Below are 72,089 nucleotides of genomic sequence, written 5' to 3'. Positions count from 1 at the left end.
GCCAGGGACATCATAGACAAAGGGTGGGCAGCATTCACAACTAAATTCAGTCAGAAAAAGTCACAGATTCAGAGAAGAGATCATAGAGCTTCAGATATGGACAGCCAGACACGCAAACCCAGAGGCAAACTCAGAGCTGTGAAGGTCGGGCTCCTGAGGTATATGGTGACACAGGTCCAGGAATCCTTTGGGCACCTACATATTCCCTCTGCACACTGCCTTCAGCTGGTTTGGTAGATTTATATTTCAACCTTTTTTACTGGCTCTATTCTCCCCTTTAGTAAGGCTGCATTCAATTTTCTTCAAAATTTTTTTATACTTTCCATCAGACTGGGTAATTTCTAGGGCTCTTTATTTAACATCATTTCTTGTTTTGAGCCCTTGAGACCCCCAAAATGAACTTTTCCATTTTCTTTTCTTTTTTCCTGTCTTTCCTGCTCTGCAGAGGATGAGGTACCAGGGTCCCTTGCTGTGAAAACTCCAGATTTATGTGCCACATTGTGCATATAGCTTTACATGGGCATTAATAAAATGTACCTGGGCTGGTAGAATTTGTCAGCAAGCACCTGGAACCACTGAGCAATCTCCTCAGCAGTGATTTCCCTATGTTTCTATTTTTAATCTCTATAACTTCATGTTTCATAGTTTATTACTTGAAGGAGAGAGAGAATGACTGTTTTCCACTGCAAATAAACTCCAACCACATGACATGTGTTTATCTTTTACATGGCTAGTGAGGAACTGAATCCAAGGACAACAGTCTTTACAGGCAAGTGCCTTTAGCTCACTGAGAAATCTCTCCTGACATGTTAGTTCCTTTTCTGAGGATCCATGCTCTTATTATTTATTATGCCAATATTTTCTTTACCTTCATATTTCATTTAGCATACCTTCTTCTGATTCATTATGAGCTAGATATAGCATTAGAAATTGGAAATCGTTTCTTTTTAAAGTAATTATTTATTTGAGAGAGATAGAGAGAGAAAGAGGCACGTTGACAGAGAGTATGGGTATGTCAGGTCCTCTAACCACTGTAAATGAACTCCAGAATGTGCATCAACCATGTGCATTTGGGTTGACGTGGATACTGGGGAATCAAACCTGTGTTGTTAGGCTTTGTAGGCAAGTGCCTTACTGCTGAGCTATCTCTTCAGGCCTGGAAACACTTTCTAGTGCTTTGTCATTTTCTTTTTCTTTTTTTTTTTTTTTTGCAAGTATATGTGTGATGTATATGAGTATGGTACATGCACATTAATGTTCAGATGCTCATACACTGTGTGCTTGTATGCATGGAGGCCAGAGAATGTCAGATGCCCTCATATTGCACATCTCTTTTCTTGAAATGGAGTTTGTCACAAAATCAAGAACTACATTTTGTGTTTGTTCAAGCTGGCTGACTAGTAAGCTCCAGCAGATCTCTGGCTTCTGTTACACAAAGGGCAGGTATACAAGCATGCTGATACATCCATGCCCATGCTCCCCTGTTTATGTGGATGCTGGGCGTCAACCACAATTTAAATCAAGTCCTCTCAGACTTACACAGCAAGCACTCTTACCCACTGAGCCATTTCCCCAACACTGCATACTTCCTTGCTTCTCTTTGGTATAGTCTTACACCTTTTAATTATTGTAACAAAATCTTCCAAATAAGAAATTTCTAATCAATTGAAATTTATAATTTAAAAATTTTTTATTTTTATTTATTTATTTGAGAGAGTACGAAAGAGGGAGAGAGAAAGAGAGAATGAATGATGGGCATGTCAGGGCTTCCAACCATTGCAAACTAACTCCAGATGCATTCAACACCTTGTGTATCTGGCTTATGTGGGTTCTAGGATCTTTTGGCCTTGCAGACAAGCATCTCAACTGCTAAGCTATCTCTCCAGCACTCAACTGAAATTTATTTTGTAGGTTTGAAGAGGCTGGAAAGTTCATGTCCTTAGTGCTCAGATACCCAGTCTTGCATGAAGGTCAGCTGTCTCTTTATATCCTAACATAGAAGACCAAATGACAAAAATGTGAACATTCTCCAGACCTCATCGGGCACTACTTCAATTCAAGATTGTGGTGGTTTTGTGGAATAATGAGCCTCTAAATGCTCAAACCATTAACATTGCAGAATTGTAGCATTTTGAATCCATTAACATTTCGGCATAGATGATACAGGACAGAAGAAATAAGACATCAAAATAGAGGAAGGACAACTTGGAATGAGAAGGGTCCTCACTGGAATGGCAGAAAGGGGCTAAAAGATAGTTATTGGATGGGGATAAAATCAACATATGTTGATGTATTAAAATTCACAACAAAACATACTGGTGTATTGAGAAGTATGTTGAAACAGCACTTGGAGGGTAAACAATCACATAAACTATAAATTTAAATCATTTTTGTCTCATCCTGTACTTGTGTCATTTATATTAAAATTGAATATGGGTTTTTCAACTCCTTCCTGAGCATGTGACTTCTCCACCACAGAGGTGAGAATTAGCAGCTATAACAGCAGGCTAGGAGAAGCCGAGAAAATAGGGTCTGCTGGCATCATTGAGGAGCTCCTTTAAATGTAGCACTAAAACTAGCTACTTAGTGCCTCTTCTATAACTGCAAGTTCTTCTCTTGTCTGATTCCAGAAAGCTCCACCCACAGACTTTACTAGCAGAAGAAAACCACCCAAGAATAGATGCAAATTGTATTTGAAGAAGTCTCAGAAGAAAGGGGATTTTGCAATTTTAATCTACCTGTTATCCCTCATCAATGGGGGCCCAAGAACTATCCACCAGAATATAAACAAGTTGCACCATGAATGGATATGCTTTCTCAGTAAAGCGCAAGTTCTGAACTTCATCCAGGAATGCAAGATACCCAAGATTGGATGCTACTAGAAGGGTATAGAAAAGACCAAATGTCACAGGATCTACATGCCCTCCCCTTACTTAGCACTCCTGTGGGGTTGTGGTGGTTACAGTACTTGGGGATTTTATCCTCAGTGTTCATTATATAAAGGATGAATGAGCTTTAGTATGCTCTTGGGAGAAAATGCTACAAAGTCATTACAGGGTGGATGACACTTACACACAACTTTCCTCTAAGTTAAAACATTAAGTTGTTGCAGGACATGGTGGTGTATGCCTTTAATTTCTGCACTTGGGAGGCAAAGGTAGGAGGATCACAGTGAGCTTGAGTTCAGCCTGGTATTACAGAGTAAATTCCAAGTCAGCTTGGGCTAAAGTAAGACCTTATCTTGAAAAACAGCGACAAAAAATAAGTTGTTATGGTTTTTGTTCATTTATTTATTTGAGAGTAGCAGAAAGATAAAGAGGCAGATAGAGAGATAGAATGGGCGTGCCAGGGCTTCCACCCTCTGCAAACAACTCCAGACACGTGCGCCCCCTTGTGCATCTGGCTAACGTGGGACCTGGGGAGCCGAGCCTCAAACCAGGGTCCTTAGGCTTCACAGGCAAGTGCTTAACCGCTAAGCCATCTCTCCAGCCCATAGCTAATTTTTTTAAATAAAAAATTTGGTTCTCAATGAACCACATGGGTGCTACAAGTCCTAAAACACAACACAGTGTTGACAGTATTTATAACCTTGCATACATCTGGGAGTAAGTAGTTGCCAAGTTGCCAGATTATAGCTATGTTAACAGTATTTATCAGTGTATAGTGTATATGTATATGCATGGGGAAGGTTCTGATGCTTCATTGCTAATTAAACTTATGTTTCAAAACACTGAATAATTCATATATTATATGAAAGTGAAGCAATAGTCCTCATGCCAAGTCCCCTCTCATTCTTTCCCTACCTTTAAAATACATGTTTATTTCTTGAGGATCTCAAAGGAAATGATTTATATAATAAATATAAGTTCCTTATTTACCCATTGAGACAGCCCAAAGATAAAGAAATCTGAATGTCTAACCCAGTGCTCCAACCCCTTATCACTGGATCTAAATTCCTCTTCTTCAAGCGGCTTTTGATAATTATGGTGTCCCATCAAGAAATTTACTCTCTGCCAGATCAGCTTACATGCACCCAAATCATGAATAATTTATTCTATATAACTAGTAATCTAGCAGCTGAAATTATGTTTTTGACTGATCACTGATTTCTGTTGTCTTTACTTACAACTGACAATTTTAGTGTGAATGAACAGAATTTACTTCAATTTATGCACAGTGTTTAAAGCTCTATATAACCTGAAAAGAAAGAAAGAAGTATATATGCTAAGTATTAAAAATGGTATAATAATCGGGTGTGGTGGCACATACCTTTAATCCCAGCACTCAGGAGGCAGAGGAAGGAGGATCACCATGAATTTGAGGCTACCCTGAGACTACATAGTGAATTCCAAGTCAGCCTGGATTAGAGTGAAACCCTACCTGAAAAAACAAAAAACAAAAACAAAATGATAGTAATAGTTGTAGGTCCTGAATGGTGCATCATTGATTATGAAATTTATAACTCAGAAAGTTTTCAAACTTCTGATTTGAAGTCTGTATTATTACAACTTCAGAATTTGAAATCTACATTAGCTTCAGAATTGATACATTTTATGCTGTGTTTCATAATATTTACTAAATTTTAAAAAGCAACACCTTTATCCGTATGTATCATGAACAATTTTCTGGGAAGAAGCCTACAAGCACTTTCTCCCTACAGACAGTGAACCACTGACAGACTAACGTCCTGTTCCAGAAAAGTTCAACCTGGTGAATCAATGAGTTTCCTTATGAACTATGGGCCTGTAATAATGTCTCAAGTCTGGGCATGGAGTGACTTCCTAGATGCTCAGAGCTTCAATTCCTCATTACACTGCCTTTCTCATGCTTAGTATCAAAGGGAAGACAACTTTCTAAGACCATGTGTATACATAAATAAGGTAAAAGAGTGTGGAAACTGCACATCAACCATAGCATTGAAAGGTCTCATGCCTCCAGTATCAGTTCCATTCTTTTTGCTAAGACCAAAAATAAAAAAAAATTAAAAAAAACATGACAAAAATCAATTTAAGGGAAGAAGGTTATATTTCCACTTATAGTTCTAGGTCACAGTCCACCATGGAAGGGAAGATATTTGGCAGATGTTTGAAGTATTTGGTAATATTCAGTACACGGTGAGAAAGCAGAGAGAGAGCTCATTCCTTATATAGGGTTCAGTACCCCACCCAGAGTTAAGGTGGGTCTTTAACCTCAACTAACCCAATCAAGGTAATCCATACAGATGCTACTAAAGTCCTCTGAAATTAATAATCAATATCAACCATCAACTCCCCATAGCTGCATAAATAGAGCTACTTGTCCCTTTATCTGCCACATTCTCTGTACTCTCTCCCTTAGGCCAAAAGAACTGCATGCACCATTGCATACTGCTGGCACAGGGTGGGGCTGAGATCTCAAGTGAAGATGTAACCCTCCATACCTCCTCTTTCTATGTGGCCAATTCCAAGGGTCTGAATTGTCACAGATGCTCCTTGTAAATACTGCAACAGTCATATTTCTTGGAGCATCATGTCACACAACACCATGTTTCGCAGTTGCTCCAGGAAAGAATGCCAGAATTATCTTGCAAGCTTAATGCCCAAATTGAGGTGCAATCAAAGAGCTCAATTCTGTGCATGCAGTGAACTCTACTCAATCTTTTGAACTCCTACTCCTCATTACACTGCTCTTCTCAAGTTGAATAACAATGACAAGACAGAATCTTTTGTATGTATGTATGTTTTGTATGTATGTATAAATAAATATATGTAAAGAACACAAGCAGTGGTATGTATGGACTATAAAGTCAAACAGAGAATGAGGTAGGGACAACGCATTAAATTGGTGACCATAGGCTCTCTAGGAACAGGATAAGGAGATGCCTCAAGAAAGTCACAATTTTGGTCACTTATGGAAGTAGAAATTGAATTGAAACTGTCTATTCTGAGACTTCACATTTATTGCTAACTAAATTTACCTCTGAGAGATTTTGTTCCTGCAGTATATATATGTATTTGCCTCAGGTTGATGTTATTGTCCTTTATGACTGATAGACATATATGAATTTCTCCAAAGCTTCAACTCGTTTGTCTTGTCCTTGTCTTTGAAGATATGGGTCAAAATCATTCTGTTGAAAAATCTCCTTTAAAACTCATTAAAAAGTACTTTGCAGCTCTTCAGGAAAAAAAAAAAAAAAGATAAACAATAAAATGAGCTAGGCATATCATCCTAGCTACTTGGGAAGCTGAGACAGGAGGTTCCAATGTGATAGCCTGACTCCACATTTTAAACCATATGACTTTTAAATTGATACAAATAAGTATGTAATTTAAATTTGAACTGTGCCTGATATTTCCTCTTTTATTTGGGATTTAAAAAATATGACATTGTTTATAGACACATTTTGGTTTCTTTATTAATCCAAATAGTCCAACAGGTCTCTCCTAAAATTTTTGTTGGCATTTGATTTATTTCATGGTTTTTTGGTTTTTGTCTTTAAAAGTCAGAGTTAACTTAAAGCCTATGGCAAGCTAAAATTTTATGAAAGCAAAGCCATATTTTGTTACATGATCTCATAAATATAATTACTGAATTTATGTTCTAGGTCAATTTCAACTTACACAGAGGATTATTAAAAACAAAACTCTCAGAGGTGGTGACTCAAAATTTTCCAGGTATTTAAAAAGATTATGTCCTGTTACCTAAAAGGAGGAGGCAATTGGCCTGAGTTATAGGCCAGCCTGCCTCAAGATAGAAACAAAAATTTGCCTTAGTTACTACTAATAAAAGCATTTCCAAATGTGTTAGAGGTATTAATAAAAATTATCCCCAAAATGGTAATCATGTTTTGCCTTGTATTCATAGAAAATGCATTTCATGGAGTTTAGTAATAGGATCTATCTCAAATCAATGGGTTATATAAAATCCAAAGGTATAAGTACCAGTATTATAAAGCAAGTCTGGTTGTCAGGTCAAGGTTTTTTGACCTTAGGAAGTATTTTACTCTACAAATTTCCAATAATAAGATGGTTAACTCTTTGAAGCCAGACTACTTGCTTCTTTGTCAATGGGTAATAAGATTAATCAATTTGGTGTAGTTTTTTTTAATAGCCTCATAAGAAAGATGGTTAATTATGGGTTGAGATGAGATGATTGAAGGAACTGAGAAGGAATTTTTCAATGTTGGACATGAAATGCTTGCTAAAACTGTTTTTTGAGTGGAACACAGATCAGTATGTTAAAGTGTGTGGATGAAGATATGTGAATGTAGCAAGGATGTAAGATATCTTAAAAAAATGCCTAATTTCCATTTAGAAGGAACAGCAAGCTAATTTTCAAGCTAAACCTAAACACCATGCCTGAAGTTAATGAATTTTTAAGTGTTTACAGACTTTTAAGGATGCTCTTAAAGTTTTATATAGGGGCATAGGGTTAACGTAAATTCAGCTTACATTAGACACAGGTGATAAAGCACAGATATACTTAATATTCTTCAGAGTCTAACCAGGTTAGACACAGATAAGAATCTATCATTTTATGGATAAAGTAAATTTCCTAGGTTAAACAAAACAACTTCAAAGTAAGACAAGGAATGTCAGGATGCTTAGCTGTCTGCTCTGTCATTTCCTTTTGCTCTTGCTTACTGGTATATGCTATTTAAAGTCATGGCAAGCTGAACTCTGGAAAAACAGACGTTGTCCCCTTTATCTCTGATGTCATGAAAGTTTAAGCCATGTCCCCCTGACACTATCCAGAAATAAAATGTCCATGTGTCTCTGACAAGAAAAAGGGAATGACAACCAGTACATAATTTGTTTCTCATTATAGTTCTTCTCTTTTGAGCACCTAAAGTGTTCTGTCAGGTGAAATTTATCAATAGACAAAAGTTTAAATAGGCAAACTGAGTCAAGGTCCTTGATCAAGTTACAAACTCCTTACATAAGGCAAACATCAGACTTTCCTAAAATGTATATCAGGATATAAACAGATTATAAAAAAGTACCAGGTAAATGATGGCTCAATGGTTAAGGTGCTTATCTGGGAATCCTAAAGACCCCGTTTTTATTGCTAAACCTAAATCTGATTTAAAGCAGATTCTCTGATATCCGTTCTTGAAACAGTCTTCTATACCAATTAGCCCACATGGGAGGACTCTTAACAACTCTTGCAGATCCTCTTCATCTCAGAGGAACATGATAAAATCCAAAGGGAAGCCAAGAACCTAGTGTTGGGAGCCAACGGCCACCTCATGGAGAACCCTAATGTTATTGACAGGGTCTTCCCTTCCCTGAGACTGGACTGGGATCCTAACATTGCTGAAGGTAGGGCATCCCTTAACCTCTTTTGCCAAACTTTGATAGTTGGTCTCCTGGCAGCCACTTGCTCAGTGCCCTACAAATTTGTCTAAGGTGAATGAAGTGACCCAAGGACCCACAGAATCCTCCACTGCTTTCTTAGAAAGCCTGTAGGAAGCATATAGAATATACCTTCCCCATAGATCCTGAGGCCCCTAACTACCTTCCAGAAGGCACAAGGCTCCATGAGACAGCCTTTGCCCTGTATAATCCCACCTGAAAAACAAATATATACTGTGTTGGACTTAAAAGATGCTTTCTTTAGTATCCCATTGGCAAAGGGAAGTCAACTCTTTTTTTTTTTTTTTTTTTGCCTTTGAATGGACAGCAGACTCAGAACAAAGCACCAGTGGGCAACTATCCTGGACTAGGCTTCCACAGGGATTTAAAAACTTCCCCACCCTCTTTGGTGAGACACTTCATACAGACTTGCAGGCCTTTTGCAAAGAAATACCAAGGCCACTATCCTACAATACATGGATTACCTTCTCCCAGCTGCAGAAATGGAGGAGGAGTCCCGCCTGCTCAGCATGGCGGAGGCGGTGGCAGCGGCGGTGCTCCTGCCCCTCCGTCGCCTCCCCGCAGCCTCTTCCCCGCGTTGGCGGGGAGGGGCCGGTAGTTGTAGACGCCCGCCCCTGCTCGGAGAAGGTGAAGGAGGATAAGATACTGGACAAAAGTAGATGCCTACCTCATGGTACAGTCTTCCTGTGGGGAAAGTTCATGCTGAAAAACTGAAGCAACTAGTGGGTGAATATGATCAAATTTCTCTACCAAGCTGTCAGTCTGATAAAGAAAAACCCTTTTTGTCACCCTAATGAAGCATTCAAACAAGTCCTGTGACTCTTTTCAAGATGAACTTGAAAATTACATTAAAGCACAGAAAGCCAGAGGCCTAGAGCCACAGACTTCTTTCAGAAGGATGAGAGAGGACTATTTAAGAAATGGTAGGTACAGAGAAGAGGTTGATTCCAGACCCAGGTATAGAATGTTTGACCCAGGATTTCCATCTGGAACCATCCAGACCTATCCAAGATCATGCAGTATTTCACAAATTGTAGAGAACCGGTTCCCAGCTCACAGCAGCAAGCTGTCACTAGACTCTCTGGGTTACTGTCAGTTTAGCAGGGACTATTTCTCAGAAAAAAGCAGTGCCCCTGAACTTTAGTCAGCAAGAATACAATTGTGGCTCATACAGCCTAGAGTTTGGAGTTCACAAACACCTCTGCTCAGGTTACAGCGCCAGTGACTCTCATGCCAGTCATAAACACATGCATTCATAAAGGAAAAGGCACCTAGAGGAAGACAAAGAACTGAGAAAGAGCGGCCCAAGCATGAGAGAGAAAGAAGTTCTGAGGAAGTGGATTTAAACAAACAAAAGAGCATCCATAGAAAGAAACCGAAGGGAGAAACAGAAACTGAACCAGTCAGTACAGAAAAGCTTAAGACTCGAAAAGAGAGAAAGCCGAGATGAAGCCTATAAGAGAGAGGACCGCAAGCGCAGAAAGAAGAAGAAGGAACAGGGCGAAGAAAGGACAGAGGAAGAAATGCTCTGGGACCAGTCTATCCTTGGATTTTGAAACTCTTCAAATGGTTCTCCTGGGATTAAATTGAAAAATATTTGAGGACCTTGGTTTCATGATACTCATGCCACTTATCCTATGTCAAGAGGTACTTTAATTTCTGACAGTGAGCACAAAGTATTTAGTTTGCTTGTTTTCCAATATGAAAATTACATTTTCTAAAAGCGTCATTACATCTTTCTTACATATAATTTCCCTTTATGAGAGTGGTGCTGCTTTTTGTTAAATTGCTGTGATGGAATTATTTTCCCATGGGAGACCCATTTATTTTAAATTGGAGGGTTAACACTTTGCAGAATCTATGTTTTGGTTGGGTTTGTTTTAGTTTTGTGTCAGGTATTTTTATGCTTACTGGTTTTCTATGAAGCAATTTAGACTTCCTTTGTTAGATCTAACTTGCAGTGCTGGAGAGTGAAATACGTTATAATAAGCTTATCTTACATACAGTTCCAAAAGTTTCAGCATCTTCACACAAATTCAGTTTCTAATCTGGGAATGTTTATAATAAAGTTCTAATTTCTGAAAAAAAAAAAAAAAACGAAAAGAAAAGAAATGGAGGAGGAATGCCACTTGCCACTCTGACACAGAGTGTCTCCTGCACAACTTAAAACATCTGGGCTATTGTGTATCAGCCAGAAAGGCTCAGCTGTATGTATGTAAAGCAACCTACTCCAATGAAAGGAGGTAAGAGTGTGCCATTGGCCTCTAGGATTCAGACCATCGCTCAAATCCCCATTAAGAGATAGATCCCAGAATTTCTCAGTGCTATAGGGTATTGCAGATTTTGTATCCTAAGGTTTGTTGCTGAATTAGACAAGCGTCTATATGAGACCATGAGAGGACCAAAAAAAAAAAAAAAAAGAAAAACAAACATTCCAAGAACTAAAGTTAGTTCTGACATCGGCCCTTGTCCTTGCACTTCCAGACTTAACCAAACCCTTCCACTTGTACATGGTTGAAAAGAAGGGGACAGCCAGGGGCATCATACTGGGGCCATGGCATTGCCAAATGGCCTACTTGTCTAAGAAGCTAAACCTAGTAGCCACTGGTTAGCCACCCTGTCTCTGGGCTATTGCAGCTGCTGCTATTCTCACAAAGGACACTGAAAAATTAACCTTGGTCCAGACTTTATCAATTATGGCTCCACATATGATACAGGTTCTTTTGAAAGTCCCCCCACCCCAAACCTATGGCTCTCCAACTCTCACATAACCCACTATCAGGCCTTGCTCTTAGATCAACAAGGACACAGTTTCACTAAACTGAGGCTTTGAAACAAGTTTCCCTGCTTCCCGAAGCTGATGAGGCATCAACCTACATGACTGCTTAGAGATGCCCTCCGCCTTCCATGGACTCCAACTACACCTGACAGATGTGGCTTAACTAGACCCTGATATGGTGATGTATTCTAATGGCAACAGCTTTGTTGTGGACAGAATCAGGTATGCAGGGGCGGTCGTAGTAACTTTGGAGGAAACACTGTGGGCTGAGGCCCCACCTCAGAGTACATTGGCTCAGAAAGCTGAACTGATAGCACTGACCAAGGCTCTGATACTGGAAAAAGACAAAACAGTGAATGTCTACACAGACATCTGTTTTGCCTTTGCCATGGCACATGTACATGGAGTCATCTACTAGGAGTGAGGGGTATTAACAGCAGAAGGTAAAGACATTAAAAATTTAAAAAAATAATAAATTCTAGACTTATTGGCTGTCATTTGGGTGCCTACTAAAGTGGCTGTAATCCATTGTCTGGGTCATCAGAAACGGATACCACAGAAGCAAGAGGGAACAGATTGGCAGACTCAGCAACAAAGAGTGCTGCCTCTCAGCATCCATCAGTTTGTCTGGTCACCTTCCTGGCACCCACTTTTTCTGAGTGACCAACATACACAAAACAGGACCTACAGCTCACCTCTCATCTTATGAAGGAACAGACCCCACAAAGATGGTAACAACTGGAAAATGGACAACTGCTGCTGCTCCAAGCCCAAGGACAGAGACTAGCTAAGCAATTTCTCTACATTTTTTTATACCTAGCTTAGAGAAAAATAGAAGTCACTTCCTTGTAGGAGCTCATAAAAGAATGGAATCAAACACATTTTAAAGCAGATGGGGATGGTAGATAAGTAAGAGGCTCTGCCAATGGTAGGTAAACAGGAGGCTCTGCTGGTCTGAATAGCATTACCATGGGCCTGCATTATTGAGCAAACTCCTTAAGAGCAGATAAGCAGGAGACTCCTGGTTGCAGGCCTACATCACACCCCCAGGTGCTTCCTGTAACTTATTTATGGCTTAACACCCATCCTGTTTTTTTTTTTTTTTCCCCCTTCCTTCTACAAACATCATGTGGTATTTCCAATAAAAGCTGACACTCTGAACAGTTTGGGGCTGCACTCTGAGATTCTGACCTCTGGGGTGTAGACCTAGTATACCAGACTTTACTCTTTTGCTTTTCTTAATTTTTTAACCAATAAAACTTTGCCTCAGCTGGTCATGGTGGCTCACACCTTTAGCAGAGGTAGTAGGATCACCATGAGTTTGAGGCCAGCATGAAACTATATAGTGAGTTCCAAGTCATCCTGGACCAGAGTGAGACCCTACCTTGAAAAAAAAAAAAAAAAACACTTTGCCTCACATTCCATGAGTCAATGGTCTTACTTGTGTGATACCAGAACCCATAACATAACCATGGGCATAATATTCTCATTATACTCATTTCTCATCTGAATACCTACACTCTGCTATTCTTTCTAAAGAAACCACCATTTGTTCTTCTAACTTTCTATCATGGGGAAACTCAGGGTGGATGTTATGGATGTTTCTTCTAAATCTCCCTATGCAAGATCCTAGATTCTACTTTCTCAGCATTTACTCTAATCTCTCTTTGAAAGCCTGAGTTTCTTTTAAATAAATTTTATGAACTTCCCTCCATGTACTTGTGGCTCTACTCCAGACTTTCACTAAAAACCTCAATTTTCTTTAATTTCACAAAGTGTGTGGTATTTTCCTCATGAGTGCATTTCCTCCCTCCCATGTGTTTAGGATTCTGCTCTAGCCTCCCTTCATAGACCCCAATCTCCTTTAAATAAACCCCCAAACTTGTGAATTTTTTCCTAAATGATCTTAACAATTCATAATTTATCCTTCTTGAGTTTGTCTTTATTAATTCTCTATTAAAGATAGGACCAAAACCAAAATTTAGGGTTCATAAATTCTGGGGGACTCCTCTTGCACTCCATAATCTTACAACATATTTAGTCATTCCAAGGAACTACATAAAATAGAAAAATTGTCACGAGCCATAAAGCAAAAGCCTCTCCATTTTGCCTGGGCCTGTTCTTAAGTTGACTCATTTATCAGAAAGCTGGTCCATCCACTTGTGGTTAGCAATGTCAGACAGCAGACTGTTTATAGAATCTTTTCGTTTGCAAAAGGCCAGTTTGTGGTCAGGCTGTCAAGCTCTTGAGGCAAGATTAGATAAACACCTGGTTACATCTCCTCTAGGTTCCCTAACAATCCCAAGGCCCTAAATCATGTCAGTCAGCTTACTCCCCCTTATTACTGCTATATAACCACTGTGTTAAAAATAAAATTTGAAACCTTGATCAGACTCTAGACTTGGTCTCCTTCTTTGTGTCTGTCTTGTCTCTCATCCAGGTTAATTTCCCCTCGGGTCCTTGTTTAACTCCATGCTGGCTGGGCAAAAAATTACAATATATATATATATATATATATATCACATATATATATATATATATATCTTTGCTCAGACACACTGCGGAGAAAAGGAAGAAGCAAAAAGGGTGGAACTTTCCTGTCTTTCAAATGCTAACTGACAGGTAACACATCTGAGGCTAAAGGGTGGCAGGAATCAATGAATATGCTTACTTACCTGCTAGATTCTTGGTCTGTAGAGGAACAACAACAACAACAAAAACAAAAACAAAACAAACAAACAAAACAGTAACCCATTATAATTGTAAGGAGCTTACAACTTTCTTTCTAAATTTAAAACTGGCATCTCCTTACTATAAGTGTAAGTTTATATCATCTACTTTCTCTAGATACCTATGACTTAAATACTAAATTTATTTACTGTAGATTTTAACCTGTTCCTATGCTTTTACAATAGCTTATAAAAAAAATGCTTCATGTTAATTTGTCACCTTTAAATGGAAGTCTTAGGACATGTCATAGTACTAAGAAATAAAAATGCTTTAATTTATTTGATGTTTTAAAAATTTGTTCACAAACGAACAATTAATAAAACCTTCATGAGTAAGCTATGAAATTCTTATAAATCAAGTTGTCTGGTTGTCATTTTTCCTGCATTCAATTTTAAAATGTAAAGATTTTTGGTGATATAAGTAATAAGAAAATTTTAATTTTTTTAACTTTATTAAAATTTTTTGTTTATTTTTATTTATTAATTTTAGAGCGACAGACAGAGAGAGAAAGAGGCAGATAGTGGGAGTGCCAGGGCCACCAGCCACTGCAAATGAACTCCAGACACGTGCACCCCCTTGTGCATCTGTGTCCTGAGGAATCGAGCCTTGAACTGAGGTACTTAGGCTTCATAGGCAAGCACTTAACTGCTAAGCCATCTCTCCAGCCCTTAAACTTTATTGCTATTTTATTTATTTGAGAGAGAGAGAAAGAGGCAGAGAGAGGGGGAGAGAGTGGGAATGTCAGACCTAAAGGAATACATCTAAGGCCTCTGAGCCATTATGGCATTCTCAAGGACCCATAAGAGATTAAATATTAGCAAAGAGGGCTGGAGAGATGGCTTAGTGGTTAAGCGCTTGCCTGTGAAGCCTAAGGACCCCGGTTTGAGGCTCGGTTTCCCAGGTCCCACGTTAGCCAGATGCACAAGGGGGCACACGCATCTGGAGTTTGTTTGCAGAGGCTGGAAGCCCTGGCGCACCCATTTTCTCTCTCTCCCTATATCTGTCTTTCTCTCTGTATCTGTTGCTCTCAAATAAATAAATAAATAAATAAATAAATAAATAAATAAATAAATAAATAAACCCTGTTCCTCCTGCTGCTTGGGGCTCTTGTACGGAACCACTGCATTGGTGAAGTCAAAAGACCGAGCTTAAGCCCCAAAATAAAGCTCTTTGCCCTTGCATACAAGTTTGGTTCTCCTTGGTGGTCACTGGGGGAGCCGAGAACTTGGCATAAATTTGGGGGCTCGTCCCAGGACTCCAATCTTCTCAGAGACTGCTGAGGACCACCAACACATGGAGCTCAGGTCGCTGGCTGGTAAGTGTGCTTCTGTCTTGTGCTTCTGTGTTTTGTCTTTCCTGAGAACTTGTCCTTAGTTCTTCCATGCATTAGAAAACAGTGGTTGGGGTGGATGCGCCCCTAGAGGCCACTTCATTTGAACAGTGTGTCCTGGGTGCCCCAGGCCAACCAGAAAGGGATTCCATTCCTTTGGTAGATTTGCAGAGGCAATGCGGATTGCTACCATGGAAGGGTGAGAGCTAATTGTCTAAATTTTTTTTGTAGTCACTGACCAGCTGAACTCTTTTGCTGTCTCTTTGTTCTGCTCTTTGTTGGAATTACTGTTTGTGTGGTTGGACTGATGGAACAGACACAGACTACCCCGCTTTCTTTAGCAATGGACCATTTTCAGAACTTGAAATTTAGAGCTCCTAGCCTTCCTGTAAAGAAAAAAAAAACGTAAACTCATTGTTCTCTGCAGGAACAAATGACCCACCTTTAATGTGGGTTGTCCACTAGAGAGCACCTTCCACCTATAGATCATACAGCAAGTCCAGAAAAATAGCTTCCAAGAACCTCATGGCCATGCAGACCAGAAACTTTATATCCTGGTTTGGCGGGCTCTGGTGGAAGACACACCCCCCCCTTTTTTCCCCTTCAGGTGCTCGGAATCCTTGGGCCCCCAGCAGGAGTCTGGTCCATTACCTCCACGTGTACTAGACAGACCCCTGGAGAGTGCCGGAAGTAAGGCAGGGCTGATTTAAGTGTATACAAGCCCCGCCCAGCTGCAACAGTGTGCCAAAAAGCAGCAAGAAAAAAAAATCGTGTCAACTTTGTTGCTTTTGTTATCATAAATATAATTACTGAATTTATGTTCTAGGTCAACTTCAACTTTCATAGAGGATTATTAAAAACAACAGAATTCTCTCTAAAGTGGTAACTTATAATTTGTCAGATATTTAAAAAAAAATTGTAATGTACTTAAAAGGAAGAAGCAACTGACCTGACTTCTAGGCCAGCCTGCCTCAAGATAGCAACAATATTTGCCTTAGTTTAGTGTCTTATTGGTATAATGACAAAAAATTTTCTTTAGACTACTCACTTGTTAGTGAGTAATAGGATTAATTAATTCGGTGTCGTTTTTTATAATAGCCATAAGAAAGGTGGTTAATAATGGGATGAGATGAATTGAGTGAAGGAACTGGGAAGGAATTTTTCAATGCTGGGACATAGAATGCTCATTAAAAATGCTTTTTGAGTGGTACTTACATGAGAATGTTGAAGTATGTGGATAAAGATGTGTGTATGTAGGAAAGAATTTTCAGGCTAAACCTAAATGCCATGCCTAAAGTTAGAGATTTTTCAACTGTTTACAGACTCTTAAGGATACTCTAAAAGTACTATATAGGGACACAGTCTTAATCTAAATTCATCTTACATTAGACACAGGTGATGCCTATGCTAGGTAGGTCATAAAGTCATAAGTACAGATGTAATTGGAGGTTTAACCAGGTTAAACATAGACAAGAGTCTATCACCTTTTGTTTTGCAAATGGGTAAATTCACTATGTAAGAACAAACAACTTCAGAATAGAATAAGGAATGTCAGGATGCTTATCTCTCTGCTCTGCAATTTTATTTTACTCTTGCTTTCCAATATATGCTACTTAAATTCATAAAAAGCTGGACTCTGAAAAAAAAATGGATAGAACCCCTTTATCTCAGACCCCATGCAAGTTTAAGCCATGTGTCCCCCAGACTCTGACTGAGACAAAATGGGCAATTGTCTCTGACAAGAAAAAAAAATAAGGAGTACAGCATATAACTGTGGTTCTCTTTAGTTCTTCTCTTTTAAACACCTAAAGTCACATCTGTTATATAAAATTTCTCACTAGACAAAATGTTAAATAGGTAAACTGAGTCAAGGCATTTGATCAGGTTACAAACTCCTTACATAAGGGGGACAAGCATCAGACTTACCTAATGTGTAGATCAGGGGAAGGGCCCCTTCACTGGAACATTTCATTGAATTAAATCTAATGTTTACCTGATGCCAAGGTATTAATCAGTGGAGAAACTGAGTCTTATGATAAAGCCTCATTCATTAGCAGGTCACTGATGCTAATTTGTTATGATTTAAAGGTTATAAAATGGCTTTAAGATTCTCTCAGTAAAGTAAATTAGGTTCCTCTTTTCATCAAGGTTTTAACTATTCTTAAAAGAAAGGCTCACATGGAAATGGTTAATTTCCAAAGACATTGTGACTTTACAGATATCTTCTGTCTTATTTATGCTAATTCTACTGAATCGTCATAACTAGGTTTAATCACTTAGGTATAAATGTGATTTAATTTCAGTAATAATAACTTAAGTCTTCCTGGGACTTGTTATGATAACTTGCTTAAGCTTTATCAAATTCAAGTCATAGATAGAACATAAAAATTGTTTTATGTTAATAAAAATTTCTATGGTACATAAAATCAATAGTTATCAAGTTCAAGACAAAATCATTGGTTGTCAAATAAAGTTTTTTCTTTCAAAAAGGTTTATCAAGGGTTATATTAATATTTACCTAGCTGTTTTGGCTCAGAAAAGACCACATTCTATTCTATTGTATGTAAAGTAAATGTCTCAATTTTGGCATCTTAAGTCCAGTGCTTATAACAAAATTAATTGTTAAGACATATTCCCTACTTTAGGGTATAGACTCATGCTCAAACAATGGTCCTCATCTGAAAACAATATATATATACATACATTCAAGCACCATGATTCTGTTTCCAATGTTCTCTGGGTAATTTGTACCCATACAGGTATCTGAACTAGTCAAAGATGCTTTCAAACACAGGTGCTAAGACCTTACACTGTCTTACTTGTCCTTTTCTGATAATTTCTAGGTTAAATTAGTTAAGTTTATGAATCAACTGGTACTGTTTTCAAGACTGGTACCAGGTTCTGCCTATAGTTAAAAATGTTAGATATTTAAAATGTAATATGTGCCTACTTTCTATACTTCAGATATATGTCTTATGCTGCCACAGTACAACAAAAATTTTAAAGATAGGACAAAATGATTTTAAAAGCCCTTGTGCCATTCTTTTAACTAAGTCTATTTCAGTAATCAAATGTGCTCTATATGTACATACATCCAGGCTGGTGTAACTTCCTTTCTAAGTGTGTTAATCACCTACATAGAAGCCAAGGCCAATTGGAATCATTGGAGTAAAAAGTGTCCATATTTTGGCCTGTACTCCCATGTATGAGGCCACTGGAGATGATGGGACACTTCTACACTGGACCCTGGTTAGTCACCTGTCTTCCTGATCAGGGAGGATATGGAGACCCAAACAAAATTAGTGTACAATGTGACACAGAAGAGTCACAATTGAGGAGCAATCAGTCCTCCTGACTTCCCAAAGAAGGGAAAACTACTTGGCCAGTATGGCCCTGACACATCCTCACAGGCAAAAGACACCAGTAAGCTATAGGGCTACTCCTGTGTCCCTAAAGTCTCTTTGGAGAGCCGTTCATGAACTCCAGAATTAATCCTTAATTAACTTTTGGCTATCTGATGGTCTTAAACACTCAGAGAGAAATGTATAACCTAATATACAAAATACCTTACATATATGAATGGCCTATTAAGTAACACAAGAGCTTTCCAAGAGGGGAAACAAACATTAAGACATCTTTTCCCCATAGTTTTAATTCTATAATAATAATAATAATAATAATAATAATAATAATAATAATAATAATAAAAACAAATAGAGATGTTCCAAGGGTTATTTTCAAATCTAAAATATGTAAATATGTAAAATATATAAATAATCTGGGAGACTGGGTGCCATGAGACACTGGAACCCCACTGGAAGGGACCCTACATCTTCACCCTGACCATATCTACCACTGTAAAAATGGACAGAATTGCCACTTGGATTCATTTCGCCCACCCATATCTGACCAGAAGATCCACTGGCTGAACCTGAGAACTATCTGCCACGATGGAAATGCAGCACCTCATTCAAGCTTCAACTCCTGATGCTGACTGTGCTCCTAACTGTACATATTGTGGCAGCTACTCCCCACTAACTTTATAATCTGAGCTGGATAATAACCAACACTGCCACGGAGGAAATTCTTGCCCCACAGGGAACCTGGTTTCCTGATTTGATCTTTGACCTCCATAACTAGTGGGTTACTCATAGAACTCTGTGGCAAATCAGGAAATTTCTTATTTCTATGTATGCCCTGGGCACTTAGGGAAAGCAAGAATCAAAGGGGGCTGTGGGGAATCTGAAGCCTTCTACTGTGCTGGCTGGCAATTTGTGTCTACTGGAACCTGTGTACTAAGCAGGACCTTATCACCATGGCACTGAACCAGACCAGGGACCAAAATGGACCATGTTACCTCCATCACTTAAAAGGAAATAAGACCGATAATTTCATTTCTCTCAAGTTTACAGAAAAAGAGAGACAGGTGTCCTGGGATAATGAAAAGACCTAGGGAATAAGACTGTATGTTACTGGGTATGATCCAGGTGCCTTATTTACTGTCTGGTTGGTGACATTTCCCAATGCAGGCCTGGATGGGACAAGAACAGGCATTGCAGCACTCACCTTTCAAGAAAAACATCAAATATAATCTTAGACATTCAGAGTCTAAAAATGTACATTACTCACTTAGCTGAGGTTGTATTACGGAATAGACAGGGGTTGAACTTATTATTCCTCCAGCAAGGGGAACTATGTGTGGCATTCAGGGAAAAATGTTATTTTTATATTAACCATTCAGGTATAATTAGAGACTCAATGGTAAAGGTACAAGAAAATTAAAAAAAAAAAAAAGCTGATAGAGGATGGGTTGAGTCATGGTTCAGTCATTCCCCATGGTTAACAACTCTACTATCTGCTTTAGCAGGGCCATTACTTTTATTTTTGTTACTAATCATAATAGGACCTTCCATTATTAATAGATTAGTTGCTTTTTGTAGGTAATGCATTAATATAGTACAGCTTATGGTTTTAAGGTCACAGTATATACCATTAGACTCCACTCACTAATTCAATTGGGATCCAAGACTGGCTCCTCATGGTACAAAGAGAAGGGGGAATGAAGGACCCAGAAGCTAAATGATTCCATGACAGGCTTCAGTAGAGCGCTGCTCTGGTTAGGCCTAAATTGCAAGTTCAGCTTAAACAAAGAAACTAAGGGGCAGCTTCCCTGCCCCCTGCCCAGGACACCTGAGACTGGCCAAAGACTTGTCCCTCCTGCCTCCCTGTCTCAGCCAATCAAAATACATACAAATGTTATTTACTGTTTGTTGCTTAGTTACCTAGCTCCCACCTGCCAACCTTGCTGCCAATGTCCTAAGAAATCAACCAATCATGTACCCATTCCCTACTTCTTTGTTCAAATCCCTATAAAAAAACTGACTCCTGCTGCTCAGGGCTCTTGTACAGACCCACTGCGTTGTTGAAGTCATGATACCAAGCTTAAGCCCAAAAATAAAGCTCCTTGCCCTTGAATACAAGTTTTGTTCTCCTTGGTGGTCACTGGGGGTGCTGAGAACTGGGCATAACAGTCACTTATTTATTTCTCTGTGTCTTTGTCATTTGCATATAGAAAGGCTACTGATGTTGTGTATTGATTTTGTGTCCTGCTACTTTGCTAAAGTAGTTTATCACCCTTAAGTATTTTGGAATGGAGGCTCTCAGATCTCTTACATATAGAATCATGTTGTCTGTGAATAGTGCTAACTTGATTTCTTCCTTTCCAAGGTACATCCCCTTTATTTCTTTCTCCTGTCTTACTGCTTGAGCTAGGACTTCCAGTACTATATTAAGGAGCAGAGGTGAGAGTGGACACTCCTGTCTTGTTCCTGATCTCAATGGGAATTCCTTCATTTTCTCTCCATTAAGTAGTATTAGGGCTTTTGGAGCTTTGTATATAGCCTTTATTGTGTTAAAGGTAGTCATGAGCCCTAGTGGTGTAACATCTGCTGGTGTCTGGAAAAATGTATATACTATGCTTATTGAACTGCCCAGTAAGCACTTCTCTTAATATTTATACCCTTATATTAATGCTACTCTCACTTTGGGTAGAGAATCTTCTCTTTTCAGATGGCAGTGACCTTGGGATGACTCAGAAGGTATCATAGTGCTGGAAAGAAGTGACTGGAGTAATGAGTAACATCTTGATCACGCCTTCCAAGGCTCAGGGTCTAATGTGGAAGAGGTGGCGGAAAGAATGTAAGAGCCAAAGGAAGGGTAGGACTCCTTACAACATGCTCCCTCCAGACATAAAATGGCCTGGATATCCATGACCTCATAGTGCCTGACACTACCTACACAAGACCATCATAAGAGGAGGAAAAGATCATGACATCAAAATGAAAGAGAGACTGATTGAGATGGGGAGGGGATATGATGGAGAATGGAATTTCAAAGGGGAAAGTGGGGGAAGGGAGGGAATTACTATGGGATATTTTTTATAATCATGGAAAATGTTAATAAAAATTGAGAAAAAAATAAAAATAAAAAATAAAAAAGGTATAAACTGTGCTGATTCTCTCTAATGTTTTGATCATGAAGTGAGGTTGTATTTTGTCAAAGCCCTTTTCTATATCGATCGAAATGATAATGTGGTTTTGTGTTTAGCCTTGTTTATGTAGTGTACTACATTGACAGATTTCCATATGTTGAACCACCCCTGCTTTCCTGGGATGAAGTCCAGTTGATCAAGGTTGATAATGGATTTGATGTGTTGTTGAATTCAGTTTTTGAGGATTTTGTTCAGGATCTTTGCATCTAAGTTCATCAGGGAAATAGGCCTCTAGTTTTCTTCTCTTGCAGCATCTCTGTCTGGTTTTGGTATTAGGGTGATAGTAGCTTCATAGAAGGAGTTGGGGAGCTTTCCTTGCTCTCCAATTTTGTGGCACAATTTGAGAAAGACTGGTTTCAGTACTGCCATGAAAGTTTGATAGAATAGCTGAGAAGCCATCTGCTCCCAGACTCTTCTTTTTGGGGAGGTTTTTCATCACCTTTTCAATTTTAATGGGTGTGATAGGTTTGTTTAGATTAATCTTCACTGAGTTTAGCTTTGGTAGACAGTATGTGACTAGGAATTTATCCATTTCCTTTATATTTTTCAATTTTGTAGAGTAGAGGTTTTTGAAGTAAGAACTGATGATTCTCCCAATTTCACTTATGTCTGTTGTGATCTGTCCTTCTTCATTTCTAATGTTGTTAATTTCAAGCGCCTTTTTTTCACTTGATCAAATTGGCCAGGGGTTTGTCAATCTTATTTATTTTTTCAAAGAACAAACTTTTTGTTTCATCCATTTTCTTTATTGTTTTCTAAGTTTCCAATTCATTAATTTCTGCTCTGATTTTAATTATCTCTTTCTGTCTGGAGCTTTTTAGGTTGGATTTTTCTTGCTTTTCCAATGCCTTCAGGTGGATGGCTAGGTTATTGATTTGGGATTTCTCTGTCTTTCTTATGAAAGCATTTAGTGCTATGAATTTTCCCCTGAGGACTGCCTTCATTGTATCCCAGCCAAATTTTACTGTTGAATTCCCCCAGAAGGAGCACTCATAGTAATTAGTATCATAGGCAGGGAAAATGCAAGATTCCCTCCTCTTAAAAAGTTGCAAAATGACAGGATTTTAAAGCTGCCATGTAGCCCTAAGGGAAGTTCAAAACTCTCCCTGGAATTTAAGAAGAAAAGAATTGGAAAGGGGGTTATGATGCCCCACTCTGTTCCCTAGGGGCAAGTAGTAGATGAGGAATAGTTAAGTTCTGGATGAGTCCCAGGCAGATGCTAAAATCTGAGAAAACTATTGTGTGAGAACATGCTGTGGCTGGGAAAGCTCTCCCTAGCAAGGACAATAGTGGCAGACTGCATATGATTAGGCATCTGAAATGTGTCACTTCATACTTTGCCCTGAAGGGCTTGATCTGCAGATGACCAGGTGGCCCTGGGAGTAAGAGAGCAAACCTAACACACAAGTCTCACTGTTGGGCACAGACAAGACACTGACTACTCTGGGGTTTATGTTGCCCCCAGGAGAATCCCAAATGGCTCTTTTTTTTTGAGGTAGGGTCTCACTAGTCTGACCTGGAATTCACTATGGAGTCTCAGAGTGCCCTCGAACTCATGGCAATCCTCCTACCTCTACCTCCTGAGTGCTGGGATTAAAGGTGTGCACCACCATACCCAGCAAATGGCTCTTCTTTCTTAGCTTCCCTGCCTTGCAGAGACAGGGGGCTGCAGGCACAGGGAATCCTGCTGGGAGCATGAAGATAGGTGAGTCCCAAGTTGCTGCAAACAGATGAGAACTTCTTATAAGAAATTTGTAACTGTTTTTAAGTTTATTTTATTTCACTATGCTTCTAAGGAACTACTAACAGAAAACAGAATCAAGATTTATGTTTAAATTTAGAAGTACTCAATACTGAGTTTGTCAGAAATTTTCTAAAATTTCTAATAATGTTCGAATCTGCTTTCATATTTTTTTTTCATTTTTTATTTGTTTATTTATTTGAGAGCGACAGACACAGAGAGAAAGACAGATAGAGGGAGAGAGAGAGAATGGGCGCGCCAGGGCCTCCGGCCACTGCAAACGAACTCCAGACGCGTGCGCCCCCTTGTGCATCTGGCTAACGTGGGACCTGGGGAACCGAGCCTCGAACCGGGGTCCTTAGGCTTCACAGGCAAGCGCTTAACCGCTAAGCCATCTCTCCAGCCCTCATATTTTTTTAAAAAGTGTGTTTCAGGAAAGTTATAAGAAAAGAAGTTTCAAAATCAACAACAAATGATAAAATCTACATGTATATTCTAGGTAAATAGTATCAGTCAAGTCTGGTCTATTCTTTTATAAAAGGGTTATTTCAAAAAGCCTTTTGAGGACAAAAAAATAAAAATAAAATAAAAAATAAAAACCCTTACATGGTCATATTAAAAGTCTTATGGTAAAGAAAATGAAAGTTTTTGTTGATATTATGAGATGAACTGACTAAGGAAGATAAGCTGAATAGGAAACTTACCTTAAATATTGGATGTTAAATATTTGATGAAAAAGATTATTACAAAATGGTTACATAGATTGTAAGGTAAAAATATGTAGATGAAGTTATGAGTAAAGTATGTGGATGACGGTATAAGTAAGCTTGAATGGAAGGTTAAAGACAAAGTTGATTAACTAAATCTGAAAGTACTTGATCAGATTACAGACTCTTTGAGATATAAAATGACTATTTGCCTGGGGCTTACATCAAACTAACAAAGGATGGCCCTGTCTGTTAGCAGGATACTATGGCATTCAGGTTGTAAATTTAAAATGTTAACTCATTGATGTTAATCTGGTCATGATAATGGTTGTAAAAGACTGACTATAGAGTACTAAACCAAGTTAGTTATGTTCTTCTATTTGTCAACCTTGTAAGTAAATCTTAAAGTTAAAATTGTCTGATTATTATTTAATTCTCTAATGAGGTTATTATATCTAAAGCCCTGCCTCAAAAATAAATCTCACAGAGAAACTTACTTTTTTTCCCTATTTGATAAGACAAATACACCACACTTGGAGACAGCAAACAGCATTTATCTGTCATACACTCGGAAACTATTTACTTCATGGTGAACAGTAAAAGAAAATTCTAAATAAAGTTATGTTGTCATTTAAAATGTAATCCCTCAATAAATCCAACAATCACAGTCTTAATACTTTAGATTTAACTTATGTAATTACAGAGCAAGTTTACTGAAGTGTCACATGCAGAATTATATAGTTGGTTAAGGTTTGGGTAGTTATAGATGTGCCATCAGTTTTGTGTCTGTTTGGATTCACTATAGTTCTATAAAATTGATTTGGAGGAGATTGAAAATATTTTTTTTCTGGCTCAGCAGTTAAAGGTGCTTGTATGCAAAGTCAGATTACCTGTATTGCATTCCCCAGTACCCATATAAAGCCAGATGCACGTAGTGAAGCATGCATTTGGAGATTTTTTTTTGCAGTGGCAAGTGGCCCTGGAATTCCATTTCCTCTCTTTGCCATGAGACTTGTCTACTTTTTCATTAGATTATGTCAGTTTTGTCCAGTTCCTCTATTCTTTGGGTATGTTAGAGATAGCTGAATTAATTTCAGAAACTAGCTTACAGATAGGGTGGGCATCTTATTTAGCTTTTCAAAGTGCTAAATCTCATAAAAATATAAGAAAATATTATATAAACATATCCCGATTCCAATGAGTTTTAAAACTTGTACCTTTTTATGTTGTTGCCATAAGGTTCACATTGCTGTCAGAAATCACCTGACCAACAGCAGCCTGTGGGAGAAAAGGTTTATTTTCGTGAACAGACTCAAGGAGAAGCTCCATGATAGCAGGAGAAAATGATGGCATGAGCAGAGGGTGGACATCAACCTCCTGGCCAACAACAGGTGGACAGTAGCCACAGGAGAGTATGGCAAACACTGGCAAGGGGAAACTGGCTAAAATATAATTACTCTGGCCCACAACAATACACTGCTTCCAGGAGGCATTAATTCCCAAATCTCCATCAGCTGGGAACCTAACATTCAGAACACATGAGTTTACGGGGGACACCTGAATCAAACCACCATGCAAATCTTCATATTTAAGCCAAAATGTTACTACATAATCTAGATTTCTTGTTTACTTTGAAATCTGTTAGCAGACCATTTGTTCATAGTTTACTCTGTAGCCTCATGTGCCTTAAATATGAGAACTTTACTTTTGTCAATATCAGACTTTTCCAGATATCAGAATATTGTAATCTGGTTTATATAAATCTATTATGTTTGGTGATCAATAAGCAAAACTATTCAGCTGAGCCAGTCAGTGGTAATAGAATATAAAAGAAAATGAAAACTTTTAGATTTTGTGTTCCATTTGCTTAATGTTATTTTTGGCAAGTAAGATCATTGAAAAACCTTGAAAATTTTTTAAATTTTTCTTAATGTGTTTTTTCTCTTGAAACCAAAGTTAAAGGCTAGGGAAAATTTTACTTATTTACTTTTTTTCAAGGTAGGGGTATGACTCTGTAGTCCCAGACTGGCCTCGAACTCAGAGTGATCCTACATCTGCCTCACAAGTGCTGGGGTTAAAGGCATGAACCACCACACCTAGATGAAACCCTGTAATTTTAAGATGCTTCCTGTTTTGTTCATCCTGGTTTTGCTAAGTGGTTATCACCAAGGTTATAATGTAAGTCTCATAAAAAGTGATTTAGTCATCATTGTGACTTTGTTCTTAGAAAACTGAGAAAAATCTTCTGCTCTATACAATGTTAATATGGTTTCTCTAAGCTTCATATATTCTAACAGTTATAAGTATTGCTTTATATTAAGTTACAAAATAGTTCAATGGTTAAAGATACTTGTTTAGGAAATTACTTTGTGTCTGTCATAATGTCTCTAATACATGTTAAAATCATGCAAGCTTAACTCAACAGTGACCAGGTTTGACTTTATTTTTAAGCTATATATAATCAATCTCAGTCAAGGTTTACTTAAGTAACTCTTTCATTTCTAGTTTAGCAAGTTCATTGCTTATAGATATATTGATACTTAAGACATGTTTCCTGCTCTAGAAAGATAATCTTAAACTCTCCTGTTCTGCTTCCAGTATGGGGGGTAATTGTTACCTGCAAAAGTATACACACTAGCCAAAGTTGTCAGATGCCAAGTTTTAATACCGCCTTATCTTTACTTGACATACAATTTCTAGATTAAATCAATTGGCTTAAAGTAATTGATAAAATAATTGGTATAATATTATTTTCATGGCTATTAAAATGTTCTGCCTGTACTTATAAATGACAGACACTTTTAAAATGTGTATGTTTTCTGTGTTCCAGATCTATCTTACACTGTCACCTAACTTATATACTAATCAGAATGATCTTAAACTATTGTGTAATTCTCTGACCAGATGTGCTTTGCTAACTAGATATATTCTGGACCTTTTTCTTTTTTCTTTTTTGTTTTTTCGAGCTAGAGTCTCATTCTAGTCCAGGCTGACCTGGAATTCACTATGTAGTCTCAGGGTGGCCTCAGACTCATGGTGATCCTCTTACCTCTGCCTCCCAAGTGCTGGGATTAAAGGCATGTGCTACTACACCTGGCTTATTCTGCACCTTTTAAACAAAATCTATTTTGCTAATCAGATATGGACAGTCTCTCTAAGTGGTTAATAACCATATGTAGAAGCCACAGTTAATTGGAAACATCAATGTTAAAAGGATAACCAACATTTTGGACCCTGCTCCCAGGTCAGAAGGCCATAGGACATGTTGGAATACTTGCTAACTTCTAGTCTCTGGTAACTTATCCGTCTTCTTGATCAGGGTAGATTTGGAGACCCAGAGACGAATTTCAAGTCAGTGTATCTGCAACAGAAGTGTCACATTAGGGAAATCAGTCCTTCAGGCTTCCTAAAAGAGGGAGGGCTGCTTGGTCAGCACAGACTTAACTTATCCTAGCAGATGAGAATGTTGAGCATCATAGAACTTCGCACAGGCCTCTAAAAGTCTCTCCTACAGAACCATTATTTGCCTCCAAAATACATAGTTAATTATGGCAGCCTGCAGGGTCTTAATGACCCAGTAAGAAAATATAACTACAAAATATTACAATGTAAACAAAGACTCAGACTAATAGGCACCTCTGTCTGATGCTGCCTTATAATATTAAACTCTAACATTAACTCACACCTTCTGCCTCTGCCTATCCCCAGTTAGCCAGACACTACTGCCTTTAAATGGAAATTCTGAAAAAAAAAAAAAAAAAGTCCTCACTGGCTATGTTCACCTAATAGTTATTAATTTGTACTAGTCTGATCTATCATTGTTTATCTTATTAAAGGAGGAATATCATGAAGGACAGATCTCAGACCCCATCCTAACATGTAAAAACAATTTACAATTCTAGTTGTTTGCATTTGCTGATGTGGGTGGTGCTGGTTATTTGAAATTTTCTCTTTGCTCAGATTTACAGAAGTAAACAAGATTTGCCTGCCATTGATGGTGCTCCATTAAAATTTGCCAGTCCTGTGTCTCACTAATAACAACACCTGCCCTTCAGATGATGGGAACTAACCCCCAAGGCCTCGAGGCAGATTGACATCACTCGTATTCCTCAATTCAGTCATCAGAAATATGTCTTTATGACAGTGGATACTTACTCCCATTATATGTGGGCCCTGGCACAAACAGGAGAACTAAAAAAACTCATACATCTTATGCTCTCTGCCTTTGCCATCATGAGTGTCCCCATCAAATAAAGACTGATAATGGCCCAGCTTTTGTCAGTTTCTCATTCAAAACTTTTTGCATGCAATGGAAAGATCACCTATCATTCAGGAATCCCACATAACCCACAAGGCCAAGGTATAGTAGAAATCACACCAAACCTTAAAAGCCCAACTTAAAAAATAACAGCCCAATAGCTATCTACCCAACCTTCAGTTAGCCATGGCTCTGACTACATTAAACATTTTCAATATATACAAAAACTCCCAATATCCTCCTGTCACCCTCTACTGGCATACACGAGAGACTGCTCCTCCCGTTGTAGTGCAATGCCAAGATCCCTTAGATGGAATATGGAAAGGACCAGACCCCCTCCTCACCACGGGAAGGGGATTTGCTTGTCTTCCCATAGGACTAGCCCAGGCCCATTTAGGTACTGGCTCGAAATGTCCAATTCCACCCCACCGACCAAAGAGATGGCTGGCCTGATGTTGACAAAGCAAAGACAGAAGAAATGGAGAAAGCTCTGCCCCCACTTGTTGAGAAAGGAAGTCCCCTGGGGGGATGTCCATGATGTGGATGCAGCCAAAGCCATATGTCCACCACAGGCCTCCTTCTCGTCCATTTTGTTGGTGGCTTTAACAATCTTATATTCCAATGCAAATGTCTCTCATGATGCTTCTCTCATCACCCCCTCGCCCCCAGTGGACAATGGTGCTTTGAAGCCCAAGAGATCTATCAAGGGGTCAATAAAGTCATTGGCACAGGATATTGCCCTATTAAGGGCTGCCAAGACACTGTCACCTTCCATATCTATCCTAAGTCTGTGGTTTGTACAAATAGCATGGCATGCTTTGCCTATCACCAAACCAACAAAGAGTGCCTTAAAGTCCAGGACTATTATGGAAGATGCTGATACAAGTACTGTGTCATTGACAGCTTTAGGCATCCAGGTGCTGTCTTCAAACTCTGCTGGAAAACTAGAGAATGTACACTCTCCATTAGAGAACTTGGAATGAGCGCTGGAGGATGGGGTAATGGGAAAACTCGATGCTAGTGTCTACTAGTCATCATCTCCTTCTGGTACTGTTCATGTTTCTAGACAGTATATCCCTGCTTCCTGCCCAATACAAATAGTCATCATATTCTCTCACAGGAGAAACAGGTCACAGAAAAAATACAAACAACTATAACATGGACACAATATATCCAATATGCAGCTGACCTTCTCCCCTTTACTAACCATCCTAATGCTTCAAACTGCTTTTTTTGTGCATCTGCTACCCATCTCTTGCTAACTGCAATTCCTATTAATGCCACCCTAGAACACCCTACATCTATAACAAGCTATTGCCAACCCCACTTTACTGATATTCCCCTCTTTGATTTCAGTCAAGGTATGCCTCTCTGCCTGTCCAGCTCTAAGCCAACCAGAGCTAATGCCTCCTCAATATTTCTATAACCAGGACCACTTGTGTCAAGACACCCACTCTCCTCTGGTATAAAGGGCTAACCACCCCATGCATAAATATTTCTTCTGCCACTTACTGTTCCCCAGTCTTGATTGTTCCACAGGTGTATCTCTATGAGGAAGAAGAAGCCACCTATCATCTCCACCTGCACCAACAAAGAGATATTTTAATCCCACTGCTGGTTGGCCTCAGCCTTATGCTATCCCTAGGTGCCTCTGTTGCTGCAGGAGCTGTTCTTGCCCAGACCAACCACCTCACAGGGACTTCTGCCGCAAGCTTGACCAGGCCATGATATCCACTACCAACAGCCTCGAATCTCTTCAGAGACAATTGAACTATCTCACAGGTGTAGTACTTCAAAACCACAGAGCCATAGACCTCATTACTGCTGAATATGGGGGACATTTGTAGTCTTGGAAGAAGAATGTTGTTCTTTTGTTAATGAAGCAAATATTGTTGAGCAATATGTTAAAACTTTCAAAAAAAAAAAAAAAACTCCGCAAGGAGCTGCTTGACTGCTACAAACCTGAGGACACCATCACCTGGTTTTCTAACCCTTTAGTCACTTGGCTTTTCCTCCTCAATAGCCCTCTCCTTGCTATAGGATCTCTATTACTTGTAGCCCCCCTGCCTGATCAAGTTTCTCAGACAACAAATAAGTAATATTGCTAAAGCTTCTACTAATCATGTTCTCATGCACCATTTGTCCTATCTCAGCCTATGGTAAACTATAAAGATCTCACTCTATATAATGACACCCCCCTGTTATAAAAATAAAAGGGGAGCTGTCAGATTTAGGCAGGGCCCTGGGTTAAAGCAAACTTAAGCTGTATGACATGAAGGCCTCAGGCTACGGAGAGGCCACTTCAGCCTGAACCACTGCTGGTCATATCTCAGGGTCTGGACCAGCAGGGGCAGAGGAGCTCCTCCCCCCATTCTCGTGGTTGCAATGAGCCAGGATCCTCCACTCATTCTTGGCAGTTGCAGAGTGCCTGGATGCCTGGGCAAAATCTGGGACCCCAAGATCTGCAGGAAGTAAGGCCACTCCCTTCCCAAGCACAGAATACCTGGACATTCAGCTAAGACTTAGGCTTTGCCCATAACCTTGTGGCCTTTGGTCAGTTGCCTAGGAACTCCTTATATGGTATCAGCCAGAACCTTTGCACACCTTCCCTTTGCCATTGCCTATGTACTGGAATGAATGTCCCCATATTAGGCATAGTGTGATGGTTTGATTCAGGTGTCCCCTATAACTTAGGTGTTCTGAATGCTAGGTTCCCAGTTGATGGGTATTTGGGAATTAATGCCTCCTGGAGGGAGTGTATTGTTGGGGGTGGGCTTATGGGTATTAAAGCCAGTTTCCCCATGCCAGTGTTGGGCACACCCTCCTGTTGCTGTGGTCCACCTTATGTTGGACAGGGGGTGATGTCCACTCTCTGCTCATGCCATCATTTTCCCCTGCCATCGTGGAGCTTCCCCTCAAGGCTTTAAGCCAAAATAAATCTCTTTTACCCAGAAGCTGCTCTTGGGTGATTACCAGCAATGCGAACCTGACTGCAACACATAGGCTAGCAACCTTTAAACACATGAATCCCAATCCTCTTAGGATACTCTTCCTACCTTCAACTGCTTATAAATCCATTTCTCTGACAATAAACCGAGAGCTGTTCATGGAAACTGTCTCCCAAAAGACTTACTTTCACACGCTCACCACCCTGGTTGCCTGGGCGTTTTCAGAGGGACTATGGCCGGCCCTGGAGGGAGGACCCAGGAACCCACTTGTCTGTTATGGGGAAAACCAATTGCTCTATAATTGGACTGGAAGTCCACTTTATGGGAAGGAATGCCCCCGACCTGCGGGGCCAATGTTATGCGGGGTGGTCGAGGAGGGCTGCAACCTGAAAGAATGGGCGGGAAAGAAGAAGGAGACCAAGTGGAGGTTTTGTCAAAGTCTCGTTTAATGTTGGATTTTTTAGCCTTTTTATAATTAACCAGCAGGTAGGGCAATAAGGAGGGGAAAAAGGGGGGAGGGGGTACAAGGAAGGAGGAAGTAGGGCCACCTGGCCATAATCTTCTGGAGCATCTTGTCGTATTTCTGGAATGTCTCTTGTGACATCTCCCAGAGCAGCTATTTGTTCTCGGGGGAGGGGCTGCATGAGAGCTGCTAGTTCTCTTTTGTCCTAGGGCGGTGAGGGGCCATATGAAGGCTGTTAGTTCTTCTTTTGTCCTAGGGTGGTCAGGTCATGGTCTCTGACAAAGGAATACATGCCTGCCTCTGAAAACCTAATCAAAAGCCTATGGCAGGGGAGGTCATGAGGCCTAGGGGTGTAAAGCCTGCTCTTGTCTGGCTAATACATACATTATGCTCACCAAACTGCCCTGTAAGCACTACACTTAATTTTCATATTCATTTATTAACACTATTCTCACTTTTGGTCAGGAAGCTTCACTTTTCAGATGTTGGATGACCCAAAAGGCAATATAGTGATGAGAAGAAGTGATGGAGCACTTCTGGTTTGCAGTCCATGTGGGAGGGCTGGTGAAGCTGGATTCACATGTTCATGAAGGATAGCAGCAACAGGGAAGAAACAAGCACCAGTGATGAGGAAAGGCAGCCAGGCTGATGGCCCTGTTTTCCTGGAGCTGCTTTTAATACAGTCTGTCACATGAAGAGCTGGCCACTCTGAGGTCTTAATCTGTTCCTCAGTCATTACTGGAAATACACTCATAGGCCCACCCAATAAGTGTGTCTTATAATTAACTCCTGGCCTGATAAAGTTGACAATAGTATGAAATTGTCACACATGTATGTGACATTATATTTCCTCCCCACTTCCCTCACCCACAACACAGTTCCTGTCTGGTTAGATTCTTCTCCTCAATATTGTCAACCTAGCATTCCTGCTCCAACAGTACCATGAATTATAAGTTTAATTAAAAAATTTTTTGTTATTTTTATTTATTTATTTGAGAGCGAGAGACAGATAGAGAAAGGGGCAGGTAGAGACAGAGAGAATGGGCATGCCAGGGCCTCCAGCCACTGCGAACGAATTCCAGATGTGTGTGCCCCTTGTGCATCTGGCTAACGTGGGTCCTGGGGAGTTGAGCCTCCAACTGGGACCCTTAAGCTTCACAGGCCAGTGCTTAACCTCTAAGCCATCTCTCCAGCCCTAAGTTTAATTTTTTTAATATTACCTTTTCATTTTTAGAAGCAATGAAATTGATCAGCAAAAGTAATTGTTTCAAAAATTAATTTCACATTTTTATTTCTGATTGCAAAAGAAATTTCAAAACTTGTATAATAACCCTCATATGAATACAAATGTTTTCTATTCTTTTTCATACTTAAACATTGTTTATTTTTTCCAATATAAACAAAATCCAATTACATTATTTGAAAAATCTATGTAAGCAAGGGATATTAATTTAGGATTATTGTCTCCTGGTAATTCATAGCATCTTGTAGCCACGTAGCTATATAATGAAGTATATCTAGATTTTATTCTTTCATTTTAGCCATGCAAAGTTGTTTTATAATATTCATACCTAAAATATTACAGAGTGCAAAGCACATAGCACACTTGGATGCCATGCACAGATCAGTATCCCAGGACCTGGAAATAATTGCTAAACTGCTGACTACAAATTATACTCTCATAGAAGACTCTGGAATGATAAAATCAGAATTGTGATTCTGTTACTTTCAGATATGCTTAAAAGATTTCAAAATAAATTTAGTATGAGTACAAGATCCAAAATGACTGCTTTGAAGCATTACCATTATTGAAGTACTTGGAGGTGGCATCTTAAATTTCGATGAAACAGTTTGCAGGTATGTTGTGAGCTTTTATTCATGATAATCAAGTGCAGTTATATGCTCAACCAACATATTCTGTTCACTTTGCTCTTGATTGAACCTACTCATACAAGTGCCCTACAATGTGCTGGGAACAGCAAAATGTGTTGCTTTCCAAGATGTCTTAATTTACAGAGAAACTGATCATATAGTACCTATTTTTCCATCTTCTCACACTTTATGTCTCACATTTTCCTGTTCTTAGCATTTTTTTGTTTATTTATTTTTATTTATTTATTTGGGAGCAACAGACACAGAGAAGCAGAGAGAGAGAGAATGGGCACCCCAGGGCCTCCAGCCACTGCAAACGACCTCCAGATGTATGTGCCCCCCCTGTGCATCTGGCTAATGTGGGTCCTGGGGAATTGAGCCTCGAACCAGGGTCCTCAGGCTTCATAGGCAAGTGCTTAACTGCTAAGCCATCTCTCTAGCCCTGTTCTTAGCATTTTTCATGTAGTCAATGTATTATTACAATCATGAACCCATATGTTATATTTGATGGTGGTGAGAACTAATGAACAAATGCATAATTGGTCACTAAGTCCATACTTTAAGTTATGGATCAGTCTTCACTCCAATACTTTGGTAGCTTTTGACAAATACATGTCATCTATCCATCCCAGTATCAAGTAGAACAGCGTCACTGCCCCCCAAATTATCTGACATCCACCTACTGATCATGCTTTCCTTTCCACAAACACACTGCAAATAGACAACTTGACTGCCACTGCTTTTTAAATATATTTCTAGTTCTTCATTTTTCACAGTTTTGCATTTTTGGAGTAAGGTTTCCATGGTGGATGGTAGGAATTTTTCCTTCTCTTTGGGAGAGTTCTAATCTTATGATCAATTTCTCAGTCTCACTCTTCTTCTTCTTTATTTTGAAATAGCATCTCACAATACACCTCAAATGGGCCTTGAACTCACAACAATCCCCATGCATCACCTCCTAAATGTTGGGATGAGAGGAAAGAGCAAGTCATTAAGTCACCTCCAACCCATTACCTCTCCCTTTTCACCACCTAATTTGCCTTCTGTATCAGACAGATTCAGGTTCGCTGAGATGAACTTCCAGACCAGGCACAGTTATGGAGGAAGGGATATTTACTGAAGCTTACAGATCCAGAGGAAGTTCCATAATGGCAGAAGCTGGCCTGCCTTCACAGGACCAAGTGGAGAGAAATAAGTACAAGCCTAAAGATCAAAAGCCACAGCACACTTCAGGAACTCCTGCTAGGCACACTTTGCATATCTCTAGATTGAAATCTGAAACCCACCACCACAACTTAAGATCCACCCAGTGACTTTGCCTCCAGCCAGGTAGCCAGCAGATGCAAACAACAAACAATAAAGAACTGAATATATTGGGTGTCATCTATTCAAACTACCACACCTTCCTTGACTTTTTGGCTCTCTTTTTACTTATGCACTACCCCATGATTTCTCACATGGAACACAGGCTGTAGTCCAATTAACAATCCTCCTGCCTCAGCCTTTCAAGTGTTGAGCTTATATTCTCAGAACACTTATGGGGGGGGGGAATTGTAAGACTAGCATTTTCCATGTAGGTTAGTCTGCTTTAGTACACTGTAGCTAACACTGTCTTCTAACTCATAAAGCAATCTCACTGCCTCAGTAATTAAATGAGAGAGGCGTATTCCCATGCCTTGCTGTTGGAGACAAGGAGATGAGCCCTGAACAGACCTTTGCCCTGAGATAACCTCTGCCCTGAGCAAACTTCTGTCCTGAGATAACTTCTGCCCTGCACAACTTTTGACCTTTTCTCATCCCCCCCACCCTGTCACACCTAATTAACATCCTGCCTGGTGGCTCAGAGACGTGAGAAATATACCATGACTTCTCAGAACAACCGCAAACTGTCCTAGGGCAAAGGCCAAGAAGATTCTGTAACTTTCCATTACCTGCCTCCTCCAGCCCCTCCCTCACCCAAAAACCCTAACCCTAACCCCTTAAAAAGGCCGCTGTGGCTCAATAAAATTGGACTCTTGACAAGTGTACATTTGCTTGAGTCTCTTCCTCTCTCTCGCCCCCATGAATAACTAGGTCCCATGGGACGGGACACCTTGCTAAAAACTTCTTGATTGCACCTTATCCCTCTGCTCTGGCTTCCATGGCCAATTATGATTAACTGATCATGGCCATTGGCTTCCCTTCTCCATCTTACTGGTGAATCCTAGAAGCAGGACCATCTATGAGAACACAGCATGTTTCCCAGGCTGGAATTTCTCTTAAGCAATCCATCTCTGGCCCTTCATACACAAAGAAATGATCAGTGAGGAGGGGGTCCTACCTCTCCTTTTACCCCAGGCCATGAAACCAGGTGTTCCAGGGAGCAGTATGCTGAGTTCCCTGGGGGATTTCTATGCCAGACCTCAGTATTCTCCATTCAGGAAGAGGACAAGTTTGGAGGGCAGGACAGGGGACTGTGAAGGCCACATTGCCATAGCACTACACAGGAAAAGCCAGACACAGCAAGTGGATATTAAATCAGTCTAGCCTCTAAGGCAATTCCATACACTTGCCTTGCTGCAGCCTGAACACCCTGGCAGGCAGCAGGTGACTGCATCCCATTATTTTGCACAAATGGAGTCTTAAAAGTAGAGATTGTCTCTTCTAAGGTTCTGTGTGAAGTATTTGAGTAGAACTGGAAACCAGAGCCTGTGAATTACAGGCAAGTGCTGTACTACTGAACTGTACCCCTTAATTTTTTGAGAGCAGATCACTAAGTTGCCCAGTTTTATCTGGAATTTTTTGGTATTACAGGATGCTCTAAGCTTTTTCTATTTTCTCCTTCAGGTCTCCTCATCAATTAGGAACAGAGGTCTACAATTTCTGAGTTTGAGGGGAGATTTGAACCAAGGGATAGGGTCCCTTACCACCTCATCTTAGCTGGGCACTGGAGAGGACATACAGGTAAAGGTAGGAGATAGAAGGGCTAAAGCTTCTGCACACAGCTGCTCCTGAAATCCTGCATCCTCCATTAACTATCCCAGCTGGACAGTCAGCACTTTACACTTCTCAGAACAAGATCACACACAGACACGTGCATAAATAGCTCAAGAGGAAATTTGCCTAATAACACTCAGCAAGCCAGGAAGTGCTGATCATGATTTCAGCCCATGATACCGTGATCCCAGCTCTTAAATGGAAGGTTTCATAAGGAAGAGTCTAGAAAGAGATGGGCTAGTGACAGTACAATGTGGGGTCATAGTCACCTCCAGAACCTAGGAAACAAGTGACACAGATAATGGAGAACCAGTGAACAATGTTACATGGTTATGTAGAGTTACCATTTCCCTCCTCTGACCTAGAAAGTCAGATACAAACTCACCATATTTAAATCCTGGAGTATAAAGTGCCCTTACTTCATTTCACTGCAGGAACATTTCACAGAGAATTCTGGAAAAGTTCGTTTCTATCTGTGAAAATAATGATGCAACTCAAGGTCATATATGTTTAGGATCTAAGCATTAATCATCATTATAACAGGATTATTTGAAGTATGTAGAAGGAATATTCTCTGTATGTAGGTAACTATAACCAAAAGTGTTACTAACTGTGCTATAATTCTTTCAGCTCACAAGAATCTTCAAGCCAACACCAGAGTGAGGGGCTCCTTTCCTCCCCATGTCCTCTAAATTTTCCCCATTTCTATTCTCCTCACTCTCTCCATAGGTCATAACTTCACCTTTCAGTTCTCCTTAAACCTCACTCCCTCCTGAGATCTGGAACCCAGCCTCAAATCCCACCCACATCTCATCTTCCCTCAGAACACTTTCCCTGAAGTCTCTTCCCTCAGACCCTCATCACTGCCTTTCACAGACCATGACTTCTTCCTTCACACCTATAAGGCCTGTCTTACATACATGGATCTGCCTTCTATAGACTCTTCAATCTCTCATCCATCCTCAGAAACCAACTATTCTCCCAGCCTTTTTAGAACCTTGTGTCCTTTTTGAGCCCACAGGCTCCTGTGATAATAAAACCACTGGCCTCTTTGTCCCATGGCGGCAGGCACCGAGTGACTGACTCATAAAATCCCAAACCCCTGGCATCAATCAGCTTCTCTCACTCTGCAGATAAGCTAAGCTCCATTATCCCACTGTTCTTCAATTTGTTTTCCTCTCTTTCTTTCTTTCTTTCTTTCTTTCTTTCTTTCTTTCTTTCTTTCTTTCTTTCTCTTTCTTTCTTTCTTTCTTTCTCTTTCTTTCTTTCTTTCTTTCTTTCTTTCTTTCTTTCTTTCTTTCTTTCTTTCTTTCTTTCTTTCTTTCTTTCTTTCTTTCTTTCTTTTGTCCCAAAGGGGAGGCATGGTTGACTTTGTAGTAAATTTATTTATTTATTTTATTTATTTATTTATTTTATTTTATTTATTTATTTATTTATTTTTTACTCTTGCCATACTGCATCCACACAACACTAGCCAACAGAGAGCAACATTACTCTATTCTAGAAAAGAAACTAAAAACTTATCAAGGGCAGTGTGGTGGTTTGGTTCAGGTGTCCCCATAAACTTCGATGTTCTGATGTTAGCTCCCCAGCTGATGGCAATTTGGAAATTAAAGTTTCCTAGAGGCAGTGGATTATTGGAAGTAGACTTTTGAGGTTTGTAACCAGTGTCTTCTTGCCAGTGTTTGGCACACTCTCCGCTTGCTGTTGCCAGTAGGTGATGTCCACCCTCTGCTCATGCCATTGTTTTCTCCTGGCATCATGGAACTTCCCCTCGAGTCTGTAAACCAAAATAAACCCTTTTCACCCACAAGCCGCTCTTAGTTGGGGGTTTTCTGCCAGCAATGAGAAACTTAATGTAACAGGCAGTAAATGGCTTCTCTGAGGTGCCACTGAGAGGTGAACTGGAATGAACTTAAGGCATAGGACATGCCAGGAACATGTTCTATCACTGAAATTTATACACTTGGTTTACTTGAGACAAAGTTTCACCAGGTACCCTGTTTGGCCTTGAAGTATCTTTGGAGACCAGTTTTGTCTGGAACTTGTAGTTCTACCTCCTGTCTTAGGCTCCTGAGGACCTGGGATCAAAATTTTGCACACATAAGCCTATTTGGAAGTGAGATTGAACTTTTTTGCCCCTTTCCCCAGTTTCTCCTTAACAGGGAACTGATGGGGGAACATTCAGAGACAAGAAGGAAAGAGACAGGAAAGAGTAAGACCTCAGGGCATGGCTGCTCTAGGTATCCCGCATCCAGTATTAACCATCAACCTAGGTGTGGTCTCAACCAAAAGAAATTACCTCCGCAAACCAGGGCTACACAGTGGTTTTCATTGTCTTACAAAGAGACCACAGATAACAGAGAGACACTGGCTGATATAATGATCAAAGAGGGACAGGTAGCTGGAGGTTGGTGGCTCGTGAGTATACATGTCAGTACTTGGAAGGCAGCGGTCAGAGGATTGCTGCAAGCTTCAGGCAGGCCTGGCTGCAAAGTGAGTTCCATGACCGTTTTTACAATAGAATGTGACACTGCCTTAAAAAAATAGAAGAGAAGCGGCATTGCTCCTCTCGCTCTCCGGTCCCTCGCCTCCGTTCGGCCACTCTCCAGTAGGTATGCGGTGCTAAGATGAGGTCTCCCCCAGCAAGCGGGTCTGGGCTACCGAGGAGGGCGCCTCGCGACTCCGCTTCGTGCGGCTCTCGGAGCATGCTACGGCCCCCACCCGAGGGTCCGCGGGCCGCCGGCTAAAACCTGTACCGTGCCTGTGACTATACGCTGCCACCTATGGAGAAAGCTATTGTGAAAACCGGCATTCAGATAGCTGTTCCTCCTGGATGCTATGGAAGAGTAGCTCCACGCTCTGGCTTGGCTGTAAAACTCTTCATTGATGTAGGAGCTGGTGTTATAGATGAAGATTATAGAGGGAAAAAGATAGTGGGGGAGACTTCCGGTTAAGATGGCGGCGTAGGTACCACGCCAAAGCAGCCTGGGGGGGGGGGAAAGACCAAAAAAAACTCAGCAAAATACACACTTTTACTAAAAAGTGAGGTGTATAGGAAGTTGAGGTGGCAGCGGAGAAGTGGAAGAGTTATAGAGCATCCAGAGCCTGCACAGGCGGGAACAGCAGCTCCGGGGTGGCTCGGCTACCCGCCGCAACCGCGGAGCAGCAGACAACCGCCGGACTATCGGCTCGAGCCGCAGGACAAGCCAGGTGCGGGATTTTCCACTCACACCGCGCTCTCCGCAACGCGGGAAACGTGAGGGGAGAGCGGCAGCGAGCAACGGAGGGGGGAGCAGACCGCGAGGTAAAAGCACACGTGGAGAAGCGATACAACCAGAGCAGCCGCGGCTCCCTCCCCTCCCCCGCCGCCGCCTGAACCCAGCTCCAGCGAACACAGCAGCGGCCCGGGACCCGGCCACGCCAACTTGGGCTGACGGCGGGACCCAAGCAGGAGCAGAATTCGGCAGCAACTTCAGCGGCTCCAGCACCGGTACCAGTGGCCCCAGCAGCAGCAGACCCAGGAGCGGCAGCGGTGACAGATCCCGCAGCAGCGGCTTCGGGGTGAGCAGCAGTGGTGGACGCGGCAACGGCAGCTTCAGCAGTGGTGGGGGCTCCGGGGGTGGCACCTACCACAGCTGCAGAGGCGGCAGCAGCGGCTCAGTTTGCCCCGTAGGAAAAGCAAGTGCCCAGCTCCAGAAATCAGAACAGCAGCCCGACGACCCAGGCAGCAACTTGACTGAGACCACAATCACCCAAGGTAACTGGGATTGCACCAGGGAAGGGGATCACTTGGTCACAAGCTGACTTGGATACCTCAACAGACCAGAAATCTAAACCTCTTTGTTGATAGAGGATCTGGTCATTATAATAACTACTCTTGCATACATACTCGGGGCTGTTTTTGATGGAATGGGTACAGTGTTTAGCTAAATTTTAGAATCTACCAGTATATTATTCCACTCAGCCTGCTTGAATACTCCTATAGCAGGGAAACTCAACCCCTAAGAACATCTTTGTAGATACTCTGAGAGTCTTAAGAGCCACACCTAATACCTTAAGGTCCTACCCTGAAAATATATTACATCAAATCAATTGATACAGCTAAGAATACACAGCTAGCTAGAAAATCCAAGCATTAACTTAATCCAAGATGCAAAAATATATACATTATAACACAAGAAACACTAAAAAGCAAGACGATATAAATCCACCTAAAAGTATTAATGCATCAGAAATGTCCTCCAGTGAGAAAGAGTTAGAGGAAATGCCTGAGAAAGAGTTCAAAAGAATAATTATAAATATGTTCAAAGAGGTCAAAGAACACATGAAAACAATCAAAGAAGAAATCAAAGAGGAAATCAAAGGAATCAAAGAAGAGGCAGGACACCAATTTAATGAAATAAAGAAGGCAATACAAGACATAAATAGAGAAATAGAAATAATAAAGAAAAACCAGTCAGAATTACTAGCAATGAAGAACACAGTTAATGAAATAAAAAACTCTGTAGAAAATCTCACCAGTAGGATGGATGAGGGAGAGGACAGAATATCTAAGCTAGAAGATCAGGTGGCAGACCTAATGCAGTCCAACAAAGAGAAAGACAAACTTATAGAAAAGTATGAGTGGGAATTTCAAGATATTCGGGACACTATGAAAAGATCCAATATAAGAATTCAGGGCATAGTAGAAGGAGAAGAATTCCACTCCAGAGGCATAGTAGGCATCTTCAACAAAATCATAGAGGAAAATTTTCCCCAAATTGGGAAAGAGGTGCCAATACAGATACAGGAAGCCTTTAGAACCCCAGCCAGACAAAACCCAGAAAGAAACTCTCCTCGCCACATTATACTCAAACTTCCAAACACACAAACCAAAGAAAAAATATTGAAAGCAGTTAGAGAGAAAAATCAAGTTACCTACAAAAGCAAGCCCATCAGGATTACAGCAGATTATTCAACACAAACTTTTAAAGCCAGAAGGGCCTGGAGTGATATATTCCAAGTTCTGAAAGATAACAACTGTCAACCAAGGTTACTTTATCCTGCAAAGTTATCCATCCAAATAGATGGAGAAATAAAGACATTCCATGACAAAAGCAGGTTAAAGGAATATCTGAAGACAAAACCAGCTCTACAGAAAATACTTGATAGAATCCTCCATGCTGAACAAAAGGAAAAGCACACATATAAGGAACCTAGAAAAAACCAGCCATACTCAAATACCAGTTAACAGAAGAGAGCACAGGTAGAACAAGTAACACACACACACACACACACACACAAATGGCAAACATAAATACACACCTTTCAATAATATCTCTTAATATCAACGGTCTCAATGCCCCAACGAAAAGACATAGATTTGCAGACTGGGTTAAAAAGCAGGATCCTACAATTTGTTGTCTTCAAGAAACTCACCTTTCTACAAAGGATAGACATTATCTTAGGGTGAAAGGTTGGAAGACGGTGTTTCAAGCAAAAGGGCCTAGAAAACAAGCAGGGGTTGCTATCCTAATATCAGACAGGGTGGACTTTAGTCCGAAGTTAGTCAAAAAAGATAAGGAAGGTCACTTTATATTGATTAAGGGCACACTACAACAGGAGGACATTACAATCCTAAACATATATGCACCTAACATGGGGGCTCCCAAATTCGTCAAACAAACACTATTAGAACTAAGGTCACAGATAACACCAAACACGGTGGTGGTGGGTGACTTTAACACCCCACTCTCATCAATTGACAGGTCATCCAGGGAAAGAATAAACAGAGAGGCATCTGGACTAAATGAGGTCATAGAAGGAATGGACCTAACAGATATATACAGGACATTTCATCCAAAGGCTGCAGAATATACATTCTTTTCAGCAGCACATGGAACATTCTCTAAAATAGACCATATATTAGGACACAAAGCAAATCTTAACAAATTCAGGAAAATTGAAATAATTCCTTGCATTCTATCTGACCACAATGGAATTAAACTACAAATCAGTAGCAAGAAAGGCTATAGAGCATACACAAAATCATGGAAACTAAACAATACACTACTAAATGATGAGTGGGTCAATGAAGAAATCAAAAAGGAAATCAAAAAATTTATAGAGTCAAATGATAATGAGAACACAACATACCAAAATCTCTGGGACACAATGAAGGCAGTTCTAAGAGGTAAATTTATAGCCTTAAGTGCCTATATTAAGAAATTAGAAAGGTCGCAAGTAAACGACCTAATGCTTCGCCTTAAAGCCTTGGAAAAAGAAGAACAAGGCAAACCAAAAAGTAGTAGACGGGAAGAAATAATAAAGATTAGGGCAGAAATTAATGAAATAGAAACAAAAAGAACAATCCAAAGAATTAATGAAACAAAGAGTTGGTTCTTTGAAAGGATAAACAAGATTGATAAACCCTTAGCAAATCTGACCAAAAGAAAGAGAGAAGAGACACAAATTAATAAAATCAGAGATGAACAAGGTAACATCACAACAGATTCCAGAGAAATTCAAAAAATTATAGGGACATACTATAAAAGCATATACTCCACAAAGTATGAAAATCTGAAAGAAATGGATGATTTCCTTGATCTATATGACCCACCTAAATTAAATCAAAATGAGATTAATCACTTAAATAGACCTATAACAAACATGGAGATCCGAGCAGTTATCAATAATCTCCCAACTAAAAAAAGCCCAGGCCCGGATGGATTCACTGCTGAATTTTACCAGACTTTTAAGGAAGAGCTAACACCATTGCTTCTTAAGCTTTTCCAGGAAATAGAAAAAGAAGGAATCCTACCAAACTCCTTCTATGAGGCCAGCATCACCCTGATACCAAAACCAGGCAAAGATAGAACAAAAAAAGAAAATTACAGACCAATCTCTCTCATGAACATAGATGCAAAAATTCTCAACAAAATATTGGCAAACAGAATACAAGAGTATATCAAAAAGATCATTCACCCTGACCAAGTAGGCTTTATCCCAGAGATGCAGGGATGGTTCAACATACGCAAATCTATAAATGTAATACATTACATAAATGGGTTGAAGGACAAAAATCACATAATCATCTCATTAGATGCAGAGAAAGCATTTGACAAAATCCAACATCCCTTCATGATAAAAGTCCTACAGAGACTGGGAATAGAAGGAACATATCTCAATATAATAAAGGCTATTTATGACAAGCCTACAGCCAACATATTACTAAATGGGGAAAAACTGGAAGCTTTTCCACTAAAATCAGGAACAAGACAAGGGTGTCCACTGTCTCCACTTTTATTTAATATAGTTTTGGAAGTCTTAGCCATAGCAATAAGGCAAGAGACACACATAAAAGGGATACAAATTGGAAAGGAAGAAATCAAGTTACCACTATTTGCAGATGACATGATTCTATACATAAAGGACCCTAAAGACTCTACTAGCAAGCTGTTAGAGCTAATCAAAACCTACAGCAATGTAGCAGGATACAAAATAAATACACAGAAATCAGTAGCCTTCATATATGCTAACAACAAACACACAGAGGATGAAATCAGAGAATCACTCCCATTCACAATTGCATCAAAAAAAATAAAATACCTTGGAATAAACCTAACTAAGGAAGTAAAGAATCTATACAATGAGAACTTTAAGACACTCAAGCGAGAAATTGCAGAAGACACTAGAAAGTGGAGAAACATCCCTTGTTCCTGGCTTGGAAGAATCAATATCGTGAAAATGGCAATATTACCTAAAGCAATCTACACATTTAATGCAATCCCTATCAAAATTCCAAAGGCTTTCTTCATGGAAATAGAAAAAACAATCCAAAAATTCATTTGGAATCATAAAAAACCTCGAATATCTAAAATAATACTGAGCAACAAAAAAGAGGCTGGTGGTATCACCATACCTGATTTTAACCTATACTACAGAGCCATAGTAACAAAAACAGCATGGTACTGGCACAAAAACAGACATGTAGATCAGTGGAACAGAATAGAGGACCCAGATGTAAGCCCAAGTAGCTATAGCCACCTGATATTCGATAAAAATACCAAAAATACTCATTGGAGAAGAGACAGCCTCTTCAGCAAATGGTGTTTTGAAAACTGGATAAATATCTGCAGAAGGATGAAAATAGATTCTTCTCTCTCGCCATGCACAAGAATTAAGTCCAAATGGATTAAAGACCTTAACATCAGACCGGAAACTTTGAAACTGCTAGAGGAAAAAGTAGGGGAAACCCTTCAACATATTGGTCTTGGCAAAGACTTTCTGAATACAACCCCAATTGCTCAGGCAATAAAACCACAGATTAACCACTGGGACCTAATGAAATTACAAAGATTTTGCACCGCAAAGGACACAGTGAAAAAAGCAAAGAGGCAACCTACAGATCTGATAGAGGACTAATATCTAGGATATACAAAGAACTCAAAAAGTTAGCTAATAAGGAATCAAACAGGCCAATCAAAAAATGGGCTAAGGAGCTAAATAGAGAGTTCTCAAAGGAAGAAATACGAGTGGCATATAAGCATCTAAAAAAATGTTCTACGTCACTAGTCATCAGGGAAATGCAGATTAAAACTACATTGAGATTCCATCTCACTCCTGTCAGATTGGCCACCATCATGAAAACAAATGATCATAAATGTTGGCGGGTATGTGGAAAAAAGGAACCCTTCTGCACTGCTGGTGGGAATGCAATCTGGTCCAGCCATTGTGGAAAACAGTGTGGAGGTTCCTAAAGCAGCTAGAGATTGATCTACCATATGACCCAGCTATAGCACTCCTAGGCATATATCCAAAGGACTCATCTCATTTCCTTAGAAGTACATGCTCAACCATGTTTATTGCTGCTCAATTTATAATAGCTGGGAAATGGAACCAGCCTAGATGTCCCTCAACAGATGAGTGGATAATGAAGATGTGGTACATTTATACAATGGAGTTCTACTCAGCGGTAAAGAAAAATGAAGTTATGAAATTTGCAGAAAAATGGATGGACCTGGAAAGTATTATACTAAGTCAGGTAACCCAGGCCCAGAAAGCCAAGCGCCACATGTTCTCCCTCATATGGGGATCCTAGCTACAGATGACTGGGCTTCTGTGTGAGAATGAAAATACTTAGTAGCAGAGGCCAGTAAGTTGAAAAGGAGTCATAAAGGGTGGAGAAAGGAAGGGAGGAGGATACTTAATAGGTTGATATTGTATATATGTAATTACAATGATTGTAATGGGGAGGTAATATGATGGAGAATGGAATTTCAAACGGGAAAGTGTGGGGGTGGGGAGGGAGGGAATTACCATGGGATATATTTTATAATCATGGAAAATGTTAATAAAAATTTAAAAAAAAAAGATTATAGAGGAAATGTTGGTGTTGTATTGTTTAATTTTGAGAAAGAGAAGTTTGAAGTAAAACAGAGCGATCGGATTGCACAGCTTATTTGTGAACGGATTTTTTTTATCCAGAAATAGAAGAAGTTCAAGTGCTGGATGACACAGAACGGGGTTCGGGAGGGTTTGGTTCCACTGGGAAGAATTAAAAGTTTGGGCAAGAATAGAAAATGAAAAAGTGAACAGCTTTTTCTTAAGCATGAAAAGAGTTCGTTTAAAGTGTTTTGGTGTTAACATTTTTAAATGTGATAGCCTAACTGGATTTTGTTCTGGTGAAGGAAAGGATACCTTTGTTAGGATCATAGAACAGCTTTGTGGTTTCTATAATTGGCAGCTGCATATGAATCTGTGTGATGTAATGCAAACTTTTTTTTTTTTTTAGTATTTAATGCTTTCAAATTTAAACCAAGTGTATGATTCTAGATTTCTTAAATTCCATTATTTAAACCCCTTTGGCAACTTATTTTGCTTTATAGTTTGTGTGTTTTTTATTCAATAAACTTGAATTCTTTTACAGATAATAATATTTGCAGAAACTGAACTAAACTATCAGAGGAAGCTGAGTGTAGCTTTCAGGCCTGTAACAGCACCCAGGATGCTGAGGCAATAGTGTTGCTTTGAGTTTGAGGCCAGCCTGGGCTACAGAGAGACTGAAGGCTAAAGATACTGCTTTGTCTTCTTTTCATTGTTCTATTTTTCTTTTATTTCTTCATGCTTTTAGTTTTGTATCTTAAGAAGTCACCTGTTACCCCAAGGTCATGTAGATTCCCTTCTGCTGTCCTGTAGGTCTGCAGTGTTGTATTTGAAATGTCATGTGGTCTGCATTGAGTTGTTCTCACAATTTCAGTTTTGGACGATTCATTTGCCAGTGTATAGAAATGTACTTGTGTTTGGGTCTCAACTGGTTGTTAGGGCTAGAAGAGTTCCTAAGCCCATTTGGCTGCATTATCCAGTCAGCTACACTGGAGATGAGGGAAGTGTCCTTTTTTGTAGGCACATTCTTAATCACTGGAAACAAAGCCAAAGTGCTTTACTCATGGCCAAGGAGAAGCCTTGTTCTCCTGTATATAAAATTAACTACAAATTGAATAGCAATAACCATCTTATTGGTGTTAGCAATTTCCAACAGACAGCAGGCTTTGACTTGCTCACTGTCCACTCCTATCCTCTACATAACAAGGTAAATGAACAGGGAGTTTCCTACAAACTGGTCTGCTGTCAGTTAACTTACCTCAGTGGTTACTGTGAGAAGCCACATAATAGTACTTCCAGCAGATGCCTGGGTGTGGTGCCAGATCCAAGATTGGGGTGTCATAGCACCTTCCTTGAATAGTCTTCCCCCCACATGATGATTTTCATACAACCTGCACATTATTACATCAACCTCATTTTCCTTCTAAATAAAATCAGCAGAAAAATGGTAGAAGTCTAGCAGGCTAATGTACAGCCAAATTGTTTAACTTGTTGTGAAAAGTTATCAGAGTTTAGAGTTAATGAGCCCCAGTATTACTGGCAGAATTATTTTAGTTTGAACCATCTTCCCAGACCCCTGAGTATAACTGTAGGAAAATTATAACTAATTTTTGAAGAAAAAAAAAGGCAGACAGAATGATAAAGCATGCACTACATAAGAGGACTATTATATCTAAAGTTGTAAATTCTAAACAGCATGGCTGTAAGAATGAAGACAGTCAGTTATAAGCAGGCTGCAAGAAGAGTTTTTTTTTTTTTGTCATATAAAGGCTTTGTTTAGGTAAAGTAAGTCTGGGCAAACAGTTTTATAAGAAATATAATAAGCCGGGCATGGTGGCGCATGCCTTTAATCCCAGCACTCGGGAGGCAGAGGTAGGAGGTTGCCATGAGTTTAAGGCCACCCTGAGATAACAGAGTTAATTCCAGGTTAGCCTGGACCAGAGTGAGACCCTACCTCGAAAAACCAAAAAAAAGAAAAAAAAAAGAAATATAATAATGTAAGATGCTGATAAAGAATAGGAGATAGAAATTAGCTAGGCAGCTGAAGTACCTTGGCTAGAAGCTGGATATGTCCTTGAACTTGACAAGAGGTTAAGCAGCTATTACTAGGTACCTTAACATGGCATAGGATCTGATCTTTTCCTTAACTATTTTTCCCTAAAAAACTGACAGGAGGATACACATACATAAGATTACTAGGTCCCTGAACACATGGCATAGTGTCTGTTTTTTTGGTATCCTTTCAAACTAGACAAGGATGTAAATAAGATTACAAGGTGCCTGAACATACGGCATAACACCTGTTTTGTTTTGTTTTTTTTTTTTTTCCACTAAAGGAGTTTTCCCTTTCCATAAAGCCCCAATCACAGTCACTAGGTGGGTTCTTCCCATTTTTGGGGCCCCCCTCTTATTTAATAAGAGGTTTTTTTTCTGTTAAGCTCTATAATAAAATCTTGTACCTTCAAAAAAAAATAGAAGAAAGAAAAAGCAAACAAGGAAATACTGGAGGGACAAATATACAGGAACAGGGAGAGCCAGAGATACAGGGTAGTTCATGTGCCCCCTGGGAAAGATTAGGGTCTATGCCTCATTCCTCTGCCCCTGAATATCCAAAGTCTTCCCTCCAACCTCTGTCCATCAGTGAAAATGATTCAACTCCAGCTGTAGCTCTGTTCACAGGGAAAGTCAGGAAAGCCCCATCAGGGAGAAGATGCTTCTGCCCCACCTCCCCTGCTCCTGTGCTTCTGAATCATGTCCCAAGCCAACTGGACTGTTCTCCAACAGCCACACATTCCCAGATGTGGCATGGGAAGTGAGAGGGCAGAGGGAGTCAATTTAACCCAAATCCCAGTGCCTGGTCTTGAGCTCTAACTGTGGCCTACTGGCGTGTCTTACTAAGTCTCCTTGTCTACCAGAGTCTTCCCACCTGGCTCCAGTGCTCTGATTTCACAAGACCTAACTTCCTATGAATTTTCCCACTTCCAGTTTTGAGCAAGCAGCCTGAGCTTGGAAATGGGACAAAATCCATCAAAACAACTCTAGTAGTAACCACAAATTCCAAATACTTTTACTGGTAATATGACCTCTCTAGTACCTTTAATATTGTTGCTATATGTTGTATTTATCTCCATAGTTAACAATGCACAATTCACCTAATTGTTCAGGTGCTTTTGGGTATCATTTTACATGCAACTGTATGTCCTTGCAAACATTTTTCTTGGAGGTGGAGCCTTGCTGTAGTAAGTGGGTCACTGGAAGGTGGACCTTGGGGTTTTATAGGCCAGCCTCACTTCCTGTTTACCCTCTGCTTCCTGACTATGACTGCAATGTGAGCAGCCCTGCTCCTGCTGCCGCCATTGCTGCCAGGTTTTCTCCTTCATGTTGGAACTGTAAGTCACAATAAACCCTTTCCTTCCTTAAGTTGTTTCCTGTCAAAAATTTGGTTACAGCTATTATTAGAGATATTGATATATCAGTCAATAAAAAACTTATTACAAACTGGCATAGTGGCATATGCCTTTAATCTCAGCATTCTGGAGGCAGAGGTAGGTAGGTAGTGAGTTTGAAGTCACCCTGAAACTACATAGTTAGTTTCACATCAGCCTGGCTTGGAGTAAGATTCTATCTCAAAATCCCCCCTCCCCCAAATTTATTATATTCTAATCTTACCTTCGTACCTTTCTGAAGAATGGGCATTTGGAAAGAGCTATATGATTTTTTTTTTTTTTTTTTTTTGGTTTTTTGAGGTAGGGTCTCACTCTAGCCCAGGCTGACCTGGAATTCACTATATAGTCTCAGGGTGGCCTCAAACTCACGGCAATCCTCCTACCTCTGCCTCCCAAGTGCTGGGATTAAAGGCATGCGCTACCACGCCCAGCTCGAGCTATATGATTTTAAGCTTAACCATAGTTTCAACTCCGTGTCTAATGTCACATCTGGGCTAATATACAAGCTAAAAACAATTATAAATATTTTAATGTGGAAATCTAGATATTTTTTGTCATAGCATTGCAAATTTTAGAGTGAACTTAGAAATCATGTTAATGACAACAATCCTAATATTGTAAGGTTCAGGAGTGACCATGGAGAGCCCTCTGAGGCAAAAATGGAAATTTTTATCCAGGAAAAAGCATGAGCTTCCAGGACTGACTCTCAAGAGCAGAGCAGTCAGCTTGGGGTTACAGATAGTGGGCTTTATAGGCTCTTCAGTTGGGGAAGGGTGAGGAAGGGAAGGGATTTCTTTGTTGGGGCAGTAAATCTCTGTTCTTTACATCAGCCATAGGGTGAGAACAGAAGTGACCTGGTGAGGGATAAGGTGGCAGTAAATCTAGACCTGGGGCATTGTTAATGGCTGGGCAATTTCTTGAGGAATGTGGATGATCCACTTCCTTATACCTCTCTGTCACCATCCTATTGTCTTTGGTGACTCCCTTTTGGGAATCCCATCTTGACCTAACATTCCAGCCTTTTGTTAATGACAAGGGGCCATGGTCCTTTCTTCTGTAGTGTCTTTATGCTGACTGTATGGAGCAAGGAGCTCTTATGGGAGAGGCTGGGTAATGTGGTCAGTGGGTCTCCCCTCAGGGCAGGTGATGAAGAGCTGGTTCCTTTGTGGCTAAAGGCTGGTAGGAAATAGAGGAGGGACAGGTCAGTAAATGTTGGTTGAATCTTAGGTGAGTGAATTTGTCCACCTGATTTTGGATACATCTCAGAAGACAGAGGCCCAGGGCAAGTATCAAGAGTAGTCCAGATATAGGCCCTAAGAGTAGGAAAAGCCAGGGCCAAACTGTACTAAAGATGTTCCATGACTCAGAGGGAATTGGTGTTCATATATGAAGCTGGCCAGCCAGATTTTTTAGGTTTTTTTTTTTAATTTTGACCTCTACCTTGCTAATGTAAATGGTAACAGCATTCCTTATTCAGAAAAAGGCAGGTCTCTCCTTTGTCTGCTGTCAAGAGGTCTAGGGCTCAGCAGCTCTGTAGCATGACTGAGGCCAGAGAAGTAAGTTGTTTTTGTGGCAGTAGCACAGCCTCAGTGGATCCCTGGACTGCAATGCTCAGTTCTGTAGAAAGCCTTTCATCGGAGATTAAGGTGTGGCTCAGGCCTCATGCAGCCATTCCTATGGCAGCTATAAAGGCTGCCAGGATTACCCCTACCACTACAGGCAAGTGGACACCTTTTTTGTAATGATGAGCCTGCTTAGGAAGAAGAACTGCCAGTTCTCCCTCTGTATACATGGTGAGGCTAGGTACAAGAGTGACTGGGATGCAAGGGCTCAAGTATGTTCTTGGATACATGCAAGTATACAGCATGGAGTCACACCAAAAATAAATTCCCTTTGGTAAGGTGTGGTTTGTAACAATAGATTTATTCTTGAAAGATCCTGACCAGCGTTGAAGAGATGTCCTTATGCAAGCAATCAAGGCAGTTTGGAATAGAGAGTGGGATAGGAGCTTGGAGAGAGGACACCAGAAGCAGGGAGTGTCTGAAGCAGAGGTAACATTTTATAGAGGGACTGCAGTAATGAGGGAGTGCTCAAGGGAAGCACACAGGAAGCAGGCAGTGTGATTGGTAAGATTGAGTTGATTGAGGAGGGACAGAGAAGAATTAAGGATGGACATCCAGAGATGTCTTAGCGGTTAAGGTGATTGCTTATAAAGCCTAAGAACCCAGGTTCAATCCCCTAGTACCCACATAAGCCATATATGCACAAGGTGGCACATGTGTCTGGAGTTCATTTGCAAGGATGGACATCCAGGGGGTGGTGGAGAAGCTTAGATCATACAAGTCTTTCTGGAGCTTGCCATGAGCCTTTTTGATGTCCACAACTCTCTGGATATGGGCATTTTGGGCAGTCTTTGGGACATTTTGAGTGGATCTAAATATTTCTATTCTGCCCCCACAGCAAGATCCCATGGAGTATTGGGTTGCCACCCCTACCATTCCATCAGCCCACTTTTAGTCCCATGGGTCTGTGATGGGAAAAGTTGTGAGTGCCCCCTGAGATTTGAGCTGTGGTGGTTGGATGCCATAGGAATTAGTCAGATGACAATAGTGGTACTGACAGAATGGAGAGATCGATAGTGAACACCCTCCAACAAAGCCAGTGTAGCATGCTGTTATGACTTGGTCCTTAGCAGAGCAGAGGCTTCTTTCATACCACCCCTGTATTCAGCTGGCTTTAGGGCAACCTCTATTATACAGAAGGTGAGGGAGATTGGCTCCACACACCCTGTGAGAGGACAGAAGGAAGAATTAAGGAGCTTGTTATCCTTGTCAACAGCTATGACATCAAAACACCAGATACAAGGGAGAGATGAGAACTCAGAGGTGAGATAGAGGGCTTGGTGCAAGGGAGAGGAGGCAGAGGGGCATTAGTGTTAAGAAGAACATTCTTGGGCTGGAGAGATGGCTTAGTGGTTAAGTGCGTGCCTGTGAAGCCTAAGGACCCCGGTTTGAGGCTTGATTCCCCAGGACCCACATTAGCCAGATGCACAAGGGGGTGCACGCATCTGGAGTTTGTTTGCAGTGGCTGGAGGCCCTGGTGTGCCCATTCTCTCCCTCTCTCTCTCTCTCTCTCTCTCTCTCTCTCTCTCTCTCTCTCTCTCTTTCTCTCTCCTTCCCTCCCTCTCTCTCTGTCTGTTGGTCTCAAATAAATTTAAAAAAATAAATAAATAAAATTTTTTAAAAAAGAAGAACATTCTTGCATTGGGGGAAGAGTGGGAACACAAGAGAGCTTAAGTTTAAGAGGGCCCTTTGGGGCAGTGGTGTACTTATTTCTGGATGAGGTAGGGTGGGACAGAGGAGGCTTGCCTATCTTTAGCTGTGATAGGTGGATCCAAGTGGGGATACACTGAAGCTTTGCAGCCATGGGAATGGTTAGAATCACCAGATGAGGCCAGTCCAGAGCGGCTTGAGACCCTGTGGGCAAGACTTGATCTCCAGGGTTAAGTGAGAGTGTTGTGGCTCCCTCTGGTGATTGGGGAAGAAGGTGGTCAGCATGTTCTTGTAGATTTTGCATAAAGGTGAAGGTTGGTAAGTACCCATGGAGAGGTGTTTCTGGTAGTGGGGGGAGGTTGTTTAACAGGAAGGGGTGCCCATACATGAGTCCAAAAGGACTAAGGAAGGAAGGGGCCCGAGGAGTAGCTCTGATTCGGGCTGAAGCAAGTGGGACAAGCTGGGTCCAGGACAGGTCAAGTTCAAAAGTCAGTTTAGACAGGTGAGTTTTGAGAATAGCATTTGCTCTTTGCTCTACTTTGCCTGAGGACTGAGGCCTATATCGAATATGAAGTTTCCAATCTATTTCCAGGGCTCTGGATACTTTCTGGGTTACCTTGGAAATGAAGGCTGGTCTGTTGTCTGATTAAATGGTAAGGCAAAGGCCCAAATCGGACAGAATAGATCAAAAAATGTGAGAGGCAACTGTGTTTGCCGTTTCTCCTGTTGTAGGAAAAGCTTCAACCCACCCTAAGAAAGTATCCACCATAGTGAGAAGGTGTTAAGTTTGTGTGTGTGTGTGTGTGTGTGTGTGTGTGTGTGTGTGTGTGTGTAGGCATGTGAGAAAAATCTATCTGCCAATCCACCCCAGGAAGTGAGCCCCTGTGTTGGTGGAGTTTGAAAGAGGGAGGGGGATGGACTCCCCTTTATGAAGAAGCCTTGGTGCACAGTGAGCAAGCCTGTGTTACAAAGGAGATTAGAGAGGAGAGGCAAGGATGGAAAAGGTGCTGGGTCAGGAATCTTTATAGAGGGCAGGCTCCCACATGAAATAGATTACGTAGGTGGGTCAGGATGGTAGTAGCTTGGAGATCAGGCAACCAGTAGAGATCCCCCAGGAGTAGCCTGCCTTGTGGTCCTGGGGTGGCACCAAGTTTTGTTAGAGTTTGGTACTGTTCTGGGGTGTATGAAGGAGTAAAGGAGGTAGGGGCAAGGAAAAAGGCTGAAGCTGAATATGTACTGTGGAGACTGGATTCCCTGGCAACTCTGTCTGCAAAAGAGTTTCCTTGGCCACATGTGAAGTTAGAGCCTGATGTCCCCATACAGTGAATGGCTGCTGCCTTTGTAGGAAGATAGGAGGCATGTAGTAGTTTAAGGATAAGGGGTCTATTAGTAATGGGTGTTCCTTTAGTTAAGAGGAAGCCTCTCTCCTTCCACATAGCAGGATGGTGATGTAGAATACCGAAAGCATATTTAGAGTCAGTATAGATGTTAACTGTCTTGCCTTATGCCGAGGTTAGGGCTCTTACCAGCTCAGCTTTTTGGGATGTACTCCCCTTAGGCAATGGGCCAGTCTCCATTATCTGGTCACATGAGACAATAGCATACCCTGCTATGTGAGAGCCCTATGAGTTAGTGGAGGACCTTCCATCTACATACCAGGTGTGATCAGGGTTGGGGAGAGGAGATAGAAAGATTCTAGTATTACGGTAGGTGAGCTCCTCTAGGGTCTCTAAACAGAAATGTTTAAGTTGTTTGGGTAGAGGCAGGAGGGTAGTGGGGTTAAGTGTGAGACAAGAGTCAAGTGTGATGTCAGGGTTATCAAGGAACAGTTGAAATTTAGATGGGGTCAGAGTAAATAGGCAAGAGTCGGAAAGTAGATCTTTAAGTCTGTGCGGGGAGAGGACAGTGAGTTGTTGTCCAAAAGTGAATTTCTGTGCCTCTTGGGCCAGAAGAGCAGCTGCAGTAGGAGCGCATAGGCATGGTTGCCAGCCCCGGAGGTTTCTAGTTGGTTAGAGAGACAGGCCACAGGAGCAAAGGATGAGCCCTGCATTTTACCTAAAAGTAGCATTGCCATACCCCTTTTGTTCTGTGGAATAAAGAAGAAAAGGCTGTTGAAGGTCTGGTAGTACAAGGGATGGAGCTTTTAAAAGGGCATCACACAGGCAAGAGAAGGCAGCATCTGTCTCTGACTTACCGTCTAGGGGCTATGAGGGTTTCCCTTAGCCTTGTCATAAACAGGCTTTGCCAAGAGGGCAAAGTTTAGAATCCATATTCTAAGGAGCCCAGTGAAGCCAAGAAAGGAGAGAATTTCTTCCTTAGAAGTAGGGGGGAAAGAGAGATCAAAGATGTTGTTTGCAATCTAAGGCAAATTTTCATGAGGTGGGGGTGAGAAGAAAGCCCAGGTACCTGACCTGGGTTAAGGAAAGTTGAGCCTTTTGCAGGGAAACACGATATCCCTTAGAGCCAAGAAAGTTAAGAAGTTTGTTGGTATGTAGCTTAGATAGAGAAAGAGAAGGTTAAAAGAGCAAAAGATCATCTACATATTGTAAAAGTGTGCTGGGCAACAGATCCAGGGACAAAAGGTCAGTGTAGAGAGCTTGACCAAATAGGTGGGGGCTGTCTCTACAACCATGGGGAAGGACAGTCCAGGTGAGTTGAGAAGCATTATGAGTATCAGGGTTCAACCAGGTGAAAGTGAAGAGATCGTAAGAATCATAGTGGAGGGGGATGGAGAAGAAGGCATCTTTGAGGTCAAGAATTGAAAAATAAGTAGTGGAGGAGGAGATGTGAGGAAGGAGATTATAGGGGCTTGGGACTACTGGATGAATGGGCATAATGGCAGCATTGACTCAGCGCAGGTCTTGCACTAAGCAGTAGGCCCCATCAGGTTTAATAACAGGCAGGATTGGAGTATTTCAAGGGGAATGAGTGGGGCGAAGAAGTCCAGCTTGGAGCAGGTGAGAAAAAATAGGTTTGAGACCTTGGCTATGTTTAAGTGAGATTGGGTATTGAGGGTGGCAGGAAAAGGACATGGGGTCTTTGAGTCTGATGAGGATAGGTGTTTGATGAGAGGCTAGTGCTGGTGAGGAAGTGTCCCACACCCTGGGATTAACTTTGGAGACAGGAGGGGAAAGCCTGTAAGGGAGGGGGTTGGTGTGAGGAGAAGACAGGGTGTGGGTGGTAAGTTAGAGAGAGAGAGAGTTTTTGCATAAGAGCTTGACCTAGGAGAGGAAGAGGACAAAGAGGATGTTACAAGAAATGAATGGGATGGGGGGGGGGCGTCTCAGATTACACAGAGTAAGGGGAGGGGGTGACGTGTGGGGAGTGGGATAGACTCTCAATACCTGACAAGGAGATCTGAGAGGAAAAAGTTTTACCAGAGTAAAATTGCAGGACTGACCAACTGGAGCCCGTATCAATCAGAAAAGACAGTTCCCCTCCCAGTGTCCATCAAGTCCGCGATGAGGACAGGGCCCTGGTGGAGGGCATGGGCTGTGGCAGGTTTTTGCCCAGTGGCCAGTGTGGCCACACTTTAAGCAGGATCCTGGGGATGAGTGTTGTGGCCCCATTGTCTTCTTTGAAGGAGGCCTCAGGGCCACAGCCAGGAGCTGGAAATGCTGCCTGTCTCTGGCCACTCTCTCAGTCCATTCCTGGTCCTCTCTGTTGTTAAAAACTTTAACTGCCAGGTCAAGAAGATCTCCCTGAGGGGTCTGAGGGCCCTTTTCTAAGCATTTAAGGTTTTGTCCTGATGTCATGGGTAGACTGGGATAGGAAATGGGTACTGAGAACAATCATGCCCTCTAGGGAAACAGGGTTGAGGTGAGTGTATTGGGTGAGTACCTCAGTTAGGTATCCCAGAAACTCATTTGGATTTTCATTAGGCCTCTGGGTAAGCATCCAGTGTTTGTCAAAATTGACAAACTTATGGGATGTCTTTTGGAGGCCAGCCAAGAGGCAGAGAATCATTCTTTCATGGGCCACCCTACCTGGGTAGTTAGCAGGAGTGTGGTATTCCCAGTCAGGGTCCTCTCTGGGGACAGCAAGTGTCCCCACTGGGAGAGTGTTATCAGTTAAATGAGCCTCATCAGCATGAGCCTGAGCAGCCACCAAGAGTGAGAGTGGAGGAAAGAACTACAAAGCCATCAGGAGTGAGAGTGGAGGAAAGAGCTACAAAGGGATCATGCAAGGTTGGTCCTAGGCCTGGGTGAGGTACTGAAATACTTTGGTGTAGCAAGTTGGACTAGTGGAGAAAAACCTTAGACGTCTTTCAATCTGTGATAAATCAGACATGGAAAAAGGAACATGAACATGAATAATTCCTTCTGCACCAACAATCTCATACAAAGGGTACATACCATCCCTGTGAAAATGAGTATGGTGGGCAGGAGGAGATAGAGAAGGAGAGGATCTGGGAGATGGTGTGGGGGGGTATCATGGAGAGGGAGCATGGGGTAGATGAAGGGAGGGAGGAAGGGTATGGGCACCAGGCAGGGGTCAGAAGGGGTGGAGGGAGCTGGAGGAGCCAGAGGGGCTGTTGGAGGTAGATCATCTATGGTATCCGGGGCGAAAGCAGAGGGTGAGGAGGAGTATGGGGGAGGGGTTGAATTAAAGTGCATTTCTGAGATTTTGGCCAGAAGGACCTGGTGAGAAGAACAGGTAGAACAGAGAGAAGACTGTGCACTCAGAGTTAAAAATGCTTAGATATAGGGTATTTCAGACCATTTTCCTGTACATTGGCAGAAGTTTTCTAAATTGGTGAGAATTTGGAAATCAAAAGTACCATTCTCAGCCCATTTGCACCAGTTGTCCTGCATACATTGTGGCCAGGCAGAGTTGCAGAGAAAGATTAGACGATGAGGTTTCATGTCCAAAAGTCATGGAGGTTTTAGGTTCTTAAGAAGACAGGCTGGAGGGGTGGTAGAAAGTGGCATGGAGGTTTTATTCCCCATGGAGGTATGAGAGTATAATGAAAGGGCTGGTGAAAGGAAACAGAAAAAGAGCAAGACAAAATGGGTGTGGGGGGGAGAAATCATAGTTTAAACTGGGTTTACACAGGATACTAATATGACCCCCTGGCCCATTAGGGTGAATGGGGCCTGCACCTCCCACATGGACAGAGGCCATACAGGTCACAACTGTTGCTTTTTACCCTGTTAGTGGGCAAGGAGGGCACCTGTACTCCTGATGGAAAAAGCTACTGGCAATGAAAGAGGAGACCTCAGGAGTGAGAGGAAGGAACCAGGGCTTAAGGTAAGTTTACACAGAACACCAATATGACACCCTGGCCCATTAGGGTGAAAAGGGCCTGCACCTTCCACGTGGGAAGAGGCCATACAGGTCTATTAGTTTACAACTATTAGTTTTTTAGCCTGTTAGTGGGTGAGGAGGGCAACTGTGCTCCAGATGGCAAAAACCAATGGCTCTGGAAGATGAAATCAGCTGGCAGTGGAAGATGAGAGCTTAAGAGGGAAAGGAAGAGGGAGAGAAGGGAGGGAGAACCAAAGGGCACCCCTTAGGGTATGGTAGACGAGAGAGCAATAGACCTGAGGTTTGGAGAGTGCATCTTTCTCAAAACCTGGGGTTGGGTCCTAGAGGCAGAGGTATGTAGCCTGGCATGCCAGAACAGCTTCTATGAGGAGGGGTGAACCCTGAGGTCAGGCAAACCTGAGAGGGACACTTACTGAGAAGGGAGGAGACAGGAAGGGAAGAGCAATGAGGCTGAAAATCATGGTGGGTGTGACAGCCTGTATCAGACAGAGATGACCCAATGCCTTCAGAGGGTCGAGTGGCAGCTTGGTGGTCTAGTCAGGTGAAAGGTAAGTCTGGCCACCCAGGAAGGCAACCAGGAGCCTCCCCATCTGAGTCAGGTACCAGATGTAAGGTTCAGGAGTGACCAAGATCACAGAGAGTACTCTGAGAAAAAGATGGAAATTTTTATTTCGGAAGAAAACATGAGCTGTCAAGACTGACTCTGAAGAGCAGAGCATCAGCTTGGGGTTAACAGATAGTGGGCTTTATAGGTTCTTCAGTTGGGGGAAGGTGAGGAAGGGAAGGAATTTCTTTGTTGGGGCAGTAAATCTCTGTTCTTTACATTAGCCATAGGGTGAGACAAGCAGTGACCCGGTGAGAGATAAGGGGGTAGTGAATCTAGACCTAGGGCATTGTTAATGGCTGGGAAATTCCTTGAGGAATGTGGATGACCTACTTCCTTGTATCTCTCTGTCACCATCCTGTTGTCTTTGGTGACTCTTTTTTGGGAATATCATCTTTACCTAACAAATATGCTACACAAGAGTATTCATGTCATGCAAGAAATTTTGAAAGGTTTATCAGTTACAGTTTTTCCTAAGTTTTAAGTACAAAAAGTATATTTATCACTACAAAGGCTTTGAAAAACTTAAAAATAAAGAACCAGGTAAAAGCTAGTTATGGTGGTACATGATTGCAACTCTAGCCTTCAAGAGGTAGAGGAAGGGGTTGGAGAGATGGCTTAGCAGTTAAGCGCTTGCCTGTGAAGCCTAAGGACCCCAGTTCAAGGCTCGGTTCCCCAGGTCCCACGTTAGCCAGATGCACAAGGGGGTGCAAGCGTCTGGAGTTCGTTTGCAGAGGCTGGAAGCCCTGGCGTGCCCATTCTCTCTCTCCCTTTATCTGTCTTTCTCTCTGTGTCTGTCGCTCTCAAATAAATTTAAAAAAAAATTAAGAAAAAAAAAGAGGTAGAGGAAGGAAGAGCAAATGTTCAGGTCTGGGCCAACCTGATCTACATTGCTAGACTTTGTCTCAAAAAACCAAGTGGTGACAGTGAAGAGTTCTGCCAGTCAAATCTGCAACAATTGAATATCAAAAGTACAGGAATTGAGAGATTACAAAGTGGTTAAAGTGCTTGCTTGTAGAGTCCCCTACCACCGCCAAGGAACTCGAAATGTATTGCCACTTTGTGCATTTGGCTTTACATGGGTAATGGGGAATGAAACCCAGGCTGTCAGGGAGTGCCTTTAACCACTGAGAAATCTCTCCAGCCCCTTATTTTCTAAAGTTTTATAAAATAGATCAAAGCATTAAAAGCAAAAAACTACTGAAACCCAAAATAGAACAGAAAAATTAAAATAGCTCATAATTCCATGAAGCTTCCTTTTTCCTCTTTCTATTACAGAACTGTGGTTTCTTATTAGTCACTTCATTGTGAAGAGTAGTCACTTTCTGAGGTTGTCTCACTCTAGCACTGGCTGACCTGGAATGCATTACAATCATCATACTGTAGGCAAACAAATATTGGGATTGAACATGTGGCCCACCATACCCAGTTATTTAACTGTAATTACAGATGTATTTTTTCTATAAGTTTGACACTTTTTATTTTATTTATGAGAAAGAGTGAATGAGCAAGCGAGAGGGTGACAGACAGAGAACTGGTGTGCTGGGGCCTCTATCCACTGCAATCAAACTCCAGAAACATGTGCCATCTTGTGTGCATGCATCACCATGTGCATCTGGCTTATGTGGCTTCTGGGGAGCTGAACCTGTGTACTTAGCCTTCACAGGCAAGAATTTTAACTTATAAGAAATATGTCCTGCTGGGAAGCAGACTAACCAAATTATACCGTACTTCTGTCTTCTCTACTAAACTACAAGCTTCCTAACATTTAAAATTATTAATTATTTTAATGTTTACAGCAGTTTTGGATCATACACTCTATCACTGAGCACAATTCCAATCCAAAAGTATAATTCATGTTTTTGTGCATTTATGGTTGTGTGGGTAAACGTGTGTGTTCATAGATGTGGAAGCCAGAGGACCACATGAGTGTTATTCTTTAGGAATTTATTTTTTATTGGCTTTGTTTTGTTTGTGTGTATGGTGTACATGCATTATTGTAAGTATACTTTTAATGTGTGGGTACAGTTGTGTGTGTAGTTATGCATGCGTATATGTCCATTTACCTACAGAGGCCAAAAGTCAACATTTGGTGCTTTCCTAAGACAATCTCCATCATATTATTTGAGTGATGTTCTTCTGCTGAATGTAGAGCTAATGCATTTAGATATGCTAGTTAGCCAGGGTCCCACAGTGATAACCTTTCTTTCTGACCCAGTGATGGGACACTCAATCATGCCTAGCATTTTACACGAGGCATGGATATCTTTACTCAGACCAACATGCTTATATGGCAAGCATTTTTATTCCTTAGCTATCTTACCAGAATTTTTTTTTAAGATGATAAGGTCTGTTAATTTACGTGTGGTGTGTGTGCATGTGAGTGTGTGTGTGTGTGTGTATGATGCAAATATGTTTGCACAAATGTTTCTGTGTGTGTGGGTATGCAAGAGCCATGTCATGCATGTGGAGGTTAAAGGACAAATTGCAGATGTTAGTCCTTGCCTTCACCTAGTATGAGGCAGGATCTCCTGTTTTTGTTATTGTTCCCCACTATATTGGCAAGGTTACATAGTTTGAGAACTTCCAGAAGATCCTCTTGTCTCTGTGTCCATTCTCTCCATTAGCATGCACTGTAGGAGAGAAGCCCATTACAGTTGTCACCATTTAAATGAGGTCTGGGGTCCACCTGGAAGGGGTAGTGGACTGTGCCCACTCTGGGTGGCGGTGGGGCGATGGCCACAGTTGATTATGCAAGATTCCCACAAGAGTAACACTTCCAAGACTGCACCTCAGCCTGGTTCAGCAGTTCAGGGAGCTCATATTTCTCGTATTGCCCAGCAGGTTTCATCTTTATCAGAAAGTGAGGAGTCTCAGGACTCATCTGAGAGCACAGGCTCCTCACAGAAAGCTTACAAGATCCTAGCACTGCGCCCTTCTTACAGAAAAATTTTGAAAGACCTCTCTTCTGAAGAACCACGAAGCAGAAAAGGAGACGGAGAAAATCCTGGAGTTTCTGCTGTTACTTCCATGTCTGTTCCAACTCCCATCTATCAGACCAGCAGCTGACAGTACATTGCCATTGCCCCAAATGAAGCCTTGCAGTTGGCCAGTCCAGGCACAAATGGAGTACAGGGACTGCAGACCTTATCCATGACAAATTCAGGCAATCCTCAGCAAGGTACGATTCTCCAGTATGCACAGACCTCTGACGGACAGCAAATACTTGTGCCCAGCAACCAGGTGGTTGTGCAAAGTGCATCAGGAGATGTGCAGACATAGCAGATCCGCACCACACCATCAGCCACTTCGCTGCCACAAGCTGTGGTGATGACGTCGCCTGTCACTCACCTCTCAGGCAACTAAGACAGAGGACCCCAATTGAAAAGAGAAATAAGACTAATGAAAAACAGAGAGGCTGCTCAAGAATGTCAAAGAAAGAAGAAAGAGTATGTTAAATGCCTGGAAAATCGAGTTGCAGTCCTGGAAAATCAAAATAAAACTCTCATAGAAGAGTTAAAAACTTTGAAGGATCTTCATTCTCATAAAAGCGTTTGAGTGGCCAAAAATTAGATGGATTTCTTTTTAGTAGAATTTTATTAAAGTGAAGCTAATTTTTGTTTAGGCTTTTGCAATGCAAAGGTAAATAAATGTCTTTATGCAAAAGACCTGGTCAAAGGATGACCTGGTCACAGGGTGAAGTGGCAAATGGCCTTAAGAAGCTACTGGCACAACTGACGGCTTTGTAAACAAGAAACATCCTCAAGAAGCAAGAAGTGAACTTCAGCAACTCAAGTTTTCTAAGTCAATCTAAAAATGGTATAGAAGGTAAAATTTAGTAATTTGAATTTGTAAATCAATCTACCCTGTAAGTTCACATTTCTTACTATTTTTTGGGATTGGCCTTTTTCAGTTATATGAGTATTTTATTTATACCAATAAATTTTAAATTACAAATGTAAAAGAAAACTTGATACATTACTAAATAATTATGTGGTCTGATTGTGTATACCTGTTGTATTGTGAAGTTTTTTAGATAAGTTTTTAAAAGTAAGTTTGCTGAACTGGAGAGGATTTTTAACAATGAGTTAACTGTTTATAAGGTCTTTTCCTAAAAGGCTTGCTAGGTACATGAATGAAGTGGGATGATTTTGTAGCATTTGTTTTTTATCAGAAAAATGGAAAAAGAACTGTTTTAAAGTTTGATACTTTTAAATAGTTTTTTTTTTTTTTTGCCTACTCTGGTAAAGGTGATTTTTACAAATACATACTGATTTGGTTTCTTGATTCTATATCCTAAATGCTATTGAATACCCATTATTTTGTGCTTTAATAGAATGAAGTGTTTACAAAAGCTCTGAAAATATTTTTTAATAAAACCTTCTGAAAATGCATACCAAAGCTTTCCAAGAGAATTTTACAATCATCTTCATGTAAGAGCTGTCAGGTTCTGAGATAGAGAAGTTAGTTGAGGAAGTTTTATGTTAGAGACTATTTTGTAATGTAGCAAATGATACCTTTATAAGAAGAGTGACTTACCAATATATTTCTATAGCTAATCTTTATAAATTCTAATGCTGAGTTTTAATGATTTTTTAAAAATATTTTATGTAATTTGTTTAGTGAAAATCTGCACCTCATCCTTTTTATATTATGAGAAAGTTATTAGATTGGCTAATATTTGAAATTATAAGTTTTATATTGAAATCCAAAGTTCAAAATGTCAGTTACACAAGTGCTAAACTCTGTTTTCTAATTTGTATACACCTTGAAACTATACTGCAAAACTGTTATGCTTGTTTCATATTGTAGTCTGTGAAATTAAAGAATATTTGATAAAAATATAAAAAAATGAGGCCTGGGGATGTGAACTCAGGTATTTACACTTCAGTTGTTAGTGCTTTATCCACTGAGATGTCTCTCAACATCCTTAAAATTGGATCTTTCCATGGCTGGGAATTCACCAAATAAGTTGGACTGGCTGGCCAGCAAGACCCAGGAATGCATCTGTATATTTCCAGCCATGGGATTACAAGTGTGTGTCTCAAATGTGTGTAATGTTCTTAAATCCTCTGTTGCCATAAAATAATTTTTGAGTCTCTTAGACACAATTTGCAAATCAACAGTGCATTACGCATAGCAAGTGTAAAGTAGCTATATGAGAAATGCTAGTAGGTTGGGCTGGGATGTAACTCATAATGCTAGCCTAGCATGTCTAAGACCCTGGATTTAATCACAGTGGAGCAAAAAGGAAAGAAATAGGATGGAAGAAGAAAAAGGAGACACAAGGAAGACTTCCATATTTGCACGTTTTTGAAATTTCCTTCCTGCCATCTCTATTCCTGCCCTCCACCCCACTTTTTAGGTGTTCCCTTCTTCCACCCACTGTGAACCATTTCACTCTCCTAGGTGCCCCACAAAAGGCCCACTTCTCAGAGTCCTCTATTTCTTAAAATGACACATAGGAAGTAACACATACCTGAGAGCAGGGGTGTGGGCTTCTGTAAGAGGCACAATAATTGAAAGACATTTTTAACAAATATTTTAAGCATGGCATTAAGAGAAATACATGGACGGGGCCAAACAATAAAGATAGGTATTGGCTTCTCAAGAGAGTCTCAGTTATGTATCATCACAGTCAAGCATACATACCACTTTGGTGGCTTTCGATTACATCACAATGAGTTGCTAAGACACTGTTTCCCTCTTCGGTCTTTTGGATATATGAGGTCATTAAAGACTGGCTCAAGCAGTGCTGTGGTAATTTGAATATATGTCCCCAACAGACTCAAGTGTTTTATGGTCTCTACCAGCCTTGGTGGAGGAGGTGACACCAGGGACAGATCCTGGAATCCATCCTTAAAGTGTCACTGTGTGCAGATCTGATTTTCAGGCCAAAGATATCCAGAGAGGTCAGAGCTTCGCCTAGTCCCCTGCTGTTTTGCTACTTGTCTGTGCTTTCTTGTGGTGCTGGTTGTTTGGTTGTTTCTCTCTGCTTGGATCTGTGAAAGGGGCCAGCCTCTGCCTTCATTATGGAACTTCCCCTGTATCTATGAGCTTCAAATAAAGCCCTTCCTCCCATAAACTATGTCTGTTTGGAGATTCATCCCAGCAACATGAACCTGACTAAACAGGCACCGTGAATGGAATTTTAACAAGATAAGGTAAAAACCAGGAACCACTAGGATTTTACAAGTGCATAGGAGATGTCTTTGACAATAAATGATGTTCCTGGCAAGATTCCTAGACAATTATAGGCCTACAGTTGGAAAGGGAAAACTTGATTTAACAAATGTAATTGTGTTGGAATTTGTAATTCTTACTTCACAAGAGATTGTAACCAGACTCCTGCTAAGGGCTTCCTATCACTTCCCATGACCCTGTGCCATCCCCAGTCTTTCTTTCCTCTCTCATATGGGGTCAGCATGCTCAGGAGAAGTAGCAGCAGTCCTAACTCTGCTCTCTTCTGCACCCTGGGTCGCAGATGCACGTTCTTAAGGAAGCTCCACCACCAAAACTCACTGAGTGATCCTTGCTTCTCCACATACTGTTTCATATCTGCCAAAGGCCAGCTTGGAACTAGTGTTTAAAAAATTGCGTGTGTGGGCGCGGCGCGAACGCCGCCGAGGGGAGGGTGCGCAGCCGGTTGCCGTCTGCAGCCGCGTCTGCCCCGAGCGCCGACGCTGCTGGCCGTGGCGGCTAGCTGGACCCGCGCCCCGCCTCAGCGCCCGGGGGTCATGCAGCAGAGAGGATGAGCCAGAGGGACACGCTGGTGCATCTGTTTGCCGGGGGATGCGGTGGCACAGTGGGAGCTATCCTGACATGTCCACTGGAGGTTGTGAAAACACGACTGCAGTCATCATCTGTGACGCTCTACATCTCTGAAGTTCAGCTGAACACCATGGCTGGAGCCAGTGTTAACCGAGTGGTATCTCCTGGTCCTCTCCACTGCCTAAAAGTGATCCTGGAAAAAGAGGGGCCTCGCTCTTTGTTTAGAGGATTGGGCCCCAATTTAGTAGGGGTGGCCCCTTCTAGAGCCATATACTTTGCTGCTTACTCAAACTGCAAGGACAAGTTGAATGGTATTTTTGATCCTGAGTCTACCCAGGTACACATGATTTCAGCTGCCATGGCAGGCATTTACTGTACATTTCTCCCGAGAAAAGAGTGAGATCGTGTCATCTCATGCTCCCCATCCGCAGGTCACTTCCTGTAGAAATATGGACTAACTTAAACCTCGTTTTACTGCCATCACTGCCACCAACCCCATTTGGCTCATTAAGACTCGGTTACAGCTCGATGCAAGGAACCGTGGGGAAAAGCAAATGGGTGCTTTTGAATGTGTTCGTAAAGTATATCAAGCAGATGGACTGAGAGGGTTTTACAGGGGCATGTCTGCTTCATATGCCGGCATATCGGAGACTGTTATCCACTTTGTTATTTATGAAAGCATAAAGCAGAAACTCCTGGAAAGGAAGACTGCTTCTGTGATAGACAGTGACGAAGAGTCTGTGAGGGAAGCATCCGACTTTGTGAGAATGATGTTAGCTGCTGCCACCTCAAAGACTTGTGCCACAACTGTAGCATATCCACATGAAGTTGTAAGAACAAGACTACGTGAAGAAGGAACAAAATACAGATCATTTTTTCAGACACTGTCTTTGATTGTTCAAGAAGAGGGCTATGGGTCTCTCTACCGTGGTCTAACAACTCACCTGGTGAGACAGATTCCAAATACAGCCATTATGATGGCCACCTATGAATTGGTGGTCTACCTACTCAATGGATAGCACATGGGCTGCTGTGCTACTGCAAGGGAAGACCAAAAGATCACAGAGGACCATGGAATGTCAGAGCCAGCATGGTGGACAGAAGAAAAGTAGCTTGGGAACATGCTTCAGTGAAGTTTGGTTGTAGGAATAAGGTGACTGTACCACATTACCTAGGTTTTCAGTAATGTGAGCAAGCTCTGGGCGACCTCTAAGGAAATGCTTTAAGAAGCATTCCTTTCTCAAAATTGCCATTTTCTCTACCATGTTGACCAGATGTGGTTGTATTTTATTAATTTATGGCATTCAGAATACAGTGTTTATTCCATGAGCATTTTTCAGTCTTTTAAATGAAGCCATCCGTGGCTATATACTGTACTGTAATTATCCAAAGATAATATTGACAGTTAAAATTTCTATCACCTGGCTTTTCCTGTAATATACTATAAAATAATAGCAATGGTAATATCCTTGGTATATTTTCCCATTTTCTTGGGAGAACCTGGCACAATATTTTAAATTTAACTACATGGTATAAGTAGTCACTGTTTTTGACAACCAGTTGTTGCAGTGTGTCTAAATACCTGTATATTTTCAACATTAAAATGTTTTGGTTTCCTCAACTAACAAGTCTTAATGTGGACTTTTAACATACCAAATACACATTGTTAAGAATTTGAGTCTATAAAATAAACTAGTAAAATGCTGATGGTTGGCCTTTCGGTGACTTGAACATGTCCCTCATAGTCTTCTCTACTTTATGATAATAAGTGAATGCAATTTTGTTTACTAGCTATGAAACTTGATTATCGTATTTCTCATAACTATGTATCATTTACTTAAAGTGGAAAAATCTGCTTTGAGTTATTTCCAGATCTGTGTAGATTACACTTATTTTGTAGAGAAAGTGGTAATTTTCAGTTTTGCCCTTAACAGTGTCTTCTAAAAGTGACATTAATATCTAGGAAATGTTAACATAGAAGAAGGGCCCTCTGCTATCTGATTCAGCAAATCTTAGTTGACTTAGTGTCAGTAAATGAATAAGCTGCATTTGACAAGTGTATTTGTCCTGATTTCCTAAATGGTATCTGCTGTCACCAGCAAACATCTGCCCTCTTACATTGCCCCATCTATGATAGAAAGTCAGGCCAACGTCCTATGTTTTGTTTGGCCTTTCTATCCTGTTTGCCTTTGCAGGTGCCATTTTTACTGCCTAGTACAGTGCCATTTGCTTTGTGACGAGCCATAGGTTGTAGTCCCTCATCTTACTGATCAGCACCCACAAATGAAGAAAGGTAGGAGAACCAGCAGTAAGGAGCATCTTATTACTTGGTTGTAGCCAGGTCATAACAAGTGTCCTTCAAGCGTGAACTGTATTCTTCTGTTTGCATTTAACAAAGAACACTTACATTGACCTTCAGTGCTTTTTTTTCTGCTTCCTCAATTATGTGTATGTGTACTGGAAGGAAAAGAGTTTTTAAGAGTTGTAGAATTTATTTGTAAAGCAGCAGCTAAACAGGACAGTGAAGTCTTTTTCTGTCCTGCCATCTACCCTGTCCCCGCACACAAATTTTGCATAGTTTACTTTATGACAGAGATGATCCCAAAAAGAAAACCACATATAAAAACTATAAAGTTTGCCTCTAAAATATTTCTTTGGGAATTTTCTGAAATCAATTCTAATGTTCAAAAAGACATGCCTTGTCAGTATTGGGCCTTTTTTAAAACTGTGATTTATATCATTTGACATTTTGAATTTTTCTTACCAAGAGGTAGTGTTGACCTTGGCATGTAGTTTTGTTTGTATTTTTGTTACAGAGTCGTCTCAGAAAATTGTGTTGAACTTCTGTAGGCTTAAGGAGGAGCTGCTGGAGGTCTCCCCCTCATAGAGCAGCAGCTGGAACTCTGCCTTCTGGGGCCCAGACACACTTTCCTAAATTTGAAAGTTTGAATTGCAGAATTGCCAACCCTGTGGTAGTGGGATACCATGCAGTCCTTTAAGTTCCTGGAAGAAAGAAACCACCACTTGGGGGGAAGCACCCCTAAACGTCCTATGTTTTGTTTGGCCTTTTGAGTTTTTGAAGCCGGGTCTCTCATAGCCCAGGATGACCATGAACTCCTGCCTCTGCCTGCTGGGTGGTGGGATTACAGATGCACCCCTCCACACCCATCCAAACCCCTGTATTGAGTCTCATCATGTAACCTGACGAGACTAGAAGGGCCCATATTGGTTGGGAAGTTAAACCATGCTAGAATCGGTAGGTCATTTAACCTGTCTACAAACCCTGATGCTGCTGAGCAGTAGCGTTATGTTAAGACAAGCTCGGTTTGGGGTGTTCAAAATGATGTTTACTCTTTACTGAAGTCTAAATATTTCGGCCTTTATAGGTTTTCTTTTTAATCATCAAGAAATAGTGATTTAAATTTAAAGAATTCAAGTGGTAAAAGTGAATCTATTCCTTCCACTTCCAAGAATTCTCTTTGTGCCTCTTGTTTACACATCTCTGTCCAAACTGTTCGGAGTGTGGGGACCCCAGTGGGCTGACCATGCAATCAGCTGTTGTATCCTCTGATGTTGATCATGACTTTTAACATTCCTAAGACAGATGGTTCTGATTTAAATAAAAAGGAATTTTAATGGCAAAAAAAAAAAATTGCGTGTGTGTGTGTGTGTGTGTGTGTGCGCGCGCGCGTGCGTGTGTGTGTAATGGTATGCTAGGGATTCTTGCACAAACACTTCTATCACTTTTTGTACCTGGCTTATTTTGGGGTGGCTTGGAAATTGAACTTAACCCACGAGACTTTGCAAGCCTTTAATTTCGGATTCATCTTCCCATCTATTGAAACAGTGCTTTTGGAGCCATTTTCTTTTACTTATTTTTTTATCAAAAACTTCCATAATTATAGACAATAACCTATGATAATTCCTTCCCTCTCCTTACTTTCCACTTCAAAATTCCACTCTACATTATAACCCTTCCCCTGTCAGTTAGTCTGTGTTTTATTTTAATGTCATCATCTTTTCCTCCTATTATGATGGTCTTATGTAGGTAGTGTCAGGTACTGCAAGGTCATGGATATCCAGGCCATTTTGTGTCTGGGTGAGTCCTTTGAAAGGAGTCCTACCCTTCCTTTGGCTCTTACATTCTTTCTGCCACCTATTCCACAATTAACTCTGACATTGGAAGGTGTACTCTGGCATTGGAAGGTGTAATAGAGATGTTTTAGTGCTGAGCACTCCTCTGTCACTTCTCAGCACCAAGGTGCCTTCTGAGTCATTCCAAGGTCACTGCCATCTTAAAAGAGAAGCTTCTCTAGCCAAGAGTGAAAGTTGCATTAATATATGAGAGTGAACATTCAGAGAAGTGCTCACCAGACAGTTTGGTGAGCATAGTTTATACTAGCCAGACAGCAGCATGCATTACAACACTAGGGCTCATGACTACCCCATCATAGGTTTTCAGTACCAGGCATGTATCTCCGCCCAGGGAGTGAGCCTCCAGTCCAATGAGAGAGCAGTGGGGTCATATGATAGATCTTTTAGTTGTCTCAGGAACCTCCAAACTGATTTTCACAATGGCTGGACCAGATTGAATTCCCAGCAACAGTGTAGAAGGGTCCATCTTTTTCTGCATCCTCGCTAGCATTTATTGTCATTTGTTTTCAGGATGGTAGCCATTCTGACAGGACTGAGATGGAATCTCCAAGTAGTTTTAATTTGCATTTCCCTGGCTAGGATGTAGAACATTTTTCTAGACGCTTATATGCCATCTGTGTTTCTTATATTGAGAACTCTCTGTTTAGTTCCACAGATTTCTTATGTGTTTTTTTTTTTTTTGAGTTCTATGTACATCCTGCATATTAATCCTCTGTCAGATGAATAGCTGGTAAAGATTTGCTCTCATTTTTCAGGTTGCCTCTTTGCTCTGTTAACAGTGCCCTTTGCTGTACAAAACTTTTGCAATTTCATGAAGTCCCAGTGGGTGAACAGTGCTTTTATTTCCTGAGCAACTGGGGTTATATTCAGAAAGTCTTTGCCAATACCAATATGTTGAAGGGTTTCCCCTACTTTTTCCTCTAGCAGTTTCAGAATTTCAGATCTTATATTAATGTCTTTGATCCATTTGGGTTTAATTTTTGTGCATGGAGAAAGATAAGGATCTTTTGTCATCCTTCTACAGATATGTATTCAGTTTTCCTAGAACCATTTGTTAAGAGGCTGTCTTTTCTCCAATGAATGTTTTTGGGATTTTTGTTGAAGATCCGGTAGCTGTAGCTATCTTGACTTGCATCTGGGAACTATATTCTGTTCCATTGATCTACATGCCTGTTTTTGAGCCAGTACCATCCTGGGTTTTGTTACTTTGGCTCTGTAATATAGGTTAAACAGTATAGTGATACCACCAGCCTTACTTTTGTTGCTCAAAGTTGTTTTAGATACTTGAAGATTTTTGTCAAATGAGTTTTAGGATCTTTTTTTTTTCTATTTCCATAAAGAATGCCATTGGAATTTTGATGGAGATTGCATTAGATGTGTAAAATGCTTTTGGTAAGATTGCCATTTTCACAATATTGATTTTTCCAATCCAAACACAGGAGATATCTTTCCATTTCCCAGTGTCTTCTGCAATTTCTGACTTGAATATTTTAAACTCTTCATCATAGAGATCCTTCACTTCCTTGGTTAGGTTTATTCCAAGGTACTTTATTTGTTTATTTATTTTGATGCAATTATGAATGGGAGTTATTCTCTGATTTCATCTTCTGTGTGTTTATTGTTAGCATATAAGAAGGTTACTGATATCTGTGTGTTTATTTATTATCCTGATACATTACTATAAGTGTTTATCAACTCTAACAGTTTGCTGGTAGAGTTTTTAGGGTCCCTTATGTATAGAATCACATCATCTGCAAATAATGTTAATTTGATCTCTTGCTTTCCAATTTGTATCCCTTTTATGAGTGTCTCTTACTTTATTGCTATGGCTAAGACTTCCAATACTATATTAAATGAAAGTGACAACAGTGGACACCCTTGTCTTTTTCCTGATTTTAGTATAAAACTTCAAGTTTTTCTTCATTTAGTATTATGTTCACTGTAGGTTTTTCATAAACTTCTATTCCCAGTTCCTACAGGACTTTTGTCATAAAGGGAGGGTGGATTTGTCAAGTGATTTTTCTGCATCTAATGAGATGATCATGTGAGTTTTGTCCTTCAGTCCATTTATATGATGCATTATATTTATTGATTTGCATATGTTGAACCACTCCTGCATCTCTAGGATAAAGTCTGCTTGGTCTCGGTGAATGATCTTTCTGACATATTCTTGCATTCTGTTTGCCAATATTTTGTTGAGAATTTTTTTAAAATATTTTTTGTTCATTTTTTATTTATTTATTTGAGAGCGACAGACACAGAGAGAAAGACAGATAGAGGGAGAGAGAGAGAAAGGGCACGCCAGGGCTTCCAGCCACTGCAAACGAACTCCAGACACGTGTGCCCCCTTGTGCATCTGGCTAATGTGGGACCTGGGGAACCGAGCCTCAAACTGGGGTCCATAGGCTTCACAGGCGAGCGCTTAACCACTAAGCCATCTCTGCAGCCCTTGCTGAGAATTTTTGCATGAGGGAGATTGGTCTGTAATTTTCTTTTTTT

At 40.8% G+C, this 72,089-nt stretch overlaps 1 protein-coding gene and 3 pseudogenes across 1 annotated transcript; all 4 read left to right on the top strand.

Moving 5' to 3' along the window:
- Nucleotides 1-9,039: 9,039 nt before the first annotated feature.
- LOC123457442 lies at nucleotides 9,040-9,910 on the top strand (annotated as a pseudogene).
- Nucleotides 9,911-39,325: 29,415 nt separating this feature from the next.
- On the top strand, nucleotides 39,326-46,331 carry LOC123457439 (annotated as a pseudogene).
- Nucleotides 46,332-61,415: 15,084 nt separating this feature from the next.
- On the top strand, nucleotides 61,416-62,222 carry LOC123457438 (annotated as a pseudogene).
- Nucleotides 62,223-65,342: 3,120 nt separating this feature from the next.
- On the top strand, nucleotides 65,343-66,740 carry LOC123457434 (solute carrier family 25 member 36). Its single transcript, XM_045141348.1, has 2 exons — nucleotides 65,343-65,800; nucleotides 65,904-66,740. The coding sequence occupies exons 1-2, from the start codon at nucleotides 65,416-65,418 to the stop codon at nucleotides 66,452-66,454; spliced, it is 936 nt and encodes a 311-aa protein (XP_044997283.1). The 5' UTR covers nucleotides 65,343-65,415; the 3' UTR covers nucleotides 66,455-66,740.
- The last annotated feature ends 5,349 nt before the right edge of the window (nucleotides 66,741-72,089 follow it).

This window comes from Jaculus jaculus, unplaced genomic scaffold, assembly GCF_020740685.1.
Source record: "Jaculus jaculus isolate mJacJac1 unplaced genomic scaffold, mJacJac1.mat.Y.cur mat_scaffold_48_1_805434_arrow_ctg1, whole genome shotgun sequence".
NCBI classification, from domain to species: domain Eukaryota; kingdom Metazoa; phylum Chordata; class Mammalia; order Rodentia; family Dipodidae; genus Jaculus; species Jaculus jaculus.
The sequence above is the reverse complement of the archived record's forward strand: the minus strand, read 5'-3'. Positions and strand labels throughout refer to the sequence as shown.

Excerpts from the sequence above, each read along its gene's own strand:
- LOC123457434 (XM_045141348.1), top strand. The coding sequence starts at position 65,416 with ATGAGCCAGAGGGACACGCTGGTGCATCTGTTTGCCGGGGGATGCGGT. Across the intron at positions 65,801-65,903 it reads GATTTCAGCTGCCATGGCAG|GTTTTACTGCCATCACTGCC; the intron begins GCATTTACTGTA and ends AACTTAAACCTC.